Source organism: Oncorhynchus mykiss, chromosome 9 (genome assembly GCF_057628025.1).
Source record: "Oncorhynchus mykiss isolate SJ-2025 chromosome 9, ASM5762802v1, whole genome shotgun sequence".
Classification (NCBI taxonomy): domain Eukaryota; kingdom Metazoa; phylum Chordata; class Actinopteri; order Salmoniformes; family Salmonidae; genus Oncorhynchus; species Oncorhynchus mykiss.
The window spans coordinates 18604406-18675708 of NC_143030.1; the positions used below are offsets into that span (position 1 = coordinate 18604406).

At 41.6% G+C, this 71303-nt stretch overlaps 5 protein-coding genes and 1 long non-coding RNA gene across 6 annotated transcripts; 1 reads left to right on the forward strand and 5 right to left on the reverse strand.

Annotated features, from left to right (window-relative positions):
* Positions 1–7325: 7325 nt before the first annotated feature.
* LOC149980804 (uncharacterized) lies at positions 7326–10198 on the reverse strand. Its single transcript, XR_016483137.1, has 3 exons — positions 10111–10198; positions 9391–9476; positions 7326–9258 (listed from the first exon to the last, which is right to left on the reverse strand). It is a non-coding gene; the product is annotated as an uncharacterized LOC149980804 (long non-coding RNA).
* Positions 10199–11341: 1143 nt separating this feature from the next.
* Positions 11342–16595, reverse strand: LOC110531603 (growth-regulated alpha protein). Its single transcript, XM_021614892.3, has 4 exons — positions 16355–16595; positions 15888–16014; positions 13827–13910; positions 11342–11807 (listed from the first exon to the last, which is right to left on the reverse strand). Exons 1-4 carry the CDS (start codon positions 16416–16418, stop codon positions 11753–11755), a joined length of 330 nt encoding a protein of 109 aa, XP_021470567.1. The 5' UTR covers positions 16419–16595; the 3' UTR covers positions 11342–11752.
* LOC149980805 (uncharacterized) lies at positions 16439–22875 on the forward strand. The gene is made up of 2 exons (XM_090183683.1): positions 16439–16515; positions 19061–22875. The coding sequence occupies exon 2, from the start codon at positions 19679–19681 to the stop codon at positions 20243–20245; it is 567 nt and encodes a 188-aa protein (XP_090039809.1). The 5' UTR covers positions 16439–16515; positions 19061–19678; the 3' UTR covers positions 20246–22875.
* An 8031-nt stretch (positions 22876–30906) lies between these two features.
* On the reverse strand, positions 30907–33656 carry LOC110531606 (permeability factor 2). The gene is made up of 4 exons (XM_021614893.3): positions 33232–33656; positions 32604–32727; positions 32383–32466; positions 30907–31519 (listed from the first exon to the last, which is right to left on the reverse strand). Exons 1-4 carry the CDS (start codon positions 33293–33295, stop codon positions 31453–31455), a joined length of 339 nt encoding a protein of 112 aa, XP_021470568.2. The 5' UTR covers positions 33296–33656; the 3' UTR covers positions 30907–31452.
* Positions 33657–39211: 5555 nt separating this feature from the next.
* Positions 39212–42656, reverse strand: LOC118966175 (permeability factor 2). Its single transcript, XM_036989276.2, has 4 exons — positions 42293–42656; positions 41613–41736; positions 41397–41480; positions 39212–39641 (listed from the first exon to the last, which is right to left on the reverse strand). Exons 1-4 carry the CDS (start codon positions 42354–42356, stop codon positions 39575–39577), a joined length of 339 nt encoding a protein of 112 aa, XP_036845171.1. The 5' UTR covers positions 42357–42656; the 3' UTR covers positions 39212–39574.
* A 7152-nt stretch (positions 42657–49808) lies between these two features.
* Positions 49809–52616, reverse strand: cxcd2 (CXC chemokine d2). The gene is made up of 4 exons (NM_001124562.1): positions 52497–52616; positions 50404–50527; positions 50150–50233; positions 49809–49880 (listed from the first exon to the last, which is right to left on the reverse strand). The coding sequence occupies exons 1-4, from the start codon at positions 52558–52560 to the stop codon at positions 49814–49816; spliced, it is 339 nt and encodes a 112-aa protein (NP_001118034.1). The 5' UTR covers positions 52561–52616; the 3' UTR covers positions 49809–49813.
* Between the last annotated feature and the right edge of the window lie 18687 nt (positions 52617–71303).

The window sequence follows — 71303 nt, forward strand, 5'->3', positions numbered from 1 at the left end:
TGAGTCAGGTTTGTAGGCCTCCTTGCTCGCACACGCTTTTTCAGTGCTGCCCACAAATGTTCTATAGGATTGAGGTCAGAGCTTTGTGATGGCCACTCCAATACCTTGACTTGTTGTTCTTAAGCCATTTTGCCACAACTTTGGAAGTATGCTTGGGGTCATTGTCCATTTGGAAGACCTATTTGCGACCAAGCTTTAACTTCCTGACTGATGTCTTGAGATGTTGCTTCAATATGTCCACATCATTTTCCTCCCTCATGATGCCATCTATTTTGTGAAGTGCACCAGTCCCTCGTGCAGCAAAACACCCCCACAACATGATGCTGCCACCCCTGTGTTTCACATTTGGGATGGTGTTCTTTGGCTTGCAAGCCTCCGCCTTTTTACTCCAAACATAAGGATGGTCATTATGGCCAAACAGTTCTATTTTTGTTTCATCAGACCAAATGACATTTCTCCAAAAGGTACAATCTTTTTCCTCATGTGCAGTTGTAAAACGTAGTCTGGCTTTTTTATGGCGTTTTGGAGCAGTGGCTTCTTCCTTGCTGAGGGGCCTTTCAGGTTATGTCGATATAGAACTCATTTTACTGTGGATACAGATACTTTTGTACCTGTTTCCTCCAGAATCTTCACAAGGTTCTTTGCTGTTGTTCTGGGATTGATTCGCACTCTTCCCACCAAAGTACACTCATCTCTAGGAGACAGAACACGTCTCCTTCCAGAGCGATATGACGGCTGCGTTGTCCCATGGTGTTTAAACTTGCGTACTATCGTTTGTACAGATGAACGTGGTACCTTCAGGCATTTGGTAATTGCTCCCAAGGATGAAACAGACTTGTGGAGGTCAAAATTTTTTTTCTGAGGTCTTGGCTGATTTCCTTTGATTTTCCCATGATGTTAAGCAAAGAGGCACTGAGTTTGAAGGTAGGCCTTGAAATACATCCACAGGTACACCTCCAATTGACTCAAATGATGTCAATTAGCCTATTAGAAGCTTCTAAAGCCATGACATCATTATCTGGAATTTTACAAGCTGTTTAAAGGCACAGTCAACTTATTTTATGTAAACTTCTGACCCACTGGAATTTTGATACAGTGAATTATAAGTGAAATAATTTGTCTGTAAACGATTGTTGAAAAAAATGACTTGTGTCATGCATAAAGTAGATGTCCTAACAGACTTGCCAAAACTATAGTTTGTCAACAAGAAATTTGTGAAGTGGTTGAAAAACGAGTTTTGATGATTCCAACCTAAGTGTATGTAAACTTCCGACTTCAACTGTATATAATGAGTAAGTATATAATTTGTATCTATAATTTGTTATTTGCAAACATTGCCATGAAATGAGCAGCAACAGTACTGAACCATCTCTACATTAGTACGCTAGACAGCACATTCCTCACTCGCTAGATTCACAATTAAAGGGCCAGATGCGCAATTAAAGTGCTATTTGAATTTGTTTGTTTTCTTCCAGACCCCAAAAAATGGCATTCAGATGTGATTTAAGCATTGACATGGACTCAGAACATCCAATTTCATCATTTCTCTATGAGCAATTGTAATTTTGAGAGTGAAAAATGAAAAAATCTAAAACCAGGAGAAAAAAACCCTGAGAAAACTGAATTTGGGAAAACAGAAAACAGACAGTGCACTACAGCACCAGTGGAGAGGAAAAGAGATCAATATGTATGTTTGAAAGCTATATAATATGTTTTTGCTTGGAACAGTTAGCATTTAAAAAAAAAAGTTGCTCTCATGCTAGAAAAGGTTGGAGACCGCTGCCTTAGAGAGCTATCAACTAGCCCATGTTAGATTAGGTTTTTTAAGCCCCTAGATTTTGTTGTAATGTCACTTAAATATCACAGGAATACACAATAGACACGGCAAAATGTATAGAATTGCAAGAAAATGAGCTTTAAAATGGAAAGGTTTTCTCTGCACCTCATGACAAAATGTGTAGATTTGCAGGAAATGAGCTTTAAAATGGAAAGGTTTTCTCTGCACCTCATGACAAAATGTGTAGATTTGCAGGAAATTAGCTTTAAAATGGAAAGGTTTTCTCTGCACCTCATGACAAAATGTGTAGATTTGCAGGAAATTAGCTTTAAAACCTGGAAAACAAAGTATCCACCAACAAGAGGGGTGTGAACAGTTTGTGTCATGAACAGTGCTTGTGCCCATAGAAATAGATATGGGGCAGGGATGTCCCCCCAAAGCTGGAAGGGGTGACCGAGTGAACATTTTCTTTTTAACCTCTGAATTAAACCACCGTTTCTCTCAAATAAAAAGCCTGCAGAGGTAAAATTCTGATTAAAAGCATCACTTATACCATTCTTCTCAGTTATGATGCCAGAGTCAGACAAAACTTGCTTAGGCAAGGAAGAAGAGGAATTTCTACTCTTCAGTGCATTTACTGTTTTACAAAATGTTTAAGGATCACCAGCAGTCAGAGATAGAGCTTAAAATGTAGCTTGATTTAGCTGTCTTAATGGAGATAGTACAAATGTTTCTCATTTATGCAAAAGATTTATAGTCAACTATAGAGTCAGTTTTCCTTGCTTTGGCCCAGGCATGAATTGTCATCTGAATGAACTCAGATAGCTTCGAAGAAAACCAAGGGTTAGATCTACCTTTCGACTCTGAATTGTTTAAAAGGGGAATGTTTATCTGCCAGAGGAATAAATATGGAGGAGAATTGTTCAAGAGACAACTCAGTTTCAGGAATACAGGAGACTGGCTAAATCAGAGTAGAATATGTCATGTAAAAACCCTTGAGGAGAAAGCGTTTTAGATCGGGCTTTCATCTCAATTTCCGCCTAAAATGACATACCCAAATGGCTGTAGCTCAGGACCTGAAGCTGGGATATGCATATTCTTGATTCTATTTGGAAAGAAACATCTTTGAAGTGTGTGGAGATGTGAAATTAATGTAGGAGAATATAACACATTAGATCTGGTAAAAGATAAAACAATCTCTTTTTTTTTTGCATCAACTTTGAAATGCAAAATATTAAATTAGATTAAAATCGGAAGCTTGGAGTAATTTAGTTGTTGTCCACAAGCATTGTGTGTGTCAAGTTTCAGACTGAGAAATCTACATAAGATTTTGACTCAAGTCTTCCAGGTGTCCCTCACAAGTTTGCCCAAATGTACCCAAGTGGCTGAATTGGTCAATTAATACATTCCCAAGTGCATAACTATAGAGAACATACAAAAATTATATGGTAATAAAAAATGTAAGTTTACACATTCCCAGCAATGTCATACATGATTGATCATTAGCTCCCTACCTAAAAAGTACTAACCGTACTAACCACACCCAGTCAGTGGTCAGAGACCTGGCCGTGTGATGCCAGGACAACCTCTCCCTCAATGTGATCAAGACAAAGGAGATGATTGTGGACGACAGGAAAAGGAGGACCGAGCACACCTCCATTCTTATCGACGGGGCTGTAGTGGAGCAGGTTGAGAGCTTCAAGTTCCTTGGTGTCCACATAACCAACAACCAACATGGTCCAAGCACACCAAGACAGTCGTGAAGAGGGCACAACAAAACCTATTCCCCATCAGGAGACTGAAAATATTTGGCCTGGGTCCTCAGATCCTCAAAAGGTTCTACAGCTGCAACGTCGAGAGCATCTTGACTGGTTGTGTCACTGCCTGGCATGGCAACTGCTCGGCCTCCGACCGCAAGTCACTACAGAGGGTAGTACGTACAGCCTTGTACATCACTGGGGCAAAGCTTCCTGCCATCCAGGCAGTGTCAGAGGAAGGTCCTAAAAATTGTCAAAGACTCCAGCCACCCTAGTCATAGACTGTTCTCTCTGCTACCACATGACAAGCGGTACCGGAGCACCAAGTCTAGGTCCAAGAGGCTTTTAAACAGCTTCTACCCCCAAGCCATAAGACTCCTGAACATCTCGTCAAATGGTTACCCAGACTAGGGCCCCCCACCCCCTCTTTACACCACTGCTACTCTATGTTGTCATCTACGCATAGTTACTTTAATAACTCTACCTACATGTACATACTACCTCCATACTACCTCCATACTACCTCCACACATGCACATACTATTCCCCCGCACATTGACTCTGTATTGAATGTGGAATGTTTGTTTGTTGATTTGAAAAACAAGAAAACCTAAGTGCCTGTCACAAGCATGTGTGTGTGTGTGGTTTTCATTTTTGTTTGTTCACATCATGTTTACCGGAATGTAGTCATCAACTGGTATGTCTCGTGTACCTGCAAGGCAGGGAGGTTGTGGAAAGAGCAGCGGACATTTTTAGGGTTGGAGACACTAAGCAGTGGTAGTGTATGCTACACATGATATAAAAGGTGCAGAAAAACACAGCACACCTAAACTGTTGCAGTCATAAACAAGGTGTCAGATCAAATAAACTAACGTGCAAATATTTATAAAACATTTATCAAAAAGAGGAACCTAAACTTCTTTAAACTGCTAAGTAATTTCCCACTGGGCACACACTGGTTGTATCAACATTGTTTCCATGCCATTTCAATGAAATTCAGTTGAACCAATGTGGAATAGACGTTGAATTGACATCTCTGCCCAGTGGGTTGTCACATGGTCTCTCACAAAACCATAAATCCAATAGGGGAGACAGTTGGGTCATGTCCTTACTTTTTACGAGATTATTCTGTTACACTTTCTGCAGTATGTTTTGAATATAGAGACATAAAGGGTAAAACATACAGGGCCGGTTTCCCAGACAGATTAAGCCTAAACCTAGTCCGGGGCTATAAAGCATGGCTTAAATTAACGGAGAATCTCAATTTAAATAACTTTTTAATCTTGGACTAGGCTAAATGAATGAATCTGTGTCTGAACAGTTGGCCCTAAGCTTTGATCTCTGCATGTCCTTCTCACAACACTAAAATAAGTAATTCTTGGCTCATTCTACAGTACATCAATGTTCTCACAGTGAGTCTTGTTCTTAGGAAAGACATGGTAACATTCCAAGACCTATGTGTTTTGGGAAATGTTTTATTTTGGTCAAATAAAGTACATGTTTAGCAGTTGTTATTTCAGGTGTAGAGAAATGCTTGTGCGTGCACAAAGTACAGTGAAATGCTTAACTTGCAAGCCAACATTGCAGTATTCAATATCAAAATATTATAACAAAATACAATGTAAAAAAAATACAAATGAGGATACAATGTGTGATGAATTTTCCTAATTGTCTTTAGTCATGACCATAAACAGTAAACCACGGGTATTGTGTGAGACATTGTCTTCACAGGTCAAGGCCTCAAATATGGAAGTATAGATTAGCCAAATTGTTTAACCTGAGCATGACCCCAAAACTAAGGACTTATTAGCCAGCCCTACTCTGTTGTTTATTATAATGTTGTCATGGAGGACTGATTGGGCTCATTGAGTTGAGTTGAAAACTAAATTCTGCACTCATGGAAAGGCATGCTTTCAGCACTACTGAAACGTTCTATTTACTTGTGAAAAATTAATTCCATATGCTGCAATTTGCTATAGGCCTTTTGTTTACCTTTTTGTTGGTGACACTTTGATATCTTGATAATATGCAGCTGTTTAACGGGCAAATTCACAGATGAAACAATAACAAAACGGACACCCCGCCTCTGTTTTGGTAAAAAAAAGCTGAGGGATGGTTTTGGAGAAATTTAAACACTCTCTGATTAGTAGACAGAGCTATGGATGCAAGGACTGTGTCACGCCCTGGTCTTAGTATTCTGTGTTTTCTTTATTATTTTGGTCAGGCCAGGGTGTGACATGGGTTATTTATGTGGTGTGTTTTGTCTTGGGGTTTTTGTAGGTTATGGGATTGTGGTATAGTAGAGTTGTCTAGGTAAGTCTATGGTTGCCTAGGGTGGTTCTCAATCAGAGGCAGGTGTTTATCGTTGTCGCTGATTGGGAGCCATATTTAGGCAGCCATATTCTTTGAGTGTTTTGTGGGTGATTGTTCCTGTCTCTGTTTGCACCAGATAGGGCTGTTTTGGTTTTGTCACGTTTTGTATCGGTCTTTATTAAAGATGTATCGAAATAACCATGCTGCTTTTTGGTCCGATCCCTGCTACACCTCCTCTTCAGAGGAAGAAAACCTTAACAGACTGACCATCTATGATATAAAAAGTATTGTTTTAACCATGTTATGAGGCTACACAATGTTAACCAAGATTGGAGTAAAACAAGCTTATATTTTGGATTCTCATGGAGTGTGACAGTTGAACTAAGCTCATGAGGCATTTATAAGTTATATTCTTCAAGAATCAATGGATACATATATACATTTATAAATCCAAAAATGTATGTATTTCCACACACTGTATATTGATTTTTTTCTATTGTGTTATTGGCTATAGGTTTGCTTATTCCATGTGTAACTTTGTGTTGTTGCTTGTGTCGCACTGCTTTGCTTTATCTTGTTCAGGTCGCAGTTGTAAATGAGAACTTGTTCGCAACTGGCCTACCTGGTTAAATAAAGGTGAATTAAAAAAGAAATACATAAAAAAAACTACAGATTGCCACTTTAAGTCTATCAAAAGTGTGCAAGTTTGAGCATGTGTCCATTAGGCCTATAAATATGATTTTTTTATCAGCCTGAATTAGATTGAGCAACAAAAGCCCTACTTTCATTCCATAGGCTTGGATCCGCACTCTGCAGCTGTTGCAAGAACACATTTTTCACTGATTGTCCACTGGTTTCAAAAACAATGATTGATTAGCATCTTAAAATGCTTGAATTCAACTATTATTGGGTTGAAATACACACTTCGATTTGTGAACCACCATCCACAGCAACCATAATCCGTAAGGCGCAGATAGCTAAATAAGAGAGCAGCAGTGTGATTCACATTAATGCGCTATGTAGGTATCAATAATAAGTGATATCTGTATCACTGTAGACGACACCACTGATGTCATCCTTACCTACAAGCATTTATTCAAGTTGGATAATCTTTGGATACCGACAGCAGTCGCACCATTGGAAGACATAGCTTGGACTGTAACCTACAAAAACCTATTCCTGCTCTTTTCCTGCGATCCATCAAACACATTTGGTGTGTCATCATAGTGGTCTCTGATTTATCATCAACGTCATCCTCTTGTTTTTCAAAAGTATCTGTAATCTGATTATAATATTTTAGCTGGTAACGTAATGTATTATAGGTTTTTTTTGTAATCCGTTACTCCACAACCCTGCCTATTGTGCTGGGTTATTGGTCCTGGGTAAATGAGATATGACCCAGCTGGTCAGATCAGAAGACTGGAGACGTAGTGTAGTAGGGGCTTGGCTTTCAGATAGTTACCATGAGCGGTATGTCGTTCCTGTTCATCAAATCCAATCAAATTTTATTTGTGACGTGCTGAATACAACATGTGTAGACCTTGCCGTGAAATGCAAATTTACAAGCCCTTAAACCAACAGTGCAGTTCAAGAAAGAGTTAAGAAGTAAATAAATGAACTAAAGTAAAAAATATTACAAAGTTACACAATAAAATAACAATAATGAGGGTATATACAGGGGGTAGAGGTAACGAGTCAATGTGCAGGAGTACAGGTTAGTCGAGGTAATTTGTAAATGTAGGTAGAGGTGAAGTGACTATGCATTGATTATAAACAGCGAGTAGCACAAGTGTAAAAAACAAATGGGGGGGAGGGGTGTCACTGTAAACAATTTGTTTAAATGTTCAGCAGTCTTACAGCTTGGGGGTAGAAGCTGTTAAGGAGACTTTTGGTCCTAGACTTGGTGCTCCAGGACCGCTTGCCGTGCGGTAGAAAACAGTCTATGACTTGGGTGACTGCAGTCTTTGACAATTTTTAGGGCTTTCCTCTGACACCGCCTAGTATATAGGTCCTGGATGGCAGGAAGCTTGGCCCCAGTGATGTACTTGGCCGTACGCACTACACTCTGTAGCGCCTTACGGTCAGATGCCGAGCAGTTACAATAGCAGGCGGTGATGAAACCAGTCAGGATGCTCTCGATTGTGCAGCTGTAGAACTTTTTGAGGATCTGAGGATCCGTGCCCAATCTGTTCCGTCTCCTGAGGGGGAAGAGGTGTTGTTGTGCCCACTTCATGACTGACTTGGTGTGTTTGGACCATGATAGTTTGTTGGTGATGTGTACACCAAGGTACTTTAAACTCTCTACCCGCTGCACTACAGCCCCATCGATAATAATGGGGGCCTGTTCGGCCCGCCTTTTCCTGTAGTCCACGATCAGCTCCTTTGTCTTGCTCACATTGAGGGAGAGGTTGTTGTCCTAGCACCACATGGCCAGGTCTCTGACCTCCTCCCGATAGGCTGTCTCATCGTTGTCGCTGATTAGGCCTACCACTGTTGTGCCGTCAGGAAACTTAATGATGGTGTTGGAGTCGTGTTTGGTTACGCAGTCGTGGGTGAACAGGGAATACAGGAGGGGACTAAGCACATACCCCTGAGGGGCCCCAGTGTTGAGGATCAGCGTAGCAGACATGTTGTTGCCTACCCTTACCACCTGGGGGTGGCCCGTCAGGAAGTCGAGGATCCAGTTGCAGAGGGAGGTGTTTAGTCCTAGGGTCCTTAGCTTAGTGATTGGCTTTGTGGGCACTATGGTGTTGAACGCTGAGCTGTAGTCAATGAACAGCATTCTCACATAGGTGTTCCTTTTGTCCAGATGGGAAAGGGCAGTGTGGAGTGCGATTGTGGATCTGTTGGGGCGGTATGTGGATTGGATTGGGTCTAGGGTATCAGGGAGGATGCTGTTGATGTGAGCCATGACCAGCCTTTCAAAGCACTTCATGGCTACCGACGTGAGTGCTACGGGTGGTAATCATTTAGGCAGGTTACTTTCACTTCCTTGGGAACTTGGACTATGGTGGTCTGCTTGAAACATGTAGGTATTACAGATTCGGTCAGGGAGAGGTTGAAAATGTCAGTGAAGACACTTGCCAGTTGGTATTTGCATGCTTTGAGTACACATCCTGGTAATCCATCTGACCCCAGGGCTTTGTGAATGTTGACCCGTTTAAAGGTCTTGCTCACATCGCCTTCCGAGAGCATTAACACACAGTACAGAACAGCTGGTGCTCTCATGCATGCTTCAGCGTTGCTTGTCTCGAAGTGAGCATAAAAGGCATTTAACTCATCTGGTGGGCTCGCAACAATGGGCAGCTTGCGGCTGTGTTTCCCTTTGTAGTTCGTAATAGTTTTCAAGCCTTGCCACATCCGACGAGCGTCTGAGCCGGCGTAGAAGGATGTCGTCGTTCAGCCACGACTCTGTGAAACATAGGATATTCGTTTTTAATGTCCTGTTGGAAGTATAATCTTGATTGTAGGTCATCCATTTTATTTTCCAATGATTGCACATTGGCCAATAGAACGGATGGCAGTGGGAGTTTACTCACTCACCTACGAATTCTCAGAAGGCAGTCTGACCTCCACCCCCTTTTTTTCCATATTTTCTTCACGCAAATTACGGCGATTTGGGCCTGTTCCTGAGAAAGCAGTATATCCTTTGCGTCAGACTTGTTAATGAAAAATTATTCTTCCAGTTCGAGTTGGGTAATCGCTGTTCTGATGTCCAGAAGTTATTTTCGTTCAGAAGAAACAGTAGCAGCAACATTATGTACAACATTAGTAAAAAAACAAGTTACAAACAACATCAATAAACTATCAAAATAGCACAGTTAATTAGGAGCATGTAAAACATCAGCAATCAATTCAATGCCATTCTATTGCATAGTTATCACGTTGTGGTTTAACGTTGACATTTTTGTAGCTGCATTGATGCTTATACAAGTGTATGAGTTCCCTAAAAGTATATTGTCACGCCCTGACCTTTTTATGTCTCTATTTTGGTTTGGTCAGGGCGTGAGTTGGGGTGGGCATTCTATCTTTTGTGTTCTATTTCTGTGTGTTTGACCGGGTGTGGTTCTCAATCAGAGGCAGCTGTCTATCGTTGTCTCCGATTGAGAACCATACTTAGGTAGCCTTTTCCCACCTGTGTTTTGTGGGTAGTTGTTTTCTGTTTTTGTGTCTGCACCAGACAGAACTGTTTTGGTTTCGTTCGGTCTCTTTGTTATTTTTGTTATTTCAGTGTTCAGTTCAAATAAAAGTATGAACACGTACCACACTGCACCTTGGTCCTCTCCTTCCAACAGCCGTTATATATATGAGTTCCACTGCAGAAGAAGAACCACAGTGGCAAGAACAAAATCCAGACAACAAACGACAAACAGAAAATTAGGAAAAAACAACACAACACACCACACCAGACAACAAAACAACCCCATAATCACAACCCCAAAGCCAGCATGCAGGCCCCCCGAACTCCCCTACTCCCTCAGAAGAAACATATCCCCTCCAAATCCTTTCCTCATACCACTCCCTACCGCTCCCCCATTTTGTAACACCCCTGATCACTCCAGCCTAGCCCCTACGGGCCCAGATCCGTCCCCCCATGGTCCTTACTGCACATGACTGCACCTGAACTTACAACTCCTAAAACCCCCAATGCCTTGCTAGAAATCGTCTCCCCCTCCTAGTCCCCCCTCACAACACAAACAACCCGCTAGAGGCCCTCATCCACCTCTGCAATTAAATGATCAAACCCAGAGTCTCCCAATGACCCATGACCTTGACAAAACACTCAGAACAGAATAACATTTTTCAGACGGCTGTTCATGTTTGCCTTCCCACTAGGAAATTCATCCATAGACGGCACAAGGTATGTACTGAGAACGTCCGCCAGAGATGCATCTCACATTGAACACACCTACCAACTTGTGTGTGAGTGGCCAGGTGGGTCTGGGCCCTCTTTGTTCCCTGTTCTCCAACCTCCAGCCTTGCCGCCACATCGCTCCCCCTCCAGCACCAGCCCGATGGACATATCCTCCTCCACCCCCATCCCTCTCCACCCCCCTTCCTCCTATACACTTATCGCGCTCCAGAATCAGACCAGAACCAAGAACCCCCAAAAAGAAGAGGCACGGAGAAAATACCAAAGATATAGATCTACGCCCGGAGCGAGCAGGCCACAGCGGAATACCATCATTGACCTGTTTTTAGCCAATCATTGTTTGTGTAGTGCACCATAAATGTAATATGTTCCATTTGAGACTACACTACACTGCCATTATCTTTAGTATGATGCTTATATTCTGACTGAAAATGTAACATTATATAAGTGTGGTGCTGGTGTGCTGTTTGTGTTATATGTTTTACATTTTGTAATGTTGTGTTGACTGCTTGCTTTCTTGACCAGGTCTAACTTGAAAAAGAGACTGTGTCTCAACAGGTTTTTACTGGTTAAATAAAGGTTCAATAGAAATAGCATGAATATACCACTACAGTCAACAAATATGAATATGTTGCTTTTATTTGCTTGCTTGGAAATGAAGTGAAAGCATAAATATAACATGGATAAACACTTTGATCTAAGGTCTAAAAGTCCTCTTATAAGGAACTCTTTTCATTTACCTACTTCTAAGGACTCATCCCTCTGACCCTTCCTGGGTCCTTCACAGGTAAAGATATAATAAACATATTTGTATTATAACATATGTAATAAACATATAATAAAAACAAGCAATAGACATAAAATGTGCTACATTGTACACTTCCGCTCATAAGAAGAAAGTTGTCTAGTGAAAGCTTTCGCAGAGCAAACATACATCCCCTACAATGCAATGAATTGTATCAGAAGAGAGCGCTGGGCCGGCAGTCCAAGACACAGGTTGTTGAATCACATTCACCATTTTGTTAACAAGTGTTACGGGGTATGAGTAGTGCTTCCAACCTCTTTAGAATGTTTACTTTCCTGCATTCTGAAAAAGAGAAAAGACAAACAAGTCAAACTAGGCAGAACTGAACGATTTCCCCTAAGATAGGCCAGCTGCAAAGTGAAAATTGTCTTTGTGTTGGATTCTAGCTTGAAATATACCTATTCATGTTACCATACTAGAACATATTGATTACTTTACATGTATAAGGAATGTATATGTTGGGGTCAATGAAGGGTTGATAGGGATTTGGATTCTGTTCCATGTTTCTAAGGAGGGAGGTGAAGGGCGATAGTCTCTTGATAAGGGATGCCAGCTGCGGAAAATAGGGAGGAGCGAGGAATCCGTCTCGAGGTCAAGTTGACAGATGAAGTGAGAAGAAACCTCTGGGAGAGGGGCCCACCCCTATGACTCTCCTACTATAGTCCTATCTCACACACTTCCACGCCCACAAAGGATCTGGGCCCACTCGGGCCCAGAAGAGATTATATGCATATAACTGGTAGATTTGGAAAGAAAACACTCTAAAGTTTCTAAAACTGTTAAAATAGTGTCTGTAAGTATAACAGAACTGATTTTGCAGGCGAAAACCTGAGAAGAATCCATTCAGGAAGTAGGATTTTGTTTTTTTTTGTAGTTTTCTATTCAATGCCATTACAGTATCCATTGACTTAGGACTCAAATTTCAGTTCCTATGCCTTCCACTAGATGTCAACAGTCTTTAGAAATGGTTTCAGGCTTGTATTCTGATAAATGAGGGAGTAAGATCTGTCTGAATGAGTGGACCGTACCTTGTCACAGAGCTTTTTCATGCGCAATCCCGAGAGAGTGCCTTTCTTGTTTACCTTTTATATTGACGACGTTATTGTCCGGTTGATAATATCATAGATCATTTATTATAGATCATCTAAAAACAACCTGAGGGTTGAATATAAACATTGTTTGACATGTTTCTATGAACTTTACGGATCCAATTTTGATTTTTTTGTCTGCCTGTTTTGACTGCGTTTGAGCCTGTGGATTACTGAAGAAAACGCGCCAACAAAATAGGTTTTTGAATTTAAAGAGACTTTATCGAACAAAAGGAACATTTATTGAGTAAATGAATGTCTTCTGAGTGCCACCATCAAAGGTAAGGGATTAATTTTATCTCTATTTCTGACTTGTGTAACTCTTCTACTTGGCTGGTTACTGTTTGTAATGATTTGTCTGCTGGGCTATGTTCTCAAATAATCGCAAGGTATGCTTTCGCCGTAAAGCATTTTTTAAATCTGACACCGTGGTTGGATTCACAAGAAGTTAATATTTAAACCTATGTAAAATATGTTTTGTTTTCTGAATTTTTTCACGAGTATTTCTGTATTTGAATTTGGATCTGCAATCTCACTGGATGTTGGCCAGGTGGGACGCTAGCGTCCCACATACCCTAGAGAGGTTAAGTTCAGAGATGTATTGGCTGTCTAGACATGTAAGGAGTTGACCCTGCCTATTAGAAGGTTATAAATATATGCATTTGAGTATTTACTCTCTTTGTTCAGAACCTAACAGTTGTAAAATGCATTAAGTTTTTTTGTTGCTTTTAGTCTTAATTTAAGTTTAGGGTTAAGGTAAGGATTAACATCAGATTTAATGATGTTGTGGCTATGCCATCTAGTGACCTCCCACTGGGCACAGACGTCAATTCAACATATATTCCATGTTGGTTCAACGCAATTTCATTGAAATTACATGGAAACAACGTTGATTCAACCAGTGTGTGCCCAGTGGCCTCTGCAGAGCTGCCTCCAGAACAAGATTCATGACAAAAAAAAACTAACCTACTCAAACAAGCTACAAAAACAAAAACATTTGAGAAAAACAATCCTGCTGGCCGTATGTTTGACACGCATGAAGTAGACTGTCTCTCTTAAATGTTGTTCATTAACCATGATCTGTCTAGCCTTGTCCCAGATCAGTTTGTGCTGTTTTGCTTTCTTGGCATAAAAACAAACAGATCTGGGACAAATAAATTATCTCGCTAAGAAAAGGCAATAGCAGAAGTTTGTTTGGATTGCTATCTATTACCTTATGGTTGATCTCGCCACCAGAATCTTCACCGGGCGGTCATTTGGGTCCAGGCAGAGTTGACGTCCATTTTTGAGTGTGATACTAAAATAATTAAAGGGAGATTGTCTGTACTCCAGAGACTTCTTTCAAGGTAAGGAATTACCAGCAATTCCTTTAACGCATTATCTTCAAGATGTGCACCAGTACCTTTGTTCTGTGTTCCTTTGAGCAAATTCTTAAACCTCCACCGTTTTTTTTATTGTAAGTTACTTTTCATGTTTTCAACACTTAGTCTGAAGATCAATGTCAAAACATTTAACCCGATGGTCAACTATCAATGTGTTGATTTATCTGTTGAGTATGGAACAATGATTGGGTCCCTGCGTGTCAAAAAAATCCCCATCAAATAACACTTTTTGACGTGTCGAATTACACTATTTGACCTGTTAAATAAGCTTTTAATTTGACACTCAAATATCAGTTATATTATGGAATGTTGTGTGTTCTGAATTTGCCAAGCGCCACCACTATTACCAGTAGCACTGTCAAAGCTGTACAAAAAAGGTCTGCAAACAAGCAAACACCGGCCACAAACGATGTGTTTACAATACCGCGTTGGTAATAAAGCATTAACTATTTGTTCGACCGCAACTCCTAAGGTAGCTTAGCTACCTAGCTTTAGCTTGGTACCTAAGCTAGCACCACACAACCAGCCTACAACTGCAGTCATTTTCATTATTCTTAGCAATGATTTAGGAATCCTTGTGAGTAACTATTAGCTAGGTTGCCACTTGTTGTTCGCCTATTGAAATTGAACTTCAGTTCATGAAAATAAATAGCTAGCCAGCTACTTAACACTGTTGCCCAACTTTATAAGCAGCCAGCTAGCTTCATCTGGCTAATGACGCTCGACCGGACCGTGGTATGTGTTATGAAGCTAGCCACAATAAGGATTAGGCACAGTAATGGAATTTGCGGTATGCCTTCAAAATAAAAGTACCCCATTGAAAGTGATGCAGAATGTTAATTGGTGGAATCTTGCCATATTTAGAGTAGATCATGTTGAAAAGGTTGGAATGTGAAGCAATGAAATGGGGTATCCGTCTAGGTGACACCCACAGAACACATCTGGGAAGGGTTTACGCAAATACTAGCGTTGTAGCTCTTATCGCGGGACTGTGACTGTGTGAAATCCCCTCCCCAGTCAGCCTATTGTGTGTATTGACATTCATTTTGCACTGTACAGCTTTACCTAAGGATTGGGGATCAATGAAATTGAATAAGTATGCCCGCAATGCAATTCTAAAGTATAATACATCCAGTGTGATTTCAACAGATTTTTATTGAATTAACAAATGATTGTCTTTTGTTGATTTTATTTAACAACGTTCCAACCTCATTTATCAGGATCTACTATTTGTATTCATTTGCATCACTGTCAGTGACAAACCTTTAGTTTGTAGGCAAACCGCAAAGTCAACATTGCAGCTAATCCTTATTGTGGCTAGCTTCACATAGATGGTCCGACCACCATTAATCAAATAAGAACTGTCTTATGAATTTAGTTATTTTAGATGATGACACCTAGCTATATAGTTAGCTAACTATACCTACTGAAGCAGATTATGTCGTTTTGCTATGTTTTTGGGGAAGAACATTGTTTGCATCCATGAGCGAGCTAGCTTTCTTTTTTTTAATGACCAGCACTGTAGAGACAACTATGCCAGCATCATAGCATACGTATCAATGAATCGTTGTGATATATGAAATACGAGTGCTAGTGTAATCAATGTATAATAACTACGTAAAAAAATATGAATGCTTTAAATGATTATGTGATGTGTCCTGATTGGTCAACAAGCTTATTTGACATGTCGAATAGTGTTATTTGACTTGTCTTTTTTGACACGCAACGACCCAAACGACGTTCCATAGCTGAGGGACTGACTCCAAAACTTAAAAAAAAAATGTATTTTGTACTTTTTACTTATTCTGAGAAAAAAATTGATTAATAATCAAACACATTATTGATTGTAAATGTTCAATTATGTTGATTTATCAGTTGAGGGAGTTACTCACATGACTTCAGTCTTTGAGCAGTGCGGTCGAGGAGGGAGATGCAGCACTCTCTTCAGATTCCTGAACGGAATACGACCAGTCTGCACGTTGGGGCAAAGGCAGCGTAGAACCCGTGGCTGTCTTTTCCCTATAGAAAGGTAGGGTGGAAAGCATTTCTTATTTCGATTTCACTTTTTATCTTGAATGATGTATGATGATATCAAGAATTAGAGTTAGGTTAAGGGTTAATGCTGTATATACAGTGTAATAATGAGTAGTAGTTACAATAGTTATTACACTGTATACACATGCTAATAACACATTCATAAGAACACTCATGTAAAGAGTTAGTTGCGAAAACTTTAAATGAAAGTAACCAGGTTATAAATTCAACAAAGTAATAAACTATCATGCACTAGTACAAAAATAGTAGTAATGAATTAGTAATTACGTATACAATATTAAGTGATAAATGAATGATTATTTACCTTCAGTTGCTGAGAAGATTGCCAGGAGGGTGAGCAGAACGATGGTTATGTTTGCAGTGTTCATGGTGATATCCTTTTACTTGCAGCACTGTGGGAGGCTGCTGTACTATGGGTCTCCAATGATGATTCTGTTGTCGGATGTGGGTGCCCTGGTTTTTCTGGTAATCATGTGTTTTACCAAATAGAGGAGAGAGCTGCTGCTTCTCTCTCTCTCTCTCTCTCTCTCTCTCTCTCTCTCTCTCTCTCTCTCTCTCTCTCCATAGACAGATATAAGTGGGTGGCTGCTTTTCCTCTGATGGGCCCTGGTCAAAAGTAGTGCACTTAGTGCCTTTCAGAATACAGAGAGTGGAATTTTAATTTAGTGTGGAATAGTGTGCCATTTTGGACGTAACCTGAAACTTCCCCGCCAATGAAGTATATACTTTGTGTCCACTTCAGTAGCTTTCCATGATTAGTCTCCTGTCCTGGACAACATTGAAGGAACATTTCTCTGAGTCAAGTTGAAGGGCCATTTCGGGGTTGTCTGAAGTAGAGACCAGCTTGTCAGGGAAAATATTCCTTTTTCTTTTTACATTTTCTCTGGCTGTGATTTTCGACTGATGTGAGCGTTCGTTGTGCGATCATGTTGGTCAAACCTTTGTGACCCTGAAATCAGCAACCATAAAATCTCTTCACTCAGACATCCTCTGGCAAGTGAGGCAAGCAACGCTACAAATGGATCTAACTGTCAGATTGGGTTTGTTTGTCTCTTTAGCTTAGTGGTGGCATCGCTGTTGTACTGACAGATTGATGTTTATTGAGATGCGTCTTATACTTGAGCCAGAACTGAGCGATTTCCGCTCGAAAGCCAAAATTGACGGTATTGTAAATTTTCATGTAAACACATATACAGTCGAATATAGAGTTGAAGATGGAAGATTACATACACCTTAGCCAAATACATTTAAACTCAGTTTTCACAATTCCTGACATTTAAACCTAGTAAAAATTCCCTGTCTTAGGTCAGTTAGGATCACCACTTTTTTAAAATCTGAAATGTCAAAATAATAGTAGAGAGTAGCCTTCCACAAGCTTCCGACAATAAGTTGGGTGAATTTTGGCCCATTCCTCCTGACAGAGCTGGTGTAACTGAGTCAGGTTTGTAGGCCTCCTTGCTCACACACGCTTTTTCAGTTCTGCCCACAAATGTTCTATAGGATTGAGATCAGGGCTTTGTGATGGCCACTCCAATACCTTGACTTTGTTGTCCTTAAGCCATTTTCCCACAACTTTGGAAGTATGCTTGGGGTCATTGTCCATTTGAAAGACCCATTTGCGACCAAGTTTTAACTTCCTAACTGATGTCTTGAGACGTTGCCTCAATATATCCACATCATTTTCCTTTCTCGTGATGCCATCTATTTTGTGAAGTGCACCAGCCCCTCGTGCAGCAAATCACTCCCACAACATGTTGCTGCCACCCCCGTGCTTCACGGTTGGGATGGTGTTCTTTGGCTAGCAAGCTTCCCCCCTTCTCCTCCAAACATAACGATGGTCATTATGGCCGAACAGTTCTATTTTTGTTTCATCAGACCAAATGACATTTCTCCAAGAAGTATGATCTTTGTCCCCATGTGCAGTTGCAAACTGTAGTATGGCTTTTTTATGGCGGTTTTGGAGCAGTGGCTTCTTCCTTGCTGAGCGGTCTTTCAGGTTATGTCGACATAGGACTCGTTTTACTGTGGATATAGATACTTTTGTACCTGTTTTCTCCAGCTGTCACGACTTCCGCCGAAGTTGGTCCCTCTCCTTGTTCGGGCGGCTTTCGGCAGTCGACGTCACCGGTTTCCATGCCGCCACCGATCCACTTTTCATTTTCCATTTATTTTGTTGTCGTATTCGAGTAAAGTCCATTATTACTGACACCTGGTTTCCATTCCCATAATTATGTTCCTTATTTAACCTTCTGGTTCCCCTCATGGTTTTGTGCATGTTTGTTCTGTGTTATGCTGTCGCTACATTTTGTGAGCTAGATTGTTTACCCTGCGTGGAAATTATTTTGTTGTCGTATTCGAGTAAAGTCCATTATTACTCATCCTCTGTGTCCTGCACCTGACTCCGTCCCAACTGCTGCACATCGACTCTTGTCCCCAACATCTTCACAAGGTCCTTTGCTGTTGTTCTGGGATTGATTTGCACTTTTCGCACCACAGTACGTTCACCTCTAGGAGAAAGAACGCTTCTCCTTCCTGAGCGGTATGATGGCTGCGTGGTCCCATGGTGTTTATACTTGCATATTATTGTTTGTACAGATGACCATGGTACCTTCAGGCGTACCTTGAGCTAACTTAGCCGTCAGAAAGTATTCACACCCTGTCACGCCCTGACCTTAGAGAGCCTTTTAATATCTCTATTTGGTTTTGTCAGGGTGTGATTTGGGGAGGGCATTCTATCTTTTGTTATGTATGATTTTGTATTTCTATGTTTTGGCCGGGTATGGTTCTCAATCAGGGACAGCTGTCTATCGTTGTCTCTGATTGGGAACCATACTTAGGTAGCCCTTTTTCCCTTCTTTCTTTGTGGGAAGTTGACTTTGTTTAGGGCACATAGCCTTTGAGCTTCACAGTTTGTTTTTGTAGTGTTTATTGTTTTGTCCGGCATCATTTTGATTAATAAAAGGAAAATGTACACTCACCACGCTGCACCTTGGTCCTCTACTTTCAACAGCCGTGACAGAACTTCCCACCACCAAGGGACCAAGCAGCGTGGTAAGGAGGAGCAGCGTGTTCAGGACTCCTGGAAATGGGAAGAGATCCTGGTGGGAAGTATCAGTCCACGGAAGGAACTGGAAGCAGCTAAAGCTGAGAGGCGAAGTTATGAGGTAAACAGCCCACCCATTTTTACCTACCTCATCCCCATACTGTTTTTATTTATTTACTTTTCTGCTCTTTTGCACACCAATATCTCTACCTGTACATGACCATCTGATCATTTATCACTCCAGTGTTGTTAATCTGCAAAATTGTAATTATTCACCTACCTCCTCATGCCTTTTGCACACAATGTATATAGACTCCCCCTTTTTTTCTACTGTGTTACTGACTTGTTAATTGTTTACTCCATGTGAGAATAGCAGCATTAAGTTTAATAGTAAAACTGTCGAGCTATGTTTCTCTCCCTTGAGTATAGAAACATTTTTGAATTTGTGGTCTCGCTCAACCCTCCCTGTGTTGTCTGTTCACACTGCTATGCTTTATCTTGGCCAGGTCACAGTTGCAAATGAGAACTTGTTCTCAACTAGCCTACCTGGTTAAATAAAGTTGAAATAAAAATAAAAAATAAAAAATGAGGGAACACAGCAGCCCAAAAAAATGTTTTTTTGGGGTTGTTACACGGGGAGTGTGGCAGAGTCAGGTTGGAGACCTGAGCCAACTCCCCGTGTTCCTCCAGTCCGGGGCCCTCAGCAACGAGGGTGCCCAGTCCGGGGCCCTCAGCAACGAGGGTGCCCAGTCCGGGCCCCACAACGAGGGTGCCCAGTCTGGGGCCCGCAGCAACGAGGGTGCCCAGTCCGGGCCCCACAACGAGGATGCCCAGTCCGGGGCCCGCAGCAACGAGGGTGCCCAGTCCGGGGCCCTCAGCAACGAGGGTGCCCAGTCCGGGCCCCACAACAAGGGTGCCCAGTCTGGGGCCCGCAGCAACGAGGGTGCCCAGTCTGGGGCCCGCAGCAACGAGGGTGCCCAGTCCATGGCCCGCAGCAACGAGGGTGCCCAGTCCGGGGCCCGCAGCAACGAGGGTGCCCAGTCCGGGGCCTGCAGCAATGAGGGTGCCCAGTCCGGGGCCCGCAGAGAGTGTCCCCAGTCCGGGGGCGGCGGCGAGGTCACCCACACCAGAGGAGTCACCAAAGCGGGGTGAGCCAGAGGTGGAGGGGTGAGCCACCTGAGCCGCCGCCGCGGATAGATGCCCACCCAGACCTCTATAGGTTCAGGTTTTGCAGCCAGAGTCCCCACCTTAGGGGGGGGTGTACTATCACGCCCTGACCCTTAGAGAGCCTTTTAATGTCTCTATTTGGTTTGGTCAGGGTGTGATTTGGGGTGGGCATTCTATGTTTTGTCATCTATTATTTTGTATTTCTATGTTTTGGCCAGGTATGGTTCTCAATCAGGGATAGCTGTCTATCGTTGTCTCTGATTGGGAACCATACTTAGGTTGCCCTTTTTCCCTCCTATCTTTGTGGGAGGTTGACTTTATTTAGGGCACATAGCCTTTGAGCTTCACGGTTTGTTTTTGTAGTGTTTATTGTTTTGTCCGGCGTCATTTTGATTAATAAAAGGAAAATGTACGCTAACCACGCTGCACCTTGGTCCTCTCCTTTCAACAGCCGTGACACACCCCTTGACTTTTTACATTCATTTTTTAAAATTATTCAAGCTCTGTCAAGTTGGTTGTTGATCATTGCTAGACAGCTATTTTCAAGTCTTGCCATAGATTTTCAAGCTGATTCAAGTCAGGAACATTCAATGTCATCTTGGATAAGCAATTCCTGTGTATATTTGGCCTTGTGTTTTAGGTTATTGTCCTGCTGAAAGGGGAAACAAACTGGTTTTATTTAGGATTTTGCCCGTGCTTAGCTCTATTCTGTTTATTTTTATCCTTAAACACTCCCTAGACCTTGACAATGACAAGCATAACCATAACATGATGCAGCCACCACCATGCTTGAATATGTGTGGTAGTCAGTGATGTGTTGTATTGGCTTTACCCCAAACATAACGCTTTGTATTGAGGACATAAAGTTAATCCTTTGCCACATTCTTTGCAGAATTATTTTGGTGTTTTGTTGCAAACAGGACACATTTTGGAATATATGTATTCTGTACAGGCTTTCTTGTTTCCACTTGTCAATTCGGTTAGTATTGTGTAGTAACTAAAATGTTGTTGATTCATCCTCAGTTTTCTCCTATCATAGCCTTTAAATTCTGCAACTGTTTTAAAGTCACCATTGGTGTCACGGAGTCCTCCGGTACTGCTGCTCATTCTGATTTGTGCTGAGGTATTGTTATGTATTCTTGTAAGTAACAAGAACATTTCCCAAGATATAGACATATCTGATATTGGCAGAAAGCTTAAATTCGTGTTAATCTAACTGCACTGTCCAATTTACAGTAGCTATTACAGTGAAATAATAGCATGCAATTGTTTGAGGAGAGTACACAGATTTGAACATGAAAAGTTATTAATAAAGCCATTAGGGAGATTTGGGCAGTCTTGATGCAACATTTTGAACATAAATGCAATCGTTCATTGGATCAGTCTAAAATGTTGCACATACACTGCTGCCATCTAGGTGCCAAAATCTAAATTGCAGCTGGGCTGGAATAATACATGATGGCCAAAAAATATACAAAATAACGGTTGTTTTTATCTTTGTATTATCTTTTACCAGATATATTGTGTTATATTCTCCTACATTCCGTTCACATTTCCGCAAACTTCAAAGTGTTTCCTTTCAAATGGTACCAAGCATATGCATATCCTTGCCTGAGTTACAGGAAGTTAGATTTGGGTATGTCATTTCAGGCTAAAATTTTAGAAAGGGTCCGATCCAGAAGAGGTTTTAAGCATATCCCAGTTTAGGTCACCTAAAAGTAAGAACTCTGAAGACAGATGGGGAGCAATCAATTCACATATGGTGTCTAGGGCACAGCTGAGGGCTGAAGGGGGTCTATAACAAGCGGCAATGGTGAGAGACTCGTTTCTGGAAAGGTGGATTTTTAAAGTAGAAGCTCAAATTGTTTGGGAACAGACCTGGATAGTATGACAGAGCGTTAATCACACTCTCGTTCAGAACAGCTGATGTTCTCATGCATGCTTCAGTGTTATATATACACATTCCAGTCTGTGCTAGACTGCACTCAATCAGCTGTATAAGGACATAAGCAAACAAGAAAATGCTCATCCAGAAGCGGCGCTCCTAGTGGCCGGGGACTTTAATGCAGGGAAATTTAAATCTGTTTTATCTCATTTCGACCAGCATGTCACATGTGCAACCAGAGGAAAGACCACCTTTACTCCACACACCTTTATTTGCCAAGGTAGAGTACATGATCAGTGAATATATTAAAGCTACAGGCTACAATGTGGGGATCTCATGCATGGCAATAACAACATGTATATATATGACTTTCATGCTTGGCACAGAGTTATTGTCACACCCAGACCTTAGATATCTCTGTTTTCTATATATTTTGGTTAGGTCAGGGTGTGACTAGGGTGGGTACTCTAGTTTTTGTATGTCTAGGGATTTTGTATGTCTAGAGGTGTTTGTATGTCTATGTTGGCCTGATATGGTTCCCAATCAGAGACAGCTGTTTATCGTTGTCTCTGATTGGGGATCATATTTAGGTAGCCATTTTCCTCATTTGTGTTGTGGGATCTTGTCTATGTATAGTTTCCTTAGTGCACATCAGTAGCTTCACGTTTCGTTTGGTTGTTTGTTGTTTTGTTCAGTGAGTTTCGATTTATTAAAATGATGTGGAACTCTACTCACGCTGCGCCTTGGTCCAATCCTTACGACAAACATGACAGTTATAATATATTCTACTCAATCCATAGGCTCCATTAATGTCATTCAGCCTGTTTTGAAGTTGATACAATTGGCTATGATAGCTGAGGTTCATAGCTAGGTTCTGAATTAATATGTATAACAAACGTTTGGGTCCACACAGATCGGCTAGATAGCTAGCTACACATCCATAGGCATACAGGTATTTTGTATCTTCCACTGCACAATAAGCAAGAACATAGCTAGCTACGTTATTTCATCTATCTGCATTGCATGGCAAATATCAGCAAGGCAAGCTTACAAAATTGTACATTCAATTTGCAGTAAATGCTTTAGCTAGATAGATTCTTTACATCCACTGTTTCAGAAGATGACAGCCTGGTGTGCTGGTTGTTTCAGGAGTCCCTAAAACATTAAACAACCAGAATTACAATGTCATACTCATGTCACAACACCCATAAATCTAGCCAGCTAGCTGACTAATGTTAGCTAGTCAGCTAGCTTGCTAAATTGTGATTTTCATGAATTATCATGATAAAAAAATATGCATAATCGTTTGTCTCTACATTAACTAACATATTCCTGTCAAATGTACATTTTTTGCATGATTCGTTATGACATTATAATCACTTACATTTGCTTCCATCCTAGTATTTTTGTCAGCCATCTTTGTTGAAGAAAGTCTCCAGCCTTGAGTCGCATAGTGTCAAATTCGTCATGGGAACCACTCAATATGATTGGTCGTCGCCGCTGGTGATTTGCATAAAGTTAGGAAAAGTGTATTTTTCACTGCTTTCCACACCACCTTTGCACCACCCAAAGGTCCCCTGCCCTCTCCTCTTCTCACTGCTTTCCTTCCATTGAAATTAATGGGAAGGGGTCTTTCACCACACGGCATCCTGTGCTAGTGTATCATGCCTGTTAAGCCCCTCTGACTCCACCTACAGTCTACCTTCATCTCAGCACTACTAGCATTACTTACCTGATTCCACTAATCAAATCATCATCAAACCTTTGATTAGTTTTTAGTGCTAGCTCAAAAACTAAGATGTGCATCCCTTTGGGTCCTCAGGAACAGAATAAAGAAACACTTGTCTCACCAATTGGGCTGCTGATGCAGAGTAACCTTGCAACAACACTGTCGTCTCTTCACTCAGACATCTGGTAAGCAAGACGAGCAAAACTACAAATTAATCTGGTTGAAGCAGAGATTACAGCCTCAAGTCTTCTTGGGTATGACGCTACAAGCTTGGGGAGTTTCTCCCATTCTCTGCAGATTCTCTCAAGCTCTGTCAGGTTGAATGGGGTGTGACACTGCAATGCTATTTTCAGGTCTCTCCAGAGATGTTTGATCGGGTTAATTTCCGGTCTCTGGCTGGGCTGCACATGGACATTCAGAGACTTGTCCCGAAACCATTCCTGCGTTGTCTTGGCTGTGTTCTTAGGGTCATTGTTTTGTTGGAAGGTGAACCTTCGCCACAGTCTTAGGTCTTGAGCAATATGGAGAAGGTTTTCATCAAAGATCTCTCTGTGCCAAACCATGACTTGGTTTTTGCCATGACATGCACTGTCAACTGTGGGATCTTATGTGTGCATTTCCAAATCATGTCCAATCAATTGATTTTACCACAGGTGGACTCCAATCAAGTTGTAGAAATATCTCAAGTATGATCAATGGAAACAGGATGCACCTGAGCTCAATTTTGAGTCTCATAGCAAAAGGTCTGAATACTTATGTAAATAAGGTATTTATTTTTTTTATTTTTTATTTTATATTCTATAGATTTGCAAAAACGTGTAAAAAGCTGTTTTCGCTTTTGTCATTATGGGGTATTGTGCATAAATTGATGATGAAAAAAAATATTCATCCATTTTAGAATAAGGTTGTAACGTAACAAAATGTGTAAAAAGTCAAGGGGTCAGAATACTTTCCAAATGCACTGTATATAGTATGATATTTTTTAATTACGTTTTTTATTTGAGAACAAGTTCTCATTTACAACTGCGACCTGGCCAAGATAAAGCAAAGCAGTTCGACACATACAACAACACAGTTACACATGGAGTAAAACAAACATACAGTCAATAATACAGTAGAAAAATAAGTCTACATGCAATGTGAGCAAATGAGGTGAGATAAGAGATGTAAAGGCAAAAAAAGGCCATGGTGGCAAAGTAAATACAATATAGCAAGTAAAACACTGGAATGGTAGATTTGCAATGGAAGAATGTGCAAAGTAGAGATAGAAATAGAGCAAAATAAATAAATAAATACAGTAGGGGGAGAGGTATTTGTTGGGGTAAATTATAGATGGGCTATGTACAGGCGGAGTAATCTGTGAGCTGCTCTGACAGCTGGTGCTTAAAGCTAGTGAGGGAGATAAGTGTTTCCAGTTTCAGAGATTTTTGTAGTTCGTTCCAGTCATTGGCAGCAGAGAACTGGAAGGAGAGGTGGCCAAAGGAAGAATTGGTTTTGGGGGTGACCAGAGAGATATACCTGCTGGAGCGCGTGCTACAGGTGGGTGCTGCTATGGTGACCAGCGAGCTGAGATAATGGGGGACTTTACCTAGCAGGGTCTTGTAAATGACCTGGAGCCAGTGGGTTTGGCGATGAGTATGAAGCGAGGGCCAGCCAACAAGAGTGTACAGGTCGCAGTGGTGGGTAGTATATGGGGCTTTGGTGACAAAACGGATGGCACTGTGATAGACTGCATCCAATTTGTTGAGTAGGGTATTGGAGGCTATTTTGTAAATGACATCGCCGAAGTCGAGGATCGGTAGGATGGTCAGTTTTACAAGGGTATGTTTGGCAGCATGAGTGAAGGATGCTTTGTTGCGAAATAGGAAGCCAATTCTAGATTTAACTTTGGATTGGAGATGTTTGATGTGAGTCTGGAAGGAGAGTTTACAGTCTAAGCAGACACCTAGGTATTTGTAGTTGTCCACATATTCTAAGTCAGAACCGTCCAGAGTAGTGATGCTAGACGGGCGTGCAGGTGCGGGCAGCGATCGGTTGAAGGGCATGCATTTAGTTTGATTTGTATTTAAGAGCAATTGGAGGCCATGGAAGGAGAGTTGTATGGCATTGAAGCTCATCTGGAGGTTAGTTAACACAGTGTCCAAAGAAGGGCCAAAAGTATACAGAATGGTGTCGTCTGCGTAGAGGTGGATCAGAGACTCACCAGCAGCAAGAGCGATGTATACAGAGAAGAGAGTCGGTCCAAGAATTGAACCCTGTGGCACCCCCATAGAGACAACAGGCCCTCCGATTTGACACACTGAACTCTATCAGAGAAGTAGTTGGTGAACCAGGTGAGGAAATCATTTGAGAAACCAAGGCTATCGAGTCTGCCGATGAGGATGTGGTGATTGACAGAGTCGAAAGCTTTGGCCAGGTCAATTAATACGGCTGCACGGTATTGTTTCTTATCGATGGCGGTTAAGATATTGTTTAGGACCTTGAGCGTGGCTAAGGTGGACCCATGACCAGCTCTGAAACCAGATTCTATAGCGGAGAAGGTATGTTGGGATTCGAAATGGTCGGTAATCTGTTTGTTGACTTGGCTTTCGAAGACCTTAGAAAGGCAGGGTTTTGGCAGATAATCTTAGAAAGAAAGGGTCCAGATTGTCTAGCCCGGGTGATTTTTGCAGCTCTTTCAGAACATCAGTTGACTGGATTTGTGAGAAGGAGAAATGGGGAAGGCTTTGGCGAGTTGGTGTGTGGGGTGCAGTGCTGTTGACCGGGGTAGGGGTAGCCAGGTGGAAAGCATGACCAGCAGTAGAAAAATGTTTATTGAAATTCTCAATTATAGTGCATTTATCGGTGGTGACAGTGTTTCCTATCTAAGTGCAGTGAGTAGCTGGGAGGAGGTGCTCTTATTCTCCATGGACTTTACAGTGTCCCAGAACTTTTTGGAGTTTGTGTTACAGGATGCAAATTTCTGCTTGAAAAAGCTAGCCTTGGCTTTTCTAACTGCTTGTGTATATTGGTTTCTAGCTTCTCTGAAAAGTTGCATATCACGGGGGCTGATCGATGCTAATGCAGAACACCATAGGATATTTTTGTGTTGGTTAAGGGCAGTCAGGTCTGGAGACAACCAAGGGCTATATCTGTTCCTGGTTCTAAATTTCTTGAATGGGGCATGCTTATTTAAGATGGTTTGGAAGGCATTTTTTTTAAATAACCAGGCATCCTCTACTGACGGGATGAGATCAATATCCTTCCAGGATACCCCGGCCAGGTCGATTAGAAAGGCCTGCTTGCTGAAGTGTTTCAGGGAGCGTTTGACAGTGATGAGTGGAGGTCGTTTGACCGCTGACCCATTACGGATGCAGGCAATGAGGCAGTGATCGCTGAGATCTTGGTTGAAAACAGCAGTATTTAGAGGGCAAGTTGGTTAGGATGATATCTATGAGGGTGCCCATGTTTACGGCTTTGGGGTGGTACCTGGTAGGTTCATTGATAATTTGTGTGAGATTGAGGGCATCAAGCTTAGATTGTAGGATGGCTTGGGTGTTAATAAGCATGTTCCAGTTTAGGTTGCCTAGCTGCATGAGCTCTGAAGATAGATCGGGGGCAATCAATTTGCGTGTGGTGTCCAGGGCGCAGCTGGGGGCAGACGGTGGTCTATAGCAAGCGGCAATGGTAAGAGACTTGTTTCTGGAGATGTGGATTTTTTGTTTGTTTGGGCACAGAGCTGGATAGTAAAACAGAACTCTGCAGGCTATCTCTGCAGTAGATTGCAACTCCGCCCCCTTTGGCAGTTCTATCTTGTCGTAAAATGTTGTGGGGTAACTGCGATTCAGAAACCTAGCTGGGCCATCGGTAGCAAGCTAGCATAGGATGGAGGTCTGTTTTTAGCCACCTCGTGCGTTTCTGTCGGTAGATTAGTGTGTTTCGTCTGGTAGAGGGGACCAATCCAATTGGCAAAATAGATATAGTTATAGTGACCCAAGAAAAATTGTCCGATATACCTATTCAGATAGCAGCCGATAAGACAGCTAACGATTAGCGGGCCGCAGATGGGCTTTCAGGTAACGTCGCGACGGAGGGGCCAGTAACTCCCTCGGGCAGATAACGTCGGTAGTCCAGTCGTGAAGGCCCGGTGGGGCTCTGCATCAGCAGTAAAACGGGTCCGGATAGGTGATTGTAGCCCAGGAGTGGCTGATGGAACTCTTCAGCTGGTTAGCTCCGGAAAAATTGATGTTTGCTCCGGGATCGATGTAAGCCAATAGTCACACGGATAGCAGCTAGCTAGCTGCGAGATCCAGGTGTAAATGGCCAGAGCTTGCGGTTGAAATCCGGGGATATGGAGAGAAAAATAGGTCCGGTATGTTCTGGTCTGAGTTGTGTTGTACAAAACTGGCAATAGCTTTTCGAGCTAAAGGATAGCTGATGACCACAAACCGTGGTTAGCTGAGTACTAACGTTAGCCAGTAAACTGGCTAGCTTCTGGCTAGCTTCTGGTTAGCTTCTGGCTAGCTTCTGGTTAGCTTCTGGCTAGCTTCTGTTGTGGATTTCAGATTTGAGGTAAATATTTTTTTTTTTTATATAAATTGGTGAGGCAGGTTGCAGGAGAGTGTTTTGAAGTTGAGTTTTTGGAAAAGAAAATATATAAAACATGCGAAGAAAGATGTAAATATATACAGTGCCTTGCGAAAGTATTCGGCCCCCTTGAACTTTGCGACCTTTTGCCACATTTCAGGCTTCAAACATAAAGATATAAAACTGTATTTTTTTGTGAAGAATCAACAACAAGTGGGACACAATCATGAAGTGGAACGACATTTATTGGATATTTAAAACTTTTTTAACAAATCAAAAACTGAAAAATTGGGCGTGCAAAATTATTCAGCCCCTTTACTTTCAGTGCAGCAAACTCAGTGAGAAGTTCAGTGAGGATCTCTGAATGATCCAATGTTGACCTAAATGACTAATGATGATAAATACAATCCACCTGTGTGTAATCAAGTCTCCGTATAAATGCACCTGCACTGTGATAGTCTCAGAGGTCCGTTAAAAGCGCAGAGAGCATCATGAAGAACAAGGAACACACCAGGCAGGTCCGAGGTACTGTTGTGAAGAAGTTTAAAGCCGGATTTGGATACAAAAAGATTTCCCAAGCTTTAAACATCCCAAGGAGCACTGTGCAAGCGATAATATTGAAATGGAAGGAGTATCAGACCACTGCAAATCTACCAAGACCTGGCTGTCCCTCTAAACTTTCAGCTCATACAAGGAGAAGACTGATCAGAGATGCAGCCAAGAGGCCCATGATCACTCTGGATGAACTGCAGAGATCTACAGCTGAGGTGGGAGACTCTGTCCATAGGACAACAATCAGTCGTATATTGCACAAATCTGGCCTTTATGGAAGAGTGGCAAGAAGAAAGCCATTTCTTAAAGATATCCATAAAAAGTGTTGTTTAAAGTTTGCCACAAGCCACCTGGGAGACACACCAAACATGTGAAAGAAGGTGCTCTGATCAGATGAAACCAAAATTGAACTTTTTGGCAACAATGCAAAACGTTATGTTTGGCGTAAAAGCAACACAGCTCATCACCCTGAACACACCATCACCACTGTCAAACATGGTGGTGGCAGCATCATGGTTTGGGCCTGCTTTTCTTCAGCAGGGACAGGGAAGATGGTTAAAATTGATGGGAAGATGGATGGAGCTAAATACAGGACCATTCTGGAAGAAAACCTGATGGAGTCTGCAAAAGACCTGAGACTGGGACGGAGATTTGTCTTCCAACAAGACAATGATCCAAAACACAAAGCAAAATCTACAATGGAATGGTTCAAAAATAAACATATCCAGGTGTTAGAATGGCCAAGTCAAAGTCCAGACCTGAATCCAATCGAGAATCTGTGGAAAGAACTGAAAACTGCTGTTCACAAATGCTCTCCATCCAACCTCACTGAGCTCGAGCTGTTTTGCAAGTAGGAATGGGAAAAAATGTCAGTCTCTCGATGTGCAAAACTGATAGAGACATACCCCAAGCGACTTACAGCTGTAATCGCAGCAAAAGGTGGCGCTACAAAGTATTAACTTAAGGGGGCTGAATAATTTTGCACGCCCAATTTTTCAGTTTTTGATTTGTTAAAAAAGTTTGAAATATCCAATAAATGTCGTTCCACTTCATGATTGTGTCCCACTTGTTGTTGATTCTTCACAAAAAAATACAGTTTTATATCTTTATGTTTGAAGCCTGAAATGTGGCAAAAGGTCGCAAAGTTCAAGGGGGGCGAATACTTTCGCAAGGCACTGTATATACACGGCAAGACTACGACAAGACTAGGACAAAGGACGTCTGACTCATACCATCTTGGTATAAGATGAGATATGATAGATATGGTGGTGTGGTTTATAGTATGATATGGTGGTATGGTATATACACTGAGTGTATAACACATTAAGAACACCTGCTCTTTCCATGACATAGACTTCCCAGGTGAATCCCTGTGAAAGCTATGATCCCTTATCACAGTAAATCCACTTCAGTGTAGATGAAGGGGAGGAGACAGATTTTTAAGGGTTGAGACAATTGAGGCATGGATTTTGTGTGTGTGCCATTCAGAGGGTGAATGGGTAAGACAAATATTTATGTGCCTTTGAACGGGTTATGGTAGCATTTGCCAGGCGCACCATTTTGAGTGTGTCAAGAACTGCAACGCTGCTGGGATTTTCATGCTCAACATTTTGCTGTGTGTATCAAGAATGGTCCACCACCTAAAGGACATCCAGCCAACTTGAAACAACTGTGGAAACCACTGAAGTTAACATGGGCCAGCATTCCTGTGAAATGTTTTGGAAACCTTGTAGAGTCCATGCCCCTGATGAATTGAGTATGTTATGAGGGCAAAAGGGGGTCTAACTCAACATTAAGAATGTGTTCCTAATGTTTTGTAGAGTCAGTGTAAATATGATATGGTACAGTCTAGTAGAACATGGCATATAGGGTATGAAAGCTGATGATATGTTATGATATGGCGTAGAGACAAACTTGGCAAAACAGGTATGCTGTTTAATTAAAAGTTTAATTAAATGAACTACATTTGACCAACAGTACAGCCATAGAGCAGTGCTCAAGGTGTGATATGCATATATACATTTTTTTATTAAGTACAAATACAACACATTTTTTAGCAGATTGTTGAGAAAACAAGTAATCTATGTCCCATAAATGTTTGTTTTATTTGAAGAAATAATACGTGACTATAAATATATCAAATACAGGTTTTATATCAACAATACTATTACATTATTCCTTAAGGTCTATACTGTATAAATATAAAATATAAATACCTACATATAATAAACACATTAAAAGGACAGCCACTTTCTAGGTCAGTGTCCCTATCACTGTCCTGACTCATTGATTGAAGTCTCTTTGGACCAGAGGAAACAGTCCCCCCTACTGGTGCTCCAACACCACTTGTTCTGGTTACGATCACCCATTCAAGACTTGACTGTGGCCAACCCCACTTCAAAGATAAGCCAGCAGAGGGGTTGCAGGTTGGCACAGCTTCCAGTGCCAGACAAAGAGTGATCAAGTGCTAGTGGTGGTATGTTTGGAGAGAGTCTCAATGGAACGTTGATTCTGACGCTGTTGATTTCTGTAGGAGAGAAGGTGTGCTGATTAACCCTCTGAGATACATGTTAGAATACATAAGCTTCATGGCAGACTATATTTATGGCTGAATAGATCCTGTACTCTGTTAAGCTTTATGGAAGAATACATTTTAGTCAGAATAGAGAGTGTACTCTGTTAAGCTTTATGGAAGAATACATTTTAGTCAGAATAGAGAGTGTACTCTGTTAAGCTTTATGGAAGAATACATTTTCTTCAGAATAGAGAGTGTACTCTGTTAAGCTTTATGGAAGAATACATTTTAGTCAGAATAGAGAGTGTACTCTGTTAAGCTTTATGGAAGAATACATTTTAGTCAGAATAGAGAGTGTACTCTGTTAAGCTTTATGGAAGAATACATTTTCTTCAGAATAGAGAGTGTACTCTGTTAAGCTTCATGGATGTTTATATTTATGGAAGAATCGATACTGTACCCTACCCTGTGAAGCTTCAAACCATATTTATTTAGAGGAAAATACTCCCAATCACGGCCGGTTGTGATACAGCCTGGAATCGAACCAGTGTCTGTAGTGACGCCTCAAGCACTGAGATGCAGTGCCTTAGACCGCTGCGAAACTCAGGAGCCCAATATATCAAATGAAATAAAAATGATTCATATATGTACTCCACCATTCAAAAGTTTGTGGTCACTTAGAAAAACACAGTGTAGACAGTACAGTGTAGACATTGTTAATGTTGTAGATGACTATTGTAGCTGGAAACGGCTGATTTTGAATGGAATATCTACATAGGTGTACAGAGGTCCATTATCAGCAACCATCACTCCAAATAATAACATCATTCTGACTTCATAAAATATCCTGTGCAATAAAACATCCATAAACTCACACTTTGATTTGTCTTTCAATCAGTGTTTTGGCAAAATTCCCATTTGGGTCGAGACAGAGCGAACCCCTGGTTTTCAGTGTGACACTGATAGGGAGACAGACAGAGAGAGAGAGAGAGAAGGGGTGTTTAATTAAATTAATAATTGAAATATATTTGGAAAGCGTGCATCTAATTTTCTTACATTACAGTACAGTATGGCACAGTATGGTATAAAAACTCACATGACTTCTTCCTTAGAGCAGTGTGAGCGAGGACGGTAATAGGTCAGTTTCCTGATTAACCTGATATTCACCCCCCCTGCGTGTACTTTAGGACAGCGGCATCGAGGATATTGTATACCTCTCCCTGTAGAGAAAAAACAGAAAGTCAAACAAAACACTTTAGTCTCCCTCTACATTCATAAACATTTTCCTAATCTAGTTTTAGGCGGGGTTCGATCTGAAACCATGTTACAGCGAGCTTGACATTCAAAGGTAATTTCCAATTGATATTTTTTTCTACCATAAATATGATCTCAGCCAACAAAAGACGCATTATCGACAATGTTATACAGATTGTATCCCGGACTTAAAGCTTTATTGTAAGTGGCAAGAAATGAATAACATAGTTCACACCCATAGTCCACAATTCTATAGTTAGATATACACTGAGTGTACAAAACATTAAGGACACGTTACTAATATTGTCTTTTTGCCCTCAGATCAGCCTCAATTTGTCAGGGAGTGGTGTCAAAAGTGTTCCACAGGGACGCTGGCCTATTTTGACTCCAAAGCTTCAACGTTCTACCAAAGCTTCAACGTTCTACTAAATACTAAAACATGATACTAATTGTCATCAAAATCCAGTTACCTTGTATCATGTAGATGACGTCTGAGCAGACCAGAAGAACAATAACAGTCATTGCAGTATTCATGATGATCTTGACTCTGTAGACTGTAGTTGCAGTGTGGCTGTTGTATCAGAAGGTAGACCAGTAAGCCAGCTGCAGTCTTCTTCTTCTTCAGTTGCAGTGAATTTCTGAGTTCAACAGTTTTCTTTGCTGAGTTGCTCTTCTCGTCTCCAGTTTAGATTCTGTCTGCTGCGTCATGGAAAGAGACATATTATATGGTCTGAGCTCTGTGAAAGTGGCTTGAGAGACCACATACCAGAGTTGAGGGGAAGCACGCCAAATCTTGCATCTGGTAACATTAGTGTTCACCCACCCATTTCCCCTCTTCTCCCCTCCCACATAATGCATGTCTGAACAGCAGCCCTTCTCTACCAGAGAATTTCACAAAAAACTCACCACTTTTCATTGTCAGAATCACCTTTTTATGAAACACCTCCCTTCTATCCTGTATGGACACTGAACCAGTGACGTGTGTTGAGGTCTGAGGATGGGAAGGCACTTTCTATTGAGCCCTGTCCTGCCTCAGACACTGTGTCAGGTCATGCTGGAACAAAAAGTGGATGAGCTACCCAGGTGATTTGTCTTGTACCATTTGTGAACTGTACAATTCGACAAGACCAGCCTTAAGTACATGTCATATTTTGAACGGCTCTTGTTTGCAGGTGTTGAACTTTTGTGACATTTTTTTGCAGTCCATTAAGCCAAGGAAATGAAGTTCACCAAGGTGGTAAAACCTGGCTCACATCTGAACATTGATATTGTCCAGTATGTGGTAGTAGATTCTCGTCCTCTCTACTCTGATCGTCAGTTTACTATGTGTTTTGCGTTCTGCCATTCCCAGTTCATTGTATTTCTGATCAAATCGCTCATAGAAACTATCCAAGTCTTGTCACTGCCGTTCCAGTAATTTAATTATATCGCTGATACAGGTACGGCAGAAACCAATATCCATCACTTCTTCTGCAGAACATGGAAGAGTGGTTTATTTGGAAATGCCTTCATAGGCCATGAGCAAAAAGAACGGTGGCGGCCTCTAGATGGGTTGCTAACTGGAAAAAAAAATCTGCAAAGGCATGTAATAGTCTAACAAAAATATTTACGAGACATACAACAAATTCAAAGAATTTACTGTTACAGTTCATATAAGACATGCAGTCAATTGAAATAAATTATTAGGCCTTAATCTATGGATTTCACATGACTGATATGCATCAGTTGGTCACAGACTGTCACGGTTCCCCCATGTTCTGCTGCTCATTCTATGCACCAGTTCTGGAAGCCCTGATTAGTAATTGTATATATTTGCCCTCTGTTCAGCTTTGTCTTGGTCGGTCATTGTTCCCATGTCTGTTGGCCTACTGAGTACCTATGCTTTGTTGTTTCGGCTTTCAAGCTGTGTGTATTGTGCAATTGTTATTACGTGTCCTGTTTATTTATTAGAGGTTTACCCTCACTGTTTTGTTTGGGTTACATCCCTGTGTTTTTGTATAAGTGTTTGTTTTGGGCTTCGTCCCCGTGCCTTTTCATGGCATGTTGTATTTTTGGGTGAAGTATTAAAACCCCCTACTACGTCTTCCTGCGCCTGTCTCCAATCATTTACACAACGAGACAGATGCCTTAAAAAAATCGGTCACACAATTAGCCTCAGGATCTCGTCACGGTATCTCTGTGCCTTAATCAAATTTGAGAGTGGCACAGAGGTCTAAGGCACTATATTTCAGTGCTAGCGGCGTCACCACAGACTCTGATTCGATACCAGAATGTATCACAACCGGCTGTGATTGGGAGTCCCATAGGGCGGCGCACAATTGGCCCAGTGTCATACGGGTTAGGTGAGGGTTTGGCCGGGGTAGGGCGTCATTGTAAAATAATAATTTATTTCTTAACTGACTTGCCTAGTTCATAAGGGCACAAGGCGAGACCCAAATGCTGACACAGGAGGCAGATGGTTGAACTCCAATATTTATTATACCAAAAGGGGTAGGCAAAAGGCCGGTCGGGGACAGGCGAGAATTCAAACAGTACCAGTAACTGACTGTCCCTGTGACTCAATAAATAGTTCAGTTCAATGAAAGAAAGATTGTTAACACTAAATTATTTCATGCCTTACTGTAGCAGATGTGATTCATAATAAGGTATTTCCTATTGGGCTAACAATTAAGATGTTAGCTTATTCTGTGAGAGACCTGGGTTCAAATCCTGCCAGTGACATCTCTGTGACTCAAACAATACCTATGGATAACACTGATATTTCTTATTTCCAAGGACAAATTGGTTATTAGTCTTTCATTGGAAGCATTACTAAACCACCCACTACTTTCAAGCATGGTTGAGATGCTTGTCCTTGATGGCTTAACAAAGTCTTCAGAGCTGCCAAACTGATAAGGGTCTTATGTTATGGAAGTTTGTGTGTGTCTGTGTGCAGGGAAACACTCTTGTTCATTGACACTTGTAGAATCTATGCCCTGATGCATTGAAGACACTTATTTTTTTTACATTTATTTAACCTTTTTTATACAGGTTTTTCTCATTGAGAAAAAATCTATTTTTCAAGAGAGACCTGGTTCAACAGCAGCAGGGGGAATAAAGTTTCAGACAAAATAACTTACATACACTAACACAACATTAAACAAAGCACACATACAGTGCAACAATTATATATTATGTCAAAACAACAGGAATATCATAACTAAAAAACAGCTGTCCTAAAGACAATTACAGTCTTCTATGAAATTTACATCGATCAAGTGTTTAAACTCCATCAATGTAACTACATCATCACATTTTAAAATGTTCAGGAGAGAGTCCCAGGACCATGAAGCTGAGTAACTAAAACTATTTCTACCATGACCTGTTCTAATTCTTGGTACTGTTAAAGCAAATGAGAATGGGACCGTAATTTATATTTATTTACTGGCCTGATAAAAAAATAATAAAGTGGCATTTTACCCCTGATGTCTTTTAAATCAGTGTGTTCCAGTGTTAAAGCCTACGCAAGGTCAACGACGACCAGCTGTCACGACTTCCGCCACGTCACCGGCTTTCTAGCCAACGCTGCGCCATTTTTCATTTATCCATTTGTCTTGTCTTGTTTCCATACACACCTGGTTTTCATTTCCCCCATCAGTCTACTTGTATTTAACCCTCGGTTTCCCATCATGTATTTGTGTGTAATTGTTTCATGTTTTTGTGGTGTTTTATTACGCGCTTTACTTTTGTATGTTCCGTGTTTTGAGCGCATTTGATTTATGTAGTGCTCTCTTTTATGCTACTAAAATAAAAGTGCTGTAACGTTCGTCGTCTTCCTCTGATGAGGAGTAAGAGAGGTCGGACCAATTTGCAGCATGGTAAGTGTCCATTTTAATAAGACAAACTGAACACTACAAAAGTACAAAATAACCAAGTGAAACAAACGAAATGGTCCCGTGTGGTAACTAACACTAACACGGAAAATAATCACCCACAACTCAAAAGTGAAACCAGGCTACCTAAGTATGGTTCTCAGTCAGGGACAACAATAAACAGCTTCCTCTGATTGAGAACCATACCAGGCCAAACACAGAAATTCCAAAACATAGAAAAAGGAACATAGACAACCCACCCAACTCACGCCCTGACCATACTAAAACAAAGACATAGCAAAATAACTAAGGTCAGAACGTGACAAGTGCGCCTGTTTACATCACTCTACTCTCCTTCACCTGACTTCGCCTCTATACACCCGTTGACACCAGCCAACGGCTCTGTAGAGATCACAATGATGTGTTAGATGTTTTTCACTGTTAATGAACCTGAGGGCCGCATGATATACTGAGTCAAGTACACTCAGTGTAGTGGCTGAGGCCTGCATATATATAACATCACTAAAATCTGTAACCGCTAGTAATGTACATCATACCAGCCAGCTCCTTCCTAACCTCCAGAGAAAAACAAGCCTTATGCCGTTAATAAAAACCTATTTTCATCTTGAGCTTCATTACAGTTATCCACATGAATAGTGAAGCTCAGCTTGTCATCAGCCCACACTTCCAAATATGTGTACACTTTGACTTGGTCTATAGTATGTCCATCCAATGAAGCAATGATTAGTATCATGCCTGACATTTGAATCACTTATCCCCAAAATAAAACATACCATATGGGTTAAATTGTTAAATTGCACAGGATTTAGCTATAAAATGAAGTGTTTATTGCAGTGTACTTATTTGGAATGATTGTGTACTTATTCAGTACATTACCCATCCTGACAACCTTATCCTATATTTTACGTTTCTAAAAGCTTAGCAGTGTGTGGGTAGAATCACTGTGGAAGACAAGCCAGGTTAAAAAAAGCCATATTACAACCTATGTGTTGTGATCATTGCGTTGTTTGCTCTATAACCTGTTTGTTCATATGCCTTGACACTGTGATGTATAGGCCTAAGGCCGAGACAATAGGAGGACACAGTGGCAGCAATTTGACCATGAAGGCCTGATTCACGCAGTCTCCTCTGAACAGTTTATGTTGAGATGTTTCTGTTACTTGAACTCTGTGAAGCATTTATTTGAGCTGCAATGTCTGAGGCTGGTAACTCTAATGAACGTATCATTTGCACCCCCTCTAGGTGTCGCCCATCTTCCCCATTATCCCCTGTGTATTTATACCAGTGTTCTCTGTTTGTCTGTTGCCAGTTCGTCTTGTTTGCGAAGTCTACTAGCATTTTTGTCTCAGCTCCTGCTTTTCCCAGTCTCTCTTTTTCTCGCCCTCCTGATTTTTACCCTTGCCTGTCTTGTCTCTGAGCCCGCATGCCTGACCACTCTGCCTGCCCCTGACCCTGAGCCTGCCTGCTGTGCTGTACCTTTGCCCCACCTCTGGATTACTGACATCTGCCTGCCTTGACCTGTCGTTTGCCTGCCCTGTTGCTGTAATATACATTGTAACTCTGACACAGTCTGCATCTGGGTCTTACCTTCAAACCTGATACCCCAACCTTGTCACAACACAACTGATTAGCTCAAATGTATTAATGTACAAATTAACTTTTAACATGACACAACTGTTAATTGAAATGCAATCCAGGTGACTACCTCATGAAGCTGGCTGAGAGAATGCCAAGAGTGTGCAAAGCTGTCATCTAGGCAAAGGGTGGCTACTTTGAAGAATCTCAAATATAAAATATTTTTTGATTTATTTAACACTTTTTGGTTACTACATCACTCCATATGTGTTATTTCATAGTTTTAATGTCTTCACCATTATTCTACAAAGTAGAAAATAGTACAAATAAAGAAAAACCCTTGAATGAGGAGGTGTGTCCAGTTTTGACTGGTACTGTATATTTTTGACAACTTTTACTTTAACCCCACTACAGTTCTAAAGAAAATCATTTACTTTTTACTCCATACATGTTCCCTGACACCCAAAAGTACTCATTACATTTCGAATGCTAAGTAGAACAGGAAAGTGGTCCAATTCACACATTTATCACGAGAACATCCATGTTGGCCTCACTGTTGTACTGTGGGTGGTGATGGACTTGTGATTGTAGGTTTTCCCAAGAAATGTATATCTACACTAGTGTTCCACAGGGGTGCTGGGCCATGTAAAACCCAGCAGAATTACAGTTCTTGACACAAACCGGTGCACCTGGCACTTACTACCATATCATGGAAAGAGCAGGAATTCCTGATATTTTGTACACTCAGTGTATATATGATATGGTCCAGTCTGGTAGAGCATGTCGTATAGGGAATGAGAGTTGACGCTATGGTCTGGTTTGGCATAGAGACAGACTTGGCACTTGGCAGAACAGGTATACTGTTTCATTACAAGTTTAATTAAATTTTGACCAACAATACAATTCTAGTGCAATGCTCAAGGTGTGATGTGTATATCCATTATTTGATTAAGTACACAAACAACTAATTGTTGAGCAAATTGTTCAGAAAACAAGTCATCTATGTCTTATTATTGTTTGTTTTATTTGAAAACATTAAATACATGACAATAAATATATCAAAGACAGGTTTTATATCAACAATACTATTATGTTCTTCCTTAATGTCTATACTGTATACATAAAACATAGAAATATATACAAATAAATAATACCCTTTGTAGGGCAGTGTCCCTATCACTGTCCTGACTCATTGATTGAAGTCTCTTTGGACCAGAGGGAACAGTGCCCCCTACTGGCACTCCAACACCACTTGTTCTGGTTGTTGTCTACCATCCAAGACTTGACTGGGGCCAACCCCACCTCAGAGGCAAGCCAGCAGAGGGGTTGCAGGTTGGCACAGCTTCCAGTGCCAGACAAAGAGTGATCAAGTGCTAGGGGTGGTATGTGGGGAGAGAGTCTCAATGGAACGTTGATTATGACGCTGTTGATTTCTGTAGGAGAGAAGGTGTGCTGATTAACCCTCTGAGATACATGTTAGAATACATAAGCTTCATGGCAGACTATATTTATGGCTGAATAGATCCTGTACTCTGTTAAGCTTTATGGAAGAATCCATTTTCGTCAGAATAGAGAGTGTACTCTGTTAAGCTTTATGGAAGAATACATTTTCTTCAGAATAGATCCTGTACTCTGTTAACTTTCATGGAAGAATACATTTTCTTCAGAATAGATCCTGTACTCTGTTAACTTTCATGGAAGAATACATTTTCTTCAGAATAGATCCTGTACTCTGTTAACTTTCATGGAAGAATACATTTTCTTCAGAATAGAGAGTGTACTCTGTTAAGCTTTATGGAAGAATATATTTTCGTCAGAATAGAGAGTACTCTGTACTCTGTTAAGCTTTATGGAAGAATACATTTTCTTCAGAATAGAGAGTGTACTTTGTTAAGCTTTATGGAATAATACATTTTCTTCAGAATAGAGAGTGTACTCTGTTAAGCTTTATGGAAGAATACATTTTCGTCAGAATAGAGAGTGTACTTTGTTAAGCTTTATGGAAGAATACATTTTCTTCAGAATAGAGAGTACTCTGTACTCTGTTAAGCTTCATGGATGTTTATATTTATGGAAGAATCGATACTGTACCCTACCCTGTGAAGCTTCAAACCATATTTATTTAGAGGAAAATACAGGTAACTGACAAAATAAAGGAAACAACAACATTGTTTTCTCTTAATGGCGCGTTGGGCCACTGCGAGCCAGAACAGCTTCAACGCGCCTTGAGATAAATTCTACAAGTGTCTGGAACTCTATTGGAGGGATGCAACATCCTTATTACACGAGAAATTCCATATTTTGGTGTTTTGTTGATGGTGGTGAAAACACTGTCTCAAGCGCCGCGCCAGAATCTCCCCATAAGTGTTCAATTGAGTTGAGATCTAGTGACTGAGACGGCCAGGGCATAAGGTTTACATTGTTTTCATGCTCATCAAACCATTCAGTGACCAGTCGTGCCCTGTGATGGGGGGCATCGTCATCCTATGGGTGAATAACCATGGTAGCCAAAATAACTGGACCTGCCCAGCATTTTTATGCATGATGGGATGTTAATTGCTTAGGAATTGCTCAGGAACCACACCTGTGTGGAAGCACCTGCTTTCAATATTCTTTGTATCCCTCATATACTCAAGTGTTCAGGTGTACCTGTAAATGGCCCATGATCTATATGGCACACATAGATGACATTATCTAACTTTATCTAACTAGGCAAGTCAGTTAAGAACAAATTCTTATTCACAGTGGCGGCTTACACTGGCCAAATCCGGATGACTCTGGGACAATTATGAGTAGCCCTATGGGACTCCCAATCACAGCCGGTTGTGATACAGCCTGGAATCGAACCAGGGTGTCTGTAGCGAAGCCTCAGGGGCCTCAAGCACTGAGATGCAGTGCCTTAGACCGCTGAGCCACTCAGGAGCCCAATATATCAAATGAAATAAAAATGATTAATATATGTACTCCACCATTCAAAAGTTTGTGGTCACTTAGAAAAACACAGTGTAGACAGTACAGTGTAGACATTGTTAATGTTGTAAATGACTATTGTAGCTGGAAACGGCTGATTTTTAATGGAATATCTACATATGCGTACAGAGGTCCATTATCAGCAACCATCACTCCAAATAATAACATCATTCTGACTTCATAAAATATCCTGTGCAATAAAACATCCATAAACTCACACTTTGATTTGTCTTTCAATCAGTGTTTTGGCAAAATTCCCATTTGGGTCGAGACAGAGCGAACCCCTGGTTTTCAGTGTGACACTGATAGGGAGACAGACAGAGAGAGAGAGAGAGAAGGGGTGTTTAATTAAATGAATAATTGAAATATATTTGGAAAGCGTGCATCTAATTTTCTTACAGTACAGTACGGCACAGTATGGTATAAAAACTCACATGACTTCTTCCTTAGAGCAGTGTGAGCGAGGACGGTAATAGGTCAGTTTCCTGATTAACCTGATATTCACCCCCCCTGCGTGTACTTTAGGACAGCGGCATCGAGGATATTGTATACCTCTCCCTGTAGAGAAAAAACAGAAAGTCAAACAAAACACCTTAGTCTCTTCATCAACATTTTCCTAATCTAGTTTTAGGCAGGTTTCAATCTGAGACCATGTTACAGTGAGCTTGACATTCAAAGGTCATTTCCATTTGAGCTTTTAATGTCCATAAATATGATCGCATCCAACGAGGTAACATTGCCTTTAAAAGGCGCATTATCGACAATGTTATACAGATTAAATGCCGGACTTAAAGTTTAATTGTAAATTGCAAGAAACTAATAACACAGTTCACACCCGTAGTCCACAATTATATTGTTAGATATACACTGAGTGTACAAAACATTAAGGACACGTTGCTAATATTGAGTTGCACCCATCCCTTTTTGCCCTCAGGTCAGCCTCAATTTGTCAGGAAGTGGTGTCAAAAGTGTTCCACAGGGACGCTGGCCTATTTTGACTCCAAAGCTTCCTACGTGTCCTTAATGTTTTGTACACTCAGTATAAGTTCAAAGTTCTACTAAATAATACTAATTGTCATCAAAAGTTCTACAGACAGATTTTTAAGCCAGTTACCTTGTATCATGTAGATGACGTCTGAGCAGACCAGAAGAACAATAACAGTCATTGCAGTATTCATGATGATCTTGACTCTGTAGACTGTAGTTGCAGTGTGGCTGTTGTATCAGAAGGTAGACCAGTAAGCCAGCTGCAGTCTTTTTCTTCTTCAGTTGCAGTGAATTTCTGAGTTCAACAGTTTTCTTTGTTGAGTTGCTCTTCTCGTCTCCAGTTTAGATTCTGTCTGCTGCATCATGGTAAGAGAGACATCTTATATGGTCTGAGCTCTGTGAAAGTGACTCGAAAGACCACATTCCAGAGTGGACGGGAAGCACACCAAGTCTTGCTTCTGGGAAAATAAGTGTTCACTCACTTATGTCCCATCCCCTCCCCTGCTCTCCCACTTAACACATATCTGAACAGCAGCCCTTCTTTACCAGAGAATGTCACAAAAAACTCACCACTTTTCATTGTCAGAATCCCCTTTTTATGAGACAGCTACCTTCCATTCTTTTTGGACACTGAACCAGTGATGTGGGTTGATGTGCGTTTCTAGTGAGCCATGTCCTGCCTCAGTGACAGTCTGTGTCAGGTCATGCTGGAACCAAAATATGAGCAGCTGTCCAGGTGATTTGTATTGTACCATTTGTTAACTCTACAATCTGACAAGATCAGCCTTAAGTACATGGCATATTTTGAAAGGCTCTCGTTTGTTGGTGTTGCACTTCTGTGACATTGTTGTATTTTTTTTGCAGTCCATTAAGCCAAGGAAATGAAGTTCACCAAGGTGGTAAAACCTGGCTCTCATGTGAACATTGATATTGTCCAGTATCCCAGTATGTTGTAGTAGATTCACCCCCTCTCTACTCTGATCGGCTGTTTACTATGAGTTTTGCGTTCTGCCATTCCCAGTTCATTGTATTTCTGATCAACTCGACATTAGAGGCGGCTTATTGTAGAAAAATTCACATTAATTTTGACAGGGTAGGCACTTCTGACCACATGTCACAGCACTGAACTACTTGAAAGGAGCTTACATGTCAACCTTTCACCCCCCTCAGAAAAACACACACACTCCCACGTCCAGTAGCAGTGTGCCAGGGAGTCGGAGTCATTGGTCATAGTCTGGATGCCAGTCTGTTTAGCCAACATTACACTTCAAAGATGATCATATGACACATAGTGGCATGGAAAGGAATGATAAAGGCTTATAAGCCAAACAGACTGGTATTACTCAGACTACTTTGGTCATTCCGGACTCATTGAATTTCATTGAGTTTCAGACTGAGGAGATATGTTGCAACACTGTTCTACACTACTAAACCCTCCCAAAACAAACTAAAAGTAAGGTAATTTGTCTGTTTGTGTGTGTGTGTGTGTGTGTGTGTGTGTGTGTGTGTGTGCTTGCGTGCGTGCGTGTGTGACAATCCACTGACTGCCTTTTTGACTTAATAAATAGCAACTCAGTTCATTGACGGGAAGAGTATTGCCACTTTAAATTATTTATCTGTATTACTGTAGCAGATGTGATTCCTAATAAGGAATGTCCTATTGGGCTAACAACTAAGACGTTGGCTTCTTCTGTGGAAGACCTGGGTTAAAATCCAACCTTTGACATCCCTGTGACTCCAGCGATATCTATGAATAGCGCTGGTAAGTTCTTCATTTTTCCAATGACAAATTGGTCATTAGTCTTTTTTGGAAGCGTTGCTAAACCACCCACTACTTTCAAACATGGATGAGGCGCTTGAGCTTTTTGGCTTAAGAAAGTTGCCAAATTGATTTTATTTTATTTATTTTATTTAATTTAACTGGGCTAGTCAGTTAAAAACAAACATTTGTTCCTTGACAATTGTAGAATCCATGCCACGGTGCATTGAAGACACTTTATGTAGGTGTTTCCTTTATTTTGGCAGTTACCTGTAGCTTCAGTATCTGTTGAAAATTCCTTACACTTGCCTTTTATCACTTGTTGAATTCAACCTCCTCTTTGTATTTTAATGGACACACCATCACAATAGCTCCAACTCTAACCAGCAATAGTTAAGAGAAATACAATCCTTTATTCAAGCCAAACTGTCTATCCAGCTTCACTGCAACTCTGTGTCCACTTCAGTAGCATTACATCATTGGTCTCCTGTCCTGGACAAGATTTAAGGGACATTGATCTGAGTGAAGTTGAAGGGCCATTTGGTAACACATACTTTTAAGGGGTCCTTGTTTTGGTTCTAACAAGCGTTACAACGAGGCCTGTACTCTGGAGCGGGATTGATTTGGAGGTGGAGGGTCCGTCTTGGTCTGAGGCGGTGTGTCACATCATCATCGGACTGAGCTTGTTGTCAGGCAATCTCAACGCTGTGCGTTACAGGGAAGACATCCTCCTCCCTCATGTGGTACATTTCCTGCAGGCTCGTCCTGACATGACCCTCCAGCGTGACAGTGACACCTGCCATACTGCTCATTCTGTGCGTAATTTCCTTCAAGACAGGAATGTCAGTGTTCTGCCATGGCCAGCGAACAGCCCATATCTCAATCTCATTGAGCATTGGGACTTGATGGATTGGAGGGTGAGGGCTAGGGCCATTCCCCCCAGAAATGTCTGGGAACTTGTACTGCAGTACTTAATGCAGCTGGTGGCCTCACCAGATACTGACTGTTGCTTTTGATTTTGACCCCCCCTTTGTTCAGAGACACATTAATACATTTCTGTTAATCACATGTCTGTGTAACTTGTTCAGTTTATGTCTCAGTTGTTGAATCTTGTTATGTTCATACAAATATTTACACATGTTAAGTTTGCTGAAAATAAACAGAGTTGACAGTGAGAGGACATTACTTTTTTTGCTGAGTTTATTTATGCGTCGATGTCTTTGTTCATCATCTCTCTGTTGAAACCAATAAATCCTTCTATGGGGAATGGTGCGATGGGTGTAACACTCTGGTTGTCCACCAGAGGTCACAATGTTCTTCTTTGTAGTTGACTTCGTCTTGTAGTGGAGTGTTCAAATAGAACAGATATTCAGATGCACCAATGGTTGTCTGAGACCTCGTGTCTTTAGTCAAAGTTCTAGGACCAGCTGCAGACTGGCAATATTAAGGTCGGATCTTTATCTTCTTCACCTCGTGTGGATATTCAAAGTTCTAACCATTTTCAGCCGTGTAGCCACAGCTACACTTTTTTGGTCTTAGCGTTTCAACCATTTGTAACGTTTAGCTCATGCTTCACGTCTGCTGGTCTGAATATGTTAATTCTTAATGAGTCCTTTTAAGCACTCTTCTGTCTGCATTCGGTGTGTGGCTTAGTTAATGTGCAAATTACATGAAAAACATTATCTCATTAGAAAACCAAAATCACATTCCTATCTTAACAAAAATAGTTGAATAGTTCTTTATATTGCTATCATCAGCCATTTGCCAAGCTATTCTGAGGCCTTGGATCCTCGACCAGGAGAGTCATGAAAAATGTTTGCTAAGTACAATGTAGTTACTACTTTTTGCACAGGATTTAGCTAGGTAAAATTAAGTGTATCTTGTGGGGAACTTATTTGTAATGATTGTGTACTTATACAGTACATTACCCATCCTGACAACCTTATCCTATTTCTTACATTTCTAAAATCAGTAGCGGTGCGTGGGTAAAATCACTGTGGAAACCAAGCCAGGTAATTACAGCCTACGTGTTGTGATAATTGCGTTGTTTGCTCTATAACCTGTTAGTTCATATTGTATGCCTTGACACTGTGATGTATAGGTCTAAGGCCGAGACAATAAGAAGACACAGTGGCAGTAATTTGACCGTGAAGGCCTGATTCACACAGTCTCCTCTGAACAGTTGATGTTGAGATGTGTCTGTTACTTGAACTCTGTGGGCTGCAATTTCTGAGGCTGGTAAACTCTAATTAACTTATCCTCTGCAGCAGAGGTAACTCTTGGTCTTCCTTTCCTGTGGCGGTCCTCATGAGAGCCAGTTTCATCATAGCACTTGATGGTTTTTGCAACTGCACTTGAAGAAACTTTCAAAGTTGTTGAAATGTTCCGTATTGACTGACCTCCATGTCTTAAAGTAATGATGGACTGTCGTTTCTCTTTGCTTATTTGAGCTGTTCTTGCCATAATATGGTATTTTACCAAATAGGGCTATCTTCTAAATTCCACCCCTACCTTGTCACAACACAACTGATTGGCTCAAACATATTAAGAACGAAAGAAATTCCACAAATGAACTTTTAACAAGGCACACCTGTTTATTGAAATGCAAAGGGTAGCTTCTTTGAAGAATCTCGAATATAAAATGTATTTGACATGTGTTATTTCATAGTTTTGATGACTTGACTATTATTCTTCAATGTAGAAAGTAGTAAAACATGTAATTAAACCTTGAATGAGGAGGTGTGGCCAAAGTTTTGACTGGTACTGTATATTTTTGACAACTTTTACTTTAACCCCTCTTCTTACGATCTGCCCATAGTAAGCTGTTTCTCCCTGTGGCTAGGGTGGGTCATCTAGGTGTTTGTATGTCTATGTTGGCCTGATATGGTTCCCAATCAGAGACAGCTGTTTATCAATGTCTCTGATTGGGGATCATATTTAGGTAGCCATTTCCCCATTGTTAGTTGTGGGATCTTGTCTATGTTTAGTTGCCTGTCTGCACTAGTTGTATAGCTTTACGTTTCGTTCGTTGTTCTTTATATGTTTTGTTCAGTGAGTTTCTCTTTATTAAAAGTATGTGGAACTCTATGCACGCTGCGCCTTGGTCTCATCATTACGACGATCGTGACACCACTACAGTTCTAAAGAAAATGATTTACTTTGTACTCCATACATGTTCCCTGACAGCCAGAAGTACACATTACATTTCAAATGCTTAGCAGGACAGGAAAGTGGTCAAATTCACACATTGTCAAGACAACATCCCCGGTCATCCCTATTGCCTCTGATCTGGTGGACTCACTAAACACAGTTGCTTCGTTAGTAAATTATGTAAATTATGGAATTGTAAATTAGGGAATGGACTCTATCCACATGTTTATTCATCCTACTGTTTTTTCCAAACAAATGTAAATGTTTTTTGTCTTAATGTTGTAATCTGAGTGTTGGAGTGTGCCCCTGGCTATCCATACATTTTAAAAACAAGAAAATCGGGCCGTCTGATTTGGTTAATAAGGAATGTGAAAGGATTTGACTTTTGACACTGAAGTATTGTATATTTAAAACCAAATACGTTTGAACTTTTATTCAAGGAGTATTTTACTGGGTCAGTTTTACTTCAGTCATTTTCTACTAAGGTATCATTACTTTTACTCAAGTATGACAATTGGGTACTTTTTCCACCACCTGCTATCGTTACACTATAATAACAAGTAAGTACCCATCAAGATACACTTCCTTTTAACAAGCAAAATCCTGTGTAACACCTAGTAATTACATTGCACTTATGCAGACATTACATGTACTCTGGTGTACTAGTGTATTTTTTCTCCCACTTAGATCACACTTCCGGAAGCTTGAAAATGAGGGTCAGTTGTCAGGATGGGTAATGTACTGTAACTGAGTCAGGTTGTGTTTATTTGTCTGTATAGCTCAGGGATGGCCTCGTTGTTGAACTGTGGGTGGTGATGGACTTGTGTCGTGGACTTGTGGTTGTTGGTTTTTCCAAGCAAGACATATACACAGAGTGTAAAAAACATTAGGAACACATTCATAATATTGAGTTGGCCCTCAGAACAGCCTCAATTTGTTGGGGCATGGACTACAAGGTGTCGAAAGCGTTTCACAGGGGTGCTAGCCCATTTAAAACCCAGCAGCATTGCAGTTCTTGACACAAACCAGTGATCCTGGCACCTACTACCATACCCCCCTGTTCAAAGCACTTAAATATTTTGTCTTGCCCGTTTACCCTCTGAATGGCACACATACACTATCCATGTCTCAATTGTCGAAAAGGCTTAAAAATCCTCCTTTAGCCTGTCTCCTCCCCTTCATCTACACTGAATGAAGTGGATTTTTACAGGTGATATCAATAAGGGATCATAGCTTTCACCTGGATTTACCTGGTCAGTCTATGTCATGGAAAGAGCAGGAATTCCTGATGTTTTGTACACTCAGTGTATAAATGATATGTTACAGTCTGGTACAGTAGAGCACGGCATATAGGGTATGAGAGCTGATGCTATGGTCTGGTTTGGCACGGAGACAGACTTGGCAGAACAGGTATACTGTTTCATTAAAAGTTGTATTAAATAAAGTACATTTGTCCAAGAATACAATCGTTGTGCAGTGCTCAAGGTGTGATATGTGTACATCCATTATTTGATCAACTAACTAATCTATGTCCTATTATTGTTTGTTGTATTTATTTTTAAAATACCTTTTGTATACAGACAAGAAACGTATGAAATTCCTTTGAAAATAAATACCTTAAAGACAGGTTTTATATCAACAATACTATTATATTATTCCTATACTGTTTATATAAATATATAGAAGGATGGCACTCTTCGTAGGGCAGTGTCCCCATCACTGTCCTGACGCATTGATTTAAACCTTTTACTGCAGTGGGCTATATCAGGGTCACACAGATTGTTTCTTGGTAGTCTTAAACAAATCCACATTTGAAACAAAAGTATATACTTCACACACATGGTTATGGGCTTAGAAAAGAAGATTCATGTCAGATTCACGTCAGATATAGTTGAAATGTATTACATTTTGAGTTTGCACCCAAATATTTTACTTTATATTGATGGATTCTGGGTTCTGACTCCTAAAACTTGAAATAGGGTTGATTATCAGGTATCCTATTAAAATATTGAGTGCTATGGTCTGGAGAGGGTCTACACCAGAAGTTAATGGTTATCTGTAGGAGGAAGGTATACGGTGGGTGCAATTAAGCTTGGAATGTGCTGAGTGCAGGGAAAACGATCACATGTGGCAGCACTGATAAGAGGAGTAAGCACTTTGGGTTAGAGGTCAGGTCAGATGAAGTGAGGAAGAACAGGTATCACTAAGGTTCTGTCTAGCGACAGAGATGTATTGGCTATTCAGATGTGTAGGAGGAGACTCAGCATAGGAGAAAGGGTTAAATATCAGTGCTTGTGTGAATATGTCTTTTGTCTGAAGCAGCTGTATTGACCCAATGGGAGAATAAACTTGGTTTAAGCTTTACGAATCGTCAAGTGAGTTTTACTAGGTTCATTTAGAACCTAACAATATACACCACAGAAGACTGAAATATAACAAAACTGTTTCACATAGAAACACCGGATTTTCGGCAACAACAAAAAAATATGTACATTAATTAATTATGAAATTATGAAACATATGAATTACATTCCACCCATTAGGCCAGTGGGTAATGTCAATGCAGGAAAGGATTCATGTCTCTTTGGACCAGAGGAAACAGTGCCCCCTACTGGCGCTCCAACACCACTTGTTCTGGTTACGATCACCCATTCAAGACTTGACTGGGGCCAACCCCGCTTCAAAGGCAAGCCGAGGGGTTGCAGGGTGGCACAGCTTCCAGTGCCAGACAAAGAGTGATCAAGTGCTAGTGGTGGTATGTGTGGAGAGAGTCTCAATGGAACGTTGATTCTGACGCTGTTGATTTCTGTAGGAGAGAAGAAGGTGTGCTGATTAACCCTTTGAGTTACGTGGTAGAGCAGATACTGTACTTCAAACCATATTTAATTCAGGGAAAATGTATGGCCCATGTTCCTTAAGCCAATGGCACACATTGAAACAGTAAACAGAGTTTTTTATATATAGTGTACAAAATACTGCTAATATTGAACAACTAAATTCACAAAAATAACTTATAAAGAATAACAGAATTCGGACTAACATAGCTTGTGCAATACAATACACATATAAACTTACACTTTGGTCTGTCTTTTAATCAGTTTTTTGGCAAAGCTCCCATTTGGTTCGAGACAGAGCAAACCTCCGGATTTCAGTGTGACACTGATTGATAGAGAGAGAGAGGGGGGGGGGGGGGGAATTGTGGGGGGAGAGAGATTTTTTAATCAAATTGAATTGATCATTTAAATATATATTTGGAGAGTGTGCATTTCATTTTCTGTAAGTACAGTACATTACATGACAGTACAGCACTGTATAGTACAATAACTCACATGAGTTCTTCCTTAGAGCAGTGTGAGCGAGGAGGGTAATAGGTCAGTTTCCTGATTAAACTGATATTCACCCCCCCTGTGTGTACTGTAGGACAGCGGCACCGAGGATCTTGTATAGTTCTCCCTGTAGAGAATTAAAGAGAAAGTCAAACAAAACACTTTAGTCTCCCTCCTCATTCATCAACAATTTCCTATACCAGCTTTAGTATGGATTCACTCTGAAACCATGTTACAGCAATCTCGACATTTAAAAGTAATTTCTAAATGAGCAGACATCTGCAACATTTACTGCGCAACATTTGCTGATCTCAGCCAACGAGATAATGTACCTTTTAAAGGCAATGTTATCGACAATGTTATACGGATTGAAACCCGGCCTTGACGTTTTAGTGGCTATTGCAAGAAATTAATAACATGCCCTACTGGTCAAAAGTTTAAGAACACCTACTCATTCAAGGGTTTTTCTTTATTTTACTATTTTCAACATTGTAAAAACACATATGGAATCACATAGTAACCAAAAAAGTGTTAAACAAATCAAAATATAGTTTATATCTGAGATTCTTCAAATAGTCACCATTTGCCTTGATGACAGCGCTGCACACTCTTGGCATTCTCTCAACCAGCTTCATGAGGTAGTCACCTGAAATGCCTTTCAATTAAAACAGGTGTGCCTTGTTAAAAGTTAATTTGTGTAATTTCTTTCCTTCGTAATGCGTTTCAACCAATCAGTTGTGTTGTGACAGGGTAGGGTTGGAATACAGAAGATAGCCCTATTTGGTAAAATACCAAGTCAATATTATGGCAAGAACAGCTCAAATAAGCAAAGAGAAACAACGGTACATCATTACTTTAAGACACAAAGGTCAGTCAATCCAGAAAATTACAACAACTTTGAAAGTTTCTTCAAGCGCAGTCGCAAAAACCATCAAGCGCTATGATGAAACTGGCTCTCGTGAGGACCGCCACAGGAAAGGAAGACTCAGAGTTACCTCTGCTGTGGAGGATAAGTTCATGAGAATTACCAGCCTCAGAAATTGCAGCCCAAATAAATGCTTCACAGAGTTCCAAGTAACAGACACATCTCAACATCAACTGTTCAGAGGAGACTGTGTGAATCAGGCGATCAATGTCAAACTGCTGTAAAAACAAAAACACTACTAAAGGACACCAATAAGAAGAAGAGACTTGCTTGGGCCAAGAAACACGACCAATGGACATTAGACTGGTGGACATCTGTCCTTTGGTCTGGGGTCCAAATTGGAGATTTTTAGATCCAACCGCTGTGTCTTTGAGAGGCTTCGGTGTGGGTGAACGTATGATCTCTGCATGTGTATTTCCCACTGTATAGCATGGCAGAGGAGGCGTTATGGTGTGGGTGTGCATTGCTGGTGACACTGTCTGTGATTTATTTAGAATTCAATGCACTCATAACCAGCATGGCTACCACAGCATTCTGCAGCGATATGCCATCCCATCTGGTTCGGGATGAGTGGGACTATATTTGTTTTTCAACAGGACAATGACCCTCCAGGCTGTGTATAGGCTATTTGACCAAGAAGGAGAGTGATGGAGTGCTGCATCAGATGACCTTGCCTCCACAATCCCCCGACCTAAACCAAATTGAGATGGTTTGGGATGAGTCGGACCGCAGAGTGAAGGAAAAGCAGCCAACAAGTGCTCAGCATATATGGGAACTCCTTCAAGACTGTTGGAAAACCATTCCAGGTGAAGCTGGTTGAGAGAATGCCAAGAGTTTGTAAAGCTGTTATCAAGGCAAAGGGTGGCTACTTTGAAGAATCTCAAATATAAAGTACATTTTGATTTGTTTAACACTTTTTTGGCTACTACATGATTCCATGTGTGTCATTTCATGGTGTTGATGTCTTCACTATTATTCTACAATGTAGAAAATAGTACAAATAAAGAAAAACCCTTTAATGAGAAGGTGTTCTGAAACCTTTGACCGGTAGTATAGTACACACCCATAGTCCACAATTCTATAGTTAGATATGTTTAATTTTCTACAAAATATTAAAACATGATACTAATTGTCATCAACAGTTCTACAGACAGATTTTTAAGCCAATTACCTTGTATCATGCAGATGACGTCTGAGCAGACCAGAAGAACAATAACAGTCATTGCAGTATTCATGATGATCTTGACTCTGTAGACTGTAGTTGCAGTGTGGCTGTTGTATCAGAAGGTAGACCAGTAAGCCAGCTGCAGTCTTCTTCTTCTTCAGTTGCAGTGAATTTCTGAGTTCAACAGTTTTCTTTGTTGAGTTGCTCTTCTCGTCTCCAGTTTAGATTCTGTCTGCTGCATCATGGTAAGAGAGACATATTATATGGTCTGAGCTCTGTGAAAGTGACTCGAAAGACCACATTCCAGAGTGGACGGGAAGCACACCAAGTCTTGTATCTGGTAACATTAGTGTTCACCCACCCATTTCCCCTCTTCTCCCCTCCCACATAATGCATGTCTGAACAGCAGCCCTTCTCTACCAGAGAATTTCACAAAAAACTCACCACTTCTCATTGTCAGAATCACCTTTTTATGAAACACCTCCCTTCTATCCTGTATGGACACTGAACCAGTGACGTGTGTTGAGGTCTGAGGATGGGAAGGCACTTTCTATTGAGCCCCGTCCTGCCTCAGACACTGTCTGTGTCAGGTCATGCTAGAACTAAATGCTGAGGAGCTGTCCAGGTGATTTGTCTTGTACCATTTGTGAACTGTACAATTCGACAAGACCAGCCTTAAGTACATGGCATATTTTGAAAGGCTCTCGTTTGCAGGTGTTGAACTTTTGTGACATTGTTTCAAATTCTTGGCAGTCCATTACGCCAAGGAAATGAAGTTCACCAAGGTGGTAAAACCTGGCTCTCATCTGAACATTGATATTGTCCAGTATCCCAGTATGTTGTAGTAGATTCTCCCCCTCTCTACTCTGATCGGCTGTTTACTATGAGTTTTGCGTTCTGCCATTCCCAGTTCATTGTATTTCTGATCAACTCGCTCATAGAAACTATCGAAGTCTTGTCACTGCCGTTCCAGTAATTTAATTATATCGCTGATACAGGTACGGCAGAAACCAATATCCATCACTTCTTCTGCAGAACATGGAAGAGTGGTTTATTTGGAAATGCCTTCATAGACCATGAGCAAAAAGAACGGTGGCGGCCTCTAGATGGGTTGTTTTCAGCTGTTTTCAATTACACACTCCTTCTGCAGCTGGATAAAAGCCAGTGTCCCTTTGTTAGGAAAGTGAGCTTCTTGGTATGCATGTGCTGTGTTGGTTGCTGGTCTGGTAAAATTGTTGTAAATTTTTGTAGCTGGTCCTGCTGAGGTATGTGTCCAAAAGGACTGTTTGTGATTATTGAAATTGTTCACTTTAAGTTAGTAATTATTCTGTTTTTGTTCCTGAAGCGGAAGGCACCTTGGGGGGTGTTTAGGCAAGAGGCCTGCGGGCATACATATACCCGTAGTATGTACTCTGTCTATGCACACTAGGTAAGACCTGGGCGGACCATCCCCTGTATTTTTGTTAGTGCGCCAGGTGGCGTTAAGAATAAGTAAGTCGTGGATAGGTAGGTAAGGTAGGAGAGGGGGCTCTTTAACTTTAACTTTCTTTGCTTTGGTTCTGTCCAGCCCCTTTCCCCCAAATTACCGTGTGAAGGAAGAATAAATTCCCTGTTCTCTGCCTCTGTCATCCTTACCCACACCCACAGTCACATACCTGTTTCACTCCAGGTGGAGTTCAGTGTTGCAGGGTGTTGCGTTCCCTCCTCCAAGAGGCGTGCGTAACCCAGTCACACGTCCAGTAGCAATGTGCCAGGGAGACTAAGTCATTGGTCGTAGTCATTGGTCGTAGTCTGGATGCCAGATGTTTAGCTAACAGATGAATAAGAGTAGCAAGGAATGGAATGACAGAGGCTTTAAAGCTCAACAGACTGGTACTACTTAGACTACTTTTGCTCTTGAGTGGCGCAGCGGTCTAAGGAACTGCATTTCAGTGCTAGAGGCATCACTACAGACTCCAGTTCGATCCCAGTCTGTATCACAACCGGCCGTGATTGGGAGTCCCAAAGGGCGGCGCACAATTGGCCCAGTGTCCTACGGGTTAGGTTAGGGTTTGGCAGGGGTAGGCCATCATTGTAAAATAAGAATTCATTCTTAACTGACTTGCCTAGTTAAATAAAAAAATATATAAAAAAATCAGGAGTCATTGAATTTCCTTGAGTTTCAGAGGGATGTTGCAACGCTGTTCTCCACTTCTAAACACTTCTGAACCAGCTGCGCTAAGTGTGCTGTAATTTAAATATCTACATTCCACCTCGTGGGAAAGAAAAGCCCTGGCATTATTAAATCATGGTTTGTTTAAACACTCCCAAAACAAACTATAATGAGGGTAATTTGTCTGTCTGTGTGTGTGTGCCTTGCGAGGAAAATCCACTGACTGTCCCTGTGACTCAATAAATAGCAACTCAGGTCAATGAAAGGAAGAGTGTTAACACTAAATTATTTCACTGTGTTACTGAGCAGATGTGATTCCTAATAATGAATTTCCTATTGGGCTAACAATTAAGACGTTGGCTTCTTTTGTGAGAGACCTGGGTTCAAATCCCGCCAGTGACATCCCCGTGACTGTCAATGGGTGGGTGTAGCTGGTGCCTAGAAGTCAGGCGCAGGAGAACAGAGATGAGTGGACAAAGCACTTTACTAAGGCAATCATTTGCACAGAACGCAACCGCGTCACAAAACAAATGTCCAACGAACAGTACCAAGTACCGGCTGCCACAAAGCACTGGTAATAAAACAAAACCTGCTGCAAACCAGCCGGAAGCGTGCCAACCTTGACAATAAACAATTACACACACAGACATGGGGGGGGGAACAGACAGTTAAATACACAACAAGTAATGAGGGAAATGTAAACCAGGTGTGTGGGAAAACAAGACAAAACAAATGGAAAATGAAAGGTGGATCGGCGATGGCTAGAAGACCGGTGAAGTTGACCGCCGAACGCCGCCCGAACAAGGAGAGGAACGGACTACGGAAAAACCGACTACGGTGGAAGTCGTGACAGTGACTCAAACAATACCTATGGATAACACTGATATTTCTTATTTGCAAGGACAAATTGGTTATTAGTCTTTCATTGGAAGCATTACTAAACCACCCACTACTTTCAAGCATGGTTGAGATGCTTGTCCTTGATGGCTTAACAAAGTCTTCAGAGCTGCCAAACTGATAAGGGTCTTATGTTAGGGAAGTGTGTGTTCGCTTGTTTGTGTGTGTCTGTGTGCAGGGAAACACTCTTGTTCATTGACACTTGTAGAATCTATGCCCTGATGCATTGAAGACACTTATTTTTTTTTTACATTTATTTAACCTTTATTTATACAGGTTTTTCTCATTGAGATAAAATCTATTTTTCAAGAGAGACCTGGTCCAATAGCAGCAGGGGGAATAAAGTTTCAGACAAAACAACTTACATACACTAACACACATTAAACAAAGCACACATACAGTGCAACAATTATATATCAGTCAAAAAAACAGGAATATCATAACTAAAAAACAGCTGTCCTAATGACAATTACAGTCTTCTATGATATTTACATCGATCAAGTGTTTAAACTCCATCAATGTAACTACATCATCACATTTTAAAATGTTCAGGACAGAGTCCCAGGACCATGAAGCTGAGTAACTAAAACTATTTCTACCATGACCTGTTCTAATTTTTGGTACTGTTAAAGCAAATGAGAATGGGACAGTAATTATATTTATTTACTGACCTGATTAAAAAAGAACAGAGATAAAGTGGCATTTTACCCAGTATGGCCTTATAAACCAGTGTTTAAGCCTATGCAAGGTCCGTAGAGATCATAATGATGGGTTTTTGATTGGTAATGAACCTGAGGGCTGCATGATATACTGAATCAAGTACACTCAGTGTAGTGGTTGAGGCCTGCATATATATATATATATATATATATATATATATATATATATATATATATATACTAAAATCTGCAACCACCAGCAATGTACATCGTACCAGCTCCTTCCTGGCCTCCAGGGAAATAAAAGCCTTATGCCGGTAATAAAAACCTATTCTCAGCCTGAGCTTCATTCAAGTTATCCACATGAATAGTGAAGCTCAGCTTGTCATCAGCCAGCACGCCCAAATATTTGTACACTTTGACTTGGTCTATAGTTAAAATTCACTCAGGCGCCGACAGAGATGGCCGACTCGCTTCGCGTTCCTAGGAAACTATGCAGAATTTAGTTTTTTTTTACGTGTTATTTCTTACATTGGTACCCCAGGTAATCTTAGGTTTCATTAAATACAGTCGGGAAGAACTACTGAATATAAGAGCAACGTCAACTCACCATCAGTACGACCAGGAATATGACTTTCCCGAAGCGGATCCTGTGTTCTGCCTTCCACCCAGGACAATGGAATGGATCCCAGCCTGCGACCCAAAACAACGACGTTGTAAAAGAGGGAAACGAAGCGGTCTTCTGGCGGGCACATCGCGCACCACTCCCTAGCATACTACTCGCCAATGTCCAGTCTCTTGACAACAAGGTTGATGAAATCCGAGCAAGGGTAGCATTCCAGAGGGACATCAGAGACAGTAACGTTCTTTGCTTCACGGAAACATGGCTCACTCGAAAAACGCTAATGGAATCGGTGCAGCTAGCTGGTTTCTTCACGCATTGCGCCGACAGAAACAAACATCTTTCTGGTAAGAAGAGGGGCGGGGGCGTATGCCTTATGATTAACGAGACGTGGTGTGATCACAACAACATACAGGAACTCAAGTCCTTCTGTTCACCTGATTTAGAATTCCTCACAATCAAATGTCGACTGCATTATCTACCAAGGGAATTATCTTCGATTATCATCACAGCCATATATATTCCCCCCCCAAGCAGACACATCGATGGCCCTGAAAAACTTTATTTGACTCTTTGCAAACTGGAAACCACATATCCTCAGGCTGCATTCATTGTAGCTGGGGATTTTAACAAGGCTAATCTGAAAACAAGACTCCCTAAATTGTATCAGCATATCGATTGCGCAACCAGGGCTGGTAAAACCTTGGATCATTGCTATCTTAACTTCCGCGACGCATATAAGGCCCTCCCCCGCCCTCCTTTCGGAAAAGCTGACCACGACTCCATTTTGTTTCTCCCTGCCTACAGACAGAAACTAAAACAAGAAGCCCCCGCGCTCAGGTCTGTTCAACGCTGGTCCGACCAATCTGATTCCACGCTTCAAGACTGCTTCGGTCACGTGGACTGGGATATGTTCCGCATTGCGTCAAACAACAACATTGACGAATATGCTGATTCGGTGAGCGAGTTCATTAGAAAGTGCATTGATGATGTCGTTCCCATAGCAATGATTAAAACATTCCCAAACCAGAAACCGTGGATTGATGGCAGCATTCGAGTGAAACTGAAAGCACGAACAACTGCTTTTAACCAGGGAAAGGTGACCGGAAATATGAACGAATACAAACAGTGTAGCTATTCCCTCCGCAAGGCAATCAAACAAGCTAAGCGTCAGTATAGAGACAAAGTAGAGTCACAATTCAACAGCTCAGACACAAGAGGTATGTTGAAGGGTCTACAGTCAATCACGGATTACAAAAAGAAAACCAGCCCCGTCTCGGACCAGGATGTCTTGCTCCCAGGCAGACTAAATAACTTTTTTGCCCGCTTTGAGGACAATACAGTGCAACTGACACGGCCCGCAACCAAAACCTGCAGACTCTCCTTCACTGCAGCCGACGTGAGTAAAACATTTAAACGTGTTAACCCTCGCAAGGCTGCAGGCCCAGACAGCATCCCCAGCCGCGCCCTCAGAGCATGCGGCGGACAAGCTAGCTGGTGTGTTTACGGACATATTCAATCAATCCTTATTCCAGTCTGCTGTTCCCACATGCTTCAAGAGGGCCACCATCGTCCCTGTTCCCAAGAAAGCTAAGGTAACTGAGCTAAACGACTACCGCCCGTAGCACTCACTTCCGTCATCATTAAGTGCTTTGAGAGACTAGTCAAGGACCATATCACCTCCACCCTACCTGACACCCTAGACCCACTCCAATTTGCTTACCGCCCAAATACAGTGGGGCAAAAAAGTATTTAGTCAGCCACCAATTGTGCAAGTTCTCCCACTTAAAAAGATGATAGAGGCCTGTTATTTTCATCATAGGTACACTTAAACTATGACAGACGAAATAAGAAAAAAAATCCAGAAAATCACATTGTAGGATTTTTAATGAATTTTTTTGCAAATGATGGTGGAACAAGCAAGATTTCTGGCTCTCACAGACCTGTAACTTCTTCTTTAAGAAGCTCCTCTGTCCTCCACTTGCTACTGGTATTAATGGCACCTGTTTGAACTTGTTATCAGTTTAAAAGACCCCTGTCCACAACCTCAAACAGTCACACTCCAAACTCCACTATGGTCAAGACCAAAGAGCTGTCAAAGGACACCAGAAACAAAATTGTAGACCTGCACCAGGCTGGGAAGACTGAATCTGCAATAGGTAAGCGGCTTGGTTTGACTGTGGGAGCAATTATTAGGAAATGGAAGACATACAAGACCACTGATAATCTCCCTTGATCTGGGGCTCCACGCAAGATCTCACCCTGTGGGGTCAAAATGATCACAAGAACGGTGAGCAAAAATCCCAGTACCACACGGGGGGACCTAGTGAATGACCTGCAGAGAGCTGGGACCAAAGTAACAAAGCCTACCATCAGTAACACACTACGCCGCCAGGGACTCAAATCCTGCAGTGCCAGACGTGTCCCCATGCTTAAGCCAGTACATGTCCAGGCCCGTCTGAAGTTTGCTAGAGAGCATTTGGATGATCCAGAAGAAGATTGGGAGAATGTCATATGGTCAGATGAAACCAAAATATAACTTTTTGGTAAAAAACTCAACTCGTCGTGTTTGGAGGACAAAGAATGCTGAGTTGCATCCAAAGAACACCATACCTACTGTGAAGCATGGGGGTGGAAACATCATGCTTTGGGGCTGTTTTTCTGCAAAGGGACCAGGACGACTGATCCGTGTAAAGGAAAGAATGAATGGGGCCATGTATTGTGAGATTTTGAGTGAAAACCTCCTTCCATCAGCAAGGGCATTGAAGATGAAACGTGGCTGGGTCTTTCATGACAATGATCCCAAACACACCGCCCGGGCAACGAAGGAGTGGCTTCGTAAGAAGCATTTCAAGGTCCTGGAGTGGCCTAGCCAGTCTCCAGATCTCAACCCCATAGAACATCTTTGGAGGGAGTTGAAAGTCCGTGTTGCCCAGCAACAACCCCAAAACATCACTGGTCGGGCCAATTGAGGTAGTATGTACATGAATGTGTAGTTAAAGTGACTATGCATATATGATAAACAGAGAGTAGCAGCAGCGTAAAAGAGGGGTTGGGGGGGGGGGGGGGGGAGTAAAAACTGTTGAGAAGCCTTTTTGTCCTAGACTTGGCACTCCGGTACAGCTTGCCATGCGGTAGTAGAGACAACACTGGGGTAGCTGGGGTCTTTGACCATTTTTAGGGCCTTCCTCTGACAATGCCTGGTGTAGAGGTCCTGGATCGCAGGCAGCTTAGCTCCAGTGATGTACTGAGCCGTACGCACTACCCTCTGATGTGCCTTGCAGTCAGAGGCCGAGTAATTGCTGTACCAGGCAGCAATGCAACCGGTCAGGAAGCTCTCGATGTTGGAGCTGTAGAACCTTTTGTGTATCTCTGGATCCATGCCAAATCTTTTTAGTTTCCTGAGGGGGAATAGGCTTTGTCGTGCCCTCTTCACGACTGTCTTGGTGTGGTTGGACCATTCTAGTTTGTTGTTGATGTGGACACCAAGGAACTTGAAGCTCTCAACCTGCTCCACTACAGCCCCGTCGATGAGAATGGGGGCGTGCTCGGTGCTCCTTTTCCTGTAGTCCACAATCATCTCCTTAGTCTTGGTTACGTGGTTGGGCGCCCGTAAAACTGCTACAGTTTCTTCCGGGGCCATTTCAAGAGTATTCAATGTTACACTTCTGTAATTACACATGCAATTATACTATAATAAAGACCACCTGAAAGAAAGTCTCAACAGCCATTTCTCTGAGTCAAAATTGAACGGTTTGAGTCAAGATTGAACGGTCATTTCTCTGAGTCAAGTTGAAGGGTCATTTCTCTGAATCAAGACTGAACGGTCATTTCTCTGAGTCAAGTTGAAGGGACATTTCTCTGAGTTAAGATTGAAGGGACATTTCTCTGAGTCAAGTTGGAGGACCATTTCTGGGAGTGTTCGTTGTATGATTATGTTGGTCTAACCAATAGAGCTGGTGTCTGTTGCTTGAAGCAGTGTGACCCAGTCAACAACACTATAGTCTCTTCATTCAGACATCCTCTGGCGAGCGAGGTGAGTATCATGACTGGCTTGTGAGGATCAGGTTACAGTGGAATCAGCTCTACGGAGATAAATCTGGCTCGCTGAGGGGGAGTGGGATGAATAGGGGTTTTATGATACCTAGTTGGAGGAATCTCTTTGTCTCATGAAGAGTTGCAGCTCAAAAGTAGAACATTAAACAATGGACACGAGGACAACATATTTCAACATCTAAATATTGGTAATGGTAAGATATTGAATGTGGACGGTTAATGTCGACTTGGTGATGTCATTAAAAGTTGAATGAAGGTGTTCTGTTGAAAACATAGAAGAGCTTTCATCATGTGTATATGATGTTTACATACTTTATGTTGTGTAGAAAATATCCAGATTAAAGATAATGTTTTTGTGACGATAAGACTTTGATTTTAGTTATCTAAACGAGATCATAGTAAATTCTGATACCTTGCCTCGTAACCAGCCATGCCTCAGGGAGCCCAGAGAGCGTGTCAGAATGACGTAAATGCCACTCTTTCCCCGAGGGCATAAAGCATTTGAGTTAAGAATTATCACATGAGACTAGAAGACCACGGGCTGCAGCCAAGGTCTACTATTAGTCACGACCCCAAAATGCAACACAAGGTTGAAGAGGTCATAGGAAACTCTTAACTATGCTATAGTTGAGTAGCTGTATCTGTATCCAAAAAGGTGAATTCAAGCAGGACCACCCGGTTATTCTCTCCAAGTAATTATTTGGCTACTGCTTACATTCCCACGCTGGGACCATCTACACGGCTGATTTCATTCCCACGCTGGGACCATCTACACGGCTGATTAGCCGTCCTCAGAAGACTGCTCTTACAGGACAAGGGCTAGGAAACAGACAACTAAGAGAACGGATATTGTGACATCTTGTGGACAATCAGAGACTTACACCCGTGAACGAAAGAGACGACCACACAGAACACCAACACAATATGATCTTGTGTAACACATGTCATATTGTGTTGGTCCACTAGGGACCTGTTGTCATTGTATTACAGTTTTTCTCAATTGCTAAAACACTAAAACCCATTGGCTGAACAAAGTTCTCAGTTGCCTGGACTCATTTAGCTAATTATGCAGTCTGTTGTTAATACCTTAAACCATTTCACATGTAAAACACAATTTGCAGATCTCACTTAGACTTTTCAGCAAAACTCTAAACACATTTTCATTCTCAAAACACATTCTGCACTCTAATGCACATGTCATCCATACTGGTAAACACAAGTGGCAACAATCAAATACAAATAGAGAAGACATGTCATTGATTGATTTAACCTGTTTCAAATGTTGCGACAAACCAATATAAGCCAGTTCAGAGAGCAAACAGGTTGTTGAAGGTGGGAAGGAGAAAGTCTGAGAATGGATACTGTAGTACAGTGCATTGTAGGCTGTATACTGTACAATGGACAAATTGTATGGCCCTGAACATTGTGCTTTACATTTATTACAGTTTTTATCAATTGCTAAAACACAATTTCTGAAACCTTGCTCCATTTCCTGAAAACATTAAACACAAAACCTCATCTTCAAGCACTATTTACATAACCTCTGACTCCTCTTGCAAAATGAAACGTTTGCCTCAAAACAGTTTTACCTGTGTTCAAAATCAAACACTGCTCTCAAATCATAAACAAAGTGATCAAAATGATATACACTCTCAAGCAGTCAGTAAACTATACACAGAATTATATGCATTTTCTAGCATCTGGTCCAGAGAAGTAGGCCGTTTACTTTGGGAACGTTATTTTTCCAAAAATAAAAATAGTGCCCCCTAGCTTCAAGAGGTTTTAAAGTACAGTACAGCACTGTATAGCACAGTAACTCACATGAGTTCTTCCTTAGAGCAGTGTGAGCGAGGAGGGTAATAGGTCCGTTTCCTGATTAAACTGATATTCACCCCCCCTGTATGCACTGTAGGACAGCGGCACCGAGGATCTTGTATAGTTCTCCCTGTAGAGAATTAAAGAGAAAGTTAAACAAAACACCTTAGTCTCCCTCTCCATTCATCAACATTTTTTGGAAATTGCAAGAAATGAATAACATACAGTACCGGTCAAAGGTTTCAGAACACCTACTCATTCAAGGGTTTTTCTTTATTTGTACTATTTTCTACATTGCAGAATAATTGTGAAGACATTTCACTGTAGAGCTTCTAACCCTGCTCATTATACCTTATCCAACCCTTCAGTTCCACCACCCACACATGCGATGACATCACCTGGTTTCAATGATGTTTCTAGAGACAATATCTCTTTCATCATCACTCAATGCCTAGGTTTACCTCCACTGTATTCACATCCTACCATACCTTTGTCTGTACACTATACCTTAAATCTATTTTATCGCCCCCAGAAACCTGCTCTTTTTACTCTCTGTTCCGGACGTCCTAGACGTCCAATTCTCATGGCTTTTAGCCATACCTTTATCCTACTCCTCCTCTGTTCTTCTGGCGATGTAGAGGTGAATCCAGGCCCTGCAGTGCCTAACTCCACTCCTATTCCCCAGGCTTTCTCTTTTGACTTCTGTAACCGTAAAAGCCTTGGTTTCATGCATGTTAACATTAGAAGCCTCCTCCCTAAGTTTGTTTTTATTCACTGCTTTAGCACACTCTGCCAACCTGGATGTCTTAGCCGTGTCTGAATCCTGGCTTAGGAAGACCACCAATAAATCTGAAATCGCCATCCCTAACTACAACATTTTCAGACAAGATAGAACAGCCAAAGGGGGCGGTGTTGCAATATACTGGAGAGATAGCCTGCAGAGTTCTGTCCTACTATCCAGGTCTGCACACAAACAATTTAAACTTCTACTTTTAAAAATCCACCTCTCTAAAAACAAGTCTCTCACCGTTGCCGTCTGCTATAGACCACCCTCTGCCCCCAGCTGTACTCTGGATACCATATGTGAACTGATTGCCCCCCATCTATCTTCAGAGCTCATGCTGCTAGGTGACCTAAACTGTGACATGCTTAACACTCCGGCCATCCTAGAATCTAAGCTTAATTCCCTCAATCTCACACAAATTATCAATGAAACTACCAGGTACAACGCCAATACGTAAACACGGGCACCCTCATAGATATCATCCTAACCAATTTGCCCTCTAAATACACCTCTGCTGTTTTCAACCAAGATCTCAGCGATCACTGCCTCATTGCCTGCATCCGTAATGGGTCCGCGGTCAAATGACCTCCACTCATCACTATCAAACGCTCCCTGAAACATTTCAGCGAGCAGGCCTTTCTAATCGACCTGGCCCGGGTATCCTGGAAGGATATCGACCTCATCCCGTCAGTAGAGGATGCCTGGTTATTTAAAAACAATGCCTTCCTCACCATCTTAAATAAGCCTGCCCCATTCAAGAAATGTAGATCTAGGAACAGATATAGCCCTTGGTTGTCTCCAGACCTGACTGCCCTTGACCAACACAAAAAACATCCTGTGGCTTTCTGCATTAGCATCGAACAGCCCCTGTTAAATGCAACTTTTTAGGGAAGTTAGAAACCAATATACAAAGGTAGTTAGAAAAGCCAAGGCTAGCTTTTTCAAATAGAAATTTGCTTCCTGCAACACAAACTCAAAAGAGTTCTGGGACATTGTAAAGTCCATGGAGAATAAGAGCACCTCCTCCCAGCTGCCCACTGCACTAAGGATAGGAAACTCTGTCACCACCGATAAATCCACTATAATTGAGAATTTCAATAAGCATTTTTCTACGGCTGGCCATGCTTTCCACCTGGCCACCCATACCCCGGTCAACAGCAATGTACCCCCCCCCCCCACAGCAGCTCGCCCAAGTCTTCCCCACTTCTCCTTCTCCCAAATCCAATCAGCTGATGTTCTGAAAGAGCTGCAAAATCTGGACGCCCACAAATCAGCCGGGCTAGACAATCGGGACCCTTTCTTTCTAAAATGTTCTGCCGAAATTGTTGCAACCCCTATTTACTAGCCTTTTCAACCTCTCTTTCCTGTCGTCTGAGATTCCCAAAGATTGGAAAGAAGCTGTGGTCATCCCCCTCTTCAAAGGGGGGGGGGAACTCTTGACCCAAACTGCTACAGACCAATATCTATCCTACCCTGCCTATCTAAGGTCTTCGGAAGACAAGTTAACAAACACATCACCGACCATTTCAAATCACACCGTACCTTCTCCGCTATGCAATCTGGTTTCAGAGCTGGTCATGGGTGCACCTCAGCCATGCTCAAGGTTCTCAATGATATCTTAACCGCCATCGATAAGAAACAATACTGTGCAGCCGTATTCATTGACCTGGCCAAGGCTTTCGACTCTGTCAATCACCACATCCTCATCGGCAGACTCAACAGCCTTGGTTTCTCAAATTATTGCCTCACCTGGTTCACCAAGTACTTCTCCGACAGAGTTCAGTGTGTCAAATCTGAGGGCCTGTTGTCCGGGCCTTTGGCAGTCTCTATGGGGTTGCCACAGGGTTCAATTCTTGGGCCGACTCTCTTCTCTGTATATATCAATTATGTCGCTCTTGCTGCTGGTGAGTCTCTGATCCAACTCTACGCAGACGACACCATTCTGTATACTTCTGGCGCTTCTTTGGACACTGTGTTAAACAACCCTCCAGACGAGCTTCAATGCCATACAGCTCTCCTTCCGTGGCCTCCAACTGCTCTTAAATACAAGTAAAACTAAATGCATGCTCTTCAACCGATCGCTGCCTGCACCTGCTCGCCCATCCAGCATCACTACTCTAGACGGTTCTGAATATGTGGACAACTACAAATACCTAGGTGTCTGCTTAGACTGTAAACTCTCCTTCCAGACTCACATAAAACATCTCCAATCCAAAGATAAATCTAGAATTGGCTTCCTATTTCACAACAAAGCATCTTTCACTCATGCTGCCAAACATACCCTCGTAAAACTGATCATCTTACTGATCCTCGACTTTGGCGATGTCATTTACAAAATAGCCTCAAACACCCTACTTAACAAATTGGATGCAGTCTATCACAGTGCCATCCGTTTTGTCACCAAAGCCCCATATACTACCCACCACTGCGACCTGTATGCTCTCGTTGGCTGGCCCTCGCTTCATACTCGTCGCCAAACACACTGGTTCCAGGTCATCTACAAGACCCTGCTAGGTAAAGTTCCGCCTTATCTCTGCTCACTGGTCACCATAGCTGCACCCACCCATAGCACGCGTTCCAGCAGGTATATCTCACTTGTCACCCCCAAAGCCAATTCCTCCTTTGGCCGCCTCTCCTTCCAGTTCTCTGCTGCCAATGATTGGAACGAACTACAAAAATCTCTTAACCTGGAAACACTTATCTCCCTCACTAGCTTTAATCACCAGCTGTCAGAGCAGCTCACAGATCACTGCACCTGTACATAGCCCATCTATAAATAGCCCAAACTACCACCACTTCACCTACTGTATTTATTTATTTTGTTATTTTGCACCCCAGTATTTCTACTTTGCACACTCATCTACTGTCAAATATACCATTCCAGTGTTTTAATTGCTATATTGTATTTACTTTGCCACCATGGCCTATTTATTGCCTTTACCTCCCTTATCTCACCTCATTTGCTCACATTGTATATAGACTTATTTTTCTACTGTATTATTTATTGACTGTACGTTTGTTTATTCCATGTGTAACTCTGTGTTGTTGTATGTGTCGAACTGCTTTGCTTTATCTTGGCCAGGTCGCAGTTGTAAATGAGAAATGGTTCTCAACTTGCCTACCTGGTTAAATAAAGGTTAAATAAATAAAAAAGTTGCAGTGTGGCTGTTGTATCAGAAGGTAGACCAGTAAGCCAGCTGCAGTCTTCTTCTTCTTCAGTTGAAGTGAATTTCTGAGTTCAACGGTTTGTCTTTTCTGAGTTGTTCTTCTTGACTCCAGTTTAGTGTCTGTCTGCTGCATCAACAGACATCTTAAAAGGTCTCAGTGAAAGGGACTCGAGAGACCACATACCAGAATAGAGGGAAAGCAATAAAAGTCTTCCAAGTAAAATGTTTCTGGACGGCAGGCCTCTTCTTGAGAATTTCACCCAAAATTAACTTGAAAAGAGTTTACATACCCTCCAGACTCATGCACGCACGCACACACACGCACGCACGCACGCACACACATAAGGCAGTACAAAAGAAACAGCCTTAATTGAGAGGACGGGATGCTATGATCAAATAATACGAAATATGAAAAAACAATGTGTCAGAGTCATTGGTCATAGTCTGGATGCCAGTCTGTTAAGCCAACATTAAACTCCAAAGATTTTGAATGAATGATAAAGGCTTCAAAGCTAAACAGACTGGTACTACTCAGACTGCTTTGGTCATTCAGGACTGAATTTCAGTGTCAGAGGGATGAGATTTGTTGCAACTCACTGGACAGAGACATCAATGTAATTTCATTGAAATGACTTGGAAACAGTGTTGATTCAACCAGTGTGAGCCCAGTGTGAACTTCAAAACACTTCTGAACCAGCTGGACTAAGAGTGCTGTTGTAAGGGTGTTTAACTAGTGGCAGAGAAGTCAGACGCAGGAGAGAAATAACTGTGTTTCCAACGGCGCAGTTTATTTACAAAAATAAAAACACCAGAAAACATACAAATAAAAGTCAATGGGCAACATAACCCGGCGCACACCAGTACAGACGTACACATGCACTTACAATAAACAATCACCGACAAGGACATGAGGGGATGCAGAGGGTTAAATACACAACTTGTAATTGATGGGAGTGGAACCAATGGAAAATGAAAAATGGATCAGCGATGGCTAGAAGATCAGTGACGTCGACCACCGAACACCGCCCGAGCAAGGAGAGGGAACAACTTCGGCGGAAGTCGTGACAGCTATGATGTAAACGATGTACTTAGTAAAAGAATGCCCTGACATAAAACAATGTTTTGTTTAAACACTCTCAATATGTAATTTGTGTGAGGCCTGTGAGAACAATCCATTGGCTGTCCCTGTGACTCAATAAATAGCAAGTCAGTTCAACTCAGTTCAGTTCAAAGTAGTGCCACTTTCAATTATTTCTCTGTGTTACTGTAGCAGATGCGATTCCCAAGGGGGGATCGAAACAGAAAATACGTTGGTTTGGGAGACCTGAGTTCAGATCCTGCCTGTGACTCAAACAATATCTATGAATAATGCTGAGATTTCATCTCATTTCCAAGAACAAATGTGGTATTAGTCTTGCATTAGAAGGATTATCCCCCACTACTGTCTCTTATGGATGAGGCACTTGTACTTGTTGGCTTAAGAATGTCCTCAGAGTTGCCAAACTGATACGGGTGTTGTTCTAGTGTGTGTGTGTGTACAGGGTGTTACGGATACAGGTATCCTGGGTGTGTGTGTGTGTATCCTGCGTGTTCTTTTCTCTCCTTCTCTCCTCACAGGTGGCAATCATCACTCCCCAATCAGCCACCAATCAATCATCAATCAGAAGACACACCTCCTATTTCCATTACCCTATCACATCCCCTTTCCCTTGGTTTAAAAACCCTGTCCCATGTTTCCTCTGGAGCTCAATATCTCTATGTCATACAATCTCTCGGTAGTGCTCTTGTTTGTTTTAGCACCTCCATATCACTTTGTCCCAACCTGTGAGTATTGTTTTTGTTATGGTGTTTGATGGTGGGAAAAGGGGGGAACCAAGACAAGTTGCCCATGGGCATACATTACCCTTAGGAATACTTTGTATAAAAACACTAGTTAGAACTGGGCGGACCACCCACTATGTTTGGTTCGTTAGTTAGCTGTTGGTGAAGTAGGCTAGTCTAGCTTAGGGGTGTTTTTTGATACTCATTTCTTTCCTTGGGTCCAGCTCAGCCCCTTTTCCTGCTTCCCCCATTACCGTGTGTTTATATAAACCATGAGTGTTTGACGGTAATTTAGTTGTCTGTGGTTATTTCGTTCTCACTCTTACTTTTCCACTTATCATTTGCATAAGTTATGTTACGGGTCTCGTTACCATCCCCCACTAGACTGTCGGGCCAAAAGGGATTCGTAACACAGGGAAACAGACGTGTTCCTCTCAGATTGTGGTGAAATCTGGTCCTCATTCCAATCTTATGTGGTAGTATGATTACAAGATTGTTATATTTATACACCAAATTGTTGTTTTATGAAATAGAGTAAGGTTCTTAGGTCTCTCTCTCCCTTTCTGAGTTAAGTGATGGCTAGGCAAAAAACCTAAAGCTGGCATTCCATACACAAGATGTGGTGGGTGTCACAGAGAGTTTAGAACAATGCCTTGTCATCTTCCTGGCATCTGGGAAACTAAGCCCGGGTTGGAAGTAAAACAACTGTCACGACCGAAGTTGTTCCCTCTCCTTGTTCGGGCGGTGTTCAACGGTCGACGTCACTGACCTTCTAGCCATCGCTGATCCATTTTTCATTTTCCATTGGTTTTGTCATGTCTTCCATCACACCTGGTTCCAATCCCATCAATTACATGTTGTGTATTTAACCCTCTGTTTCCCCTCATGTCCTTGTCGGTGATTGTTTATTGTATGTGTACTGGTGTGCGTCGGGTTGTTACCCATTTAGATTTGTATTATGTTTTCTGGTATTTTTTGTTGTAAATAAACTGCGCCGTTGGAAACAGTTATTTCTCTCCTGCGTCTGACTTCTCTGCCGCCAGTTAAACACCCTTACAACAACATCCAGTGCAGATAACCAGGAGATGGACCAAAGTGGCATATGGGAAGGGTAGAAATGACTGACTAAGCATTTTTTAGGGCCCATATAAGACCTGTTTTTTCGATATCATTTAAGCACTCAGCAAAACACTTTGGAGTGTGGTGTCGATGGTTTCATTATTGCAATTGATCGATAATAAATAAAGACAATTGTTTGAAGAAATTAAAGTCTCTCAGTGAATTACCACAACACTTCAAATCAAATGTTTGTCACATACACATGGTTAGCAGATGTTAATGCGAGTGTAGCGAAATGATTGTGCTTCTAGTTCCGACAATGCAGTAATAACCAAGTAATCTAACAATTCCAAAACTACTGTCTTGTACACAGTGTAAGGGGATAAAGAATATGTACATAAGGATATATGAGTGATGGTACAGAGCAGCATAGGCAAGATACAGTAGATGGTATCGAGTAAAGTATATACATATGAGAATGTAAACAAAGTGGCATAGTTAAAGCGGCTAGTGATACATGTATTACATAAGGATACCGTCGATGATAGAGTACAGTATATACGTATGCATATGAGATGAATAATGTAGGGTAAGTAACATTATATAAGGTAGCATTGTTTAAAGTGGCTAGTGATATATTTACATTTCCCATCAATTCCCATTATTAAAGTGGCTGGAGTTGTGTCAGTGTGTTGGCAGCAGCCACTCAATGTTAGTGGTGGCTGTTTAACAGTCTGATGGCCTTGAGAGAGAATCTGTTTTTCAGTCTCTCGGTCCCAGCTTTGATGCACCTGTACTGACCTCGCCTTCTGGATGATAGCGGGGTGAACAGGCAGTGGCTCGGGTGGTTGATGTCCTTGATCTTTATGGCCTTCCTGTGACATCGGGTGGTGTAGGTGTCCTGGAGGGCAGGTAGTTTGCCCCCGGTGATGCGTTGTGCAGACCTCACTACCCTCTGGAGAGCCTTACGGTTGAGGGCGGAGCAGTTGCCGTACCAGGCGGCGATACAGCCCGCCAGGATGCTCTCGATTGTGCATCTGTAGAAGTTTGTGTGCTTTTGGTGACAAGCTGAATTTCTTCAGCCTCCTGAGGTTGAAGAGGCACTGCTGCGCCTTCTTCACAATGCTGTCTGTGTGAGTGGACCAATTCAGTTTGTCTGTGATGTGTATGCTGAGGAACTTAACTTGCTACCCTCTCCACTACTGTTCCATCGATGTGGATAGGGGGGTGTTCCCTCTGCTGTTTCCTGAAGTCCACAATCATCTCCTTAGTTTTGTTGACGTTGAGTGTGAGGTTATGACATCTGTTGGCCTATTTAACTTACATTTGACAACCACTCTCATCCAGAGCGACTCACAGAAGCAATTAGGGTTGTGTGCTTTGCTCAAGGGCACGTCGATAGATTTTTCACCAACTTGCCTCTAGGATCCAAACAAGCAACCTCTTTGTTACTGGTCCAACACTCTCAACCGCTAGGCTACCTGCCGTGTACTGTACTCACTACTGATTATGGAGCCAATGACCAGGGATATGTGGCAATCAGACAGAAGAAACACTTTGTCAAACGGAACACAGAGCCGGACGGAACACAGAGCCGGACGGAACACAGAGCCGGACGGAACACAGAGCCGGACGGAACACAGAGCCGGACGGGAACACAGAGACGATCAAAGAGCCAGATGGAATACTGAATCAAACAAGGAGAATGCAGAGAGACAGAACAGACTGACTGAGCTCATCTGGGTTCATCTTTTTGTTTCATAGAAGTTTGTAATCATTTA

Coding starts and splice junctions, on each gene's coding strand:
- LOC110531603 (XM_021614892.3), bottom strand. CDS start 16,418: ATGAACACTGCAAACATAACCATCGTTCTGCTCACCCTCCTGGCAATC. Junction 13,911..15,887: donor TGCTCAAAGACTGAAGTCAT/GTGAGTAACTCC, acceptor TAATTATTTTAG/TATCACACTCAAAAATGGAC. Junction 11,808..13,826: donor GTGGCGAGATCAACCATAAG/GTAATAGATAGC, acceptor TCTCTTTTTCAG/AATGCAGGAAAGTAAACATT.
- LOC149980805 (XM_090183683.1), top strand. CDS start 19,679: ATGAGGGAACACAGCAGCCCAAAAAAATGTTTTTTTGGGGTTGTTACA.
- LOC110531606 (XM_021614893.3), bottom strand. CDS start 33,295: ATGAATACTGCAATGACTGTTATTGTTCTTCTGGTCTGCTCAGACGTC. Junction 32,728..33,231: donor CGTCATCTACATGATACAAG/GTAACTGGATTT, acceptor TTTTCTCTACAG/GGAGAGGTATACAATATCCT. Junction 31,520..32,382: donor ATTGAAAGACAAATCAAAGT/GTGAGTTTATGG, acceptor TCTCTCCTACAG/AAATCAACAGCGTCAGAATC.
- LOC118966175 (XM_036989276.2), bottom strand. CDS start 42,356: ATGAATACTGCAATGACTGTTATTGTTCTTCTGGTCTGCTCAGACGTC. Junction 41,481..41,612: donor TGCTCTAAGGAAGAAGTCAT/GTGAGTTTTTAT, acceptor TCTCCCTATCAG/TGTCACACTGAAAACCAGGG. Junction 39,642..41,396: donor ATTGAAAGACAAATCAAAGT/GTGAGTTTATGG, acceptor TCTCTCCTACAG/AAATCAACAGCGTCATAATC.
- cxcd2 (NM_001124562.1), bottom strand. CDS start 52,560: ATGAATACTGCAATGACTGTTATTGTTCTTCTGGTCTGCTCAGACGTC. Junction 50,528..52,496: donor CGTCATCTGCATGATACAAG/GTAATTGGCTTA, acceptor AATTCTCTACAG/GGAGAACTATACAAGATCCT. Junction 49,881..50,149: donor ATTAAAAGACAGACCAAAGT/GTAAGTTTATAT, acceptor TCTCTCCTACAG/AAATCAACAGCGTCAGAATC.